Below are 59,970 nucleotides of genomic sequence, written 5' to 3' on the forward strand. Positions count from 1 at the left end.
GCTTAGGATGAGAGGAACAATTCCTTACCACTTTGGAGACCTAAAACCAACGGAAACTCGCTGGAAAAAGTCACAATAATCTGGGCACCCTGCAACTTGTCAAACCCGAGCTTCCTAACGTCCAAAACCTTCCAAAATTAATCCAAAGTACTAGCAAAGCAAGAATATAGCCTTCTTAAGTCTCAAAACTACTTGAAACCTTCGCGATCACATCGAGTCACTGTGCACCTCTTCGGGGGTTTCCTGGTTCCCGAGTTCCCGACGTCCTCACGTCCAACCAAAAGTATTGCTTGACTTCTGAGCTTGAAAGGAGCACGAAAACAACTACTAAAACCCCGATTTGCAATTAGTGAGCTAGGTTCGAGGTTGTCTGTATGGTTAAACAAAAATGGAAGAAAATTCGAAAGGGAGGAGAGAGAGAGAGAGAGAGGGTCAACGAGATTGGTTGATGTGTGTGTGTGGTCCAGTTTGCAGCCAATCAACCAAAACCTTAGGCCTTTTAGTTTTAATTAGGTCCAATTAATAAGGAATAGAACTAATTGGTCAAAAACCTTAGCCTATACACACACGACTCAACAATTAAAGGGCATAATAAAAATTTCCACGCTCTCGAGGATAAAATAATATATACGTTCGGGATGGGTTGTCACACTTTCACTTGCTTAACACAATATTCTCTGCAACTCTCCCACGGCCGCCGCCACCACTACAAACTCATCCCCTTTCTTTCCTTTATCTTTAATCTCATTCACTACCTCTAACCCACAGAACCCCTCTCTTTTTCTTTATCTTAATCCTCCAAAACCAACTTCCCTCTCGCATACCCACAAGCCCCCATCCCCTCTCTCTTTCCTCTATCTTTAATCTCATTCACTACCTCTAATCCACTAAACCCCTCTTTTTTTCTTCCCCATAACCCTCCAAAACATTCCTTCTCAAAACCTCCTCCCTTTCACTTACCCACAAGCCCTCATCCACCCTCCACTTTGAAAACCCAATTTTCTACATTTTCTGGGCCACTAAACAAAACCCAGATGGCCACTCAATCAATTATGGTGATGAGAAAAAGCTCTAGGAGGAGTGTGGCATGGTCAGCATATATTGTGGTAGAAAATTTTCGCCATCTTCGGTCTTGATGAATTTGTACCTACAAAACAAATAAACACCTTTGATCAAAGACCAAAACAACGTGGGGAGGGGTTTGGCCAACAACACGCCTAAGGAGTTGGGGGGGGACGGGTTTGGCTAATGGATCTCCAATACCTATGAAAAGAGAGAGTTTTAGGACTTAATTGCATAGTAAAAGTTTACCAAAATATGGCAAAGAAAGGGGTATTTATAGGGAGATGGCCGACCATGGGGAAAAAGATTCTTGCTTCATGTGTCATATCATCCAGTTGGACAAGGTGTGTCATTTGTAAGATGGAGAATGAAAGAATCATCCTGAAGATGTTATTTAATTAAATAATATCTTAGGATGATCTTGTAATATCTTTGATTTGATATGATTGTGATTCATTGTTTGATTGAGTTGATCTTCAATTAGAAAAACATAAAGATACGATTTAGTAATTAATCATATCTTTAATACATTTGACTTTTCTCCTTGCAATGGCATGAGAGCTTGATGAGGTTATAGTCAGCTGCTCAAGTCTCCAACAATATTAAACTGCACGTGGATTAAATGTGGCCTAGTCAATTTAATAAGAACATTCTCGTCATTCGCGGGTAAAAATCTACGTGTCAGCTCCATGATTTTTAAATTATTTTTTGCTATACATATACGGTGACCTAGAAGCTTCGCACACCTTCTATTTTCCCTACACGATTGGGAAAAAGTCAAAGAGCTTGGAGAAAAGTGAGAGAGGATGAGATGGATGGGTGGGTGGGTAGGTAGGCTTCGGTTTTTAAATTTTTTATATGTATTAGGGGTAAACATGGAAAGATAAACTTCGCAATTTCAGAGCAATAAAATTTTCAACTTAATGTGTAAATGAATTACATGTGTCAAGTGATAGATCATATAGATTTCTTTTTAATCACAATCAAGGTTCTAAATGACACTAAGAGTTAGTCTGGCGACGAACTGGAGTCTAGTACCTAAACGAATTTAAGTAAGTTTATTACACACACACACACATGTGGATAACCATTAAATAATACTTATATTATTTTTTTTAAAGTGTAATACACTATTTATATTTATATATATAATGTGAGAGTTTAAAGTAAATATGATGGGGTCTTAAAAGAGAAAAAAGAAGAAAGAAGCAAAATAAAAGTTACAAGAATAAGTAAAACATTGAAAAATAAATAAATGGGTAAACAAATGACAAAAAAGGTGGGGTCAGGAAGAGGAAAAAATGAAAAAACAAAGGGTAACCAAACGACAAAAGAAAGGTAAGGTCAGAAAGACTAAATAAAGAAAAGAAGAAAATGGCAGGGTAAATATAGTCAGTTTAGAAAAAAAGAAGAAAAAAATGAAATGTTAGCAAACAAAATCGAAATCTTTTGGAAAACAATGCTGTGTAGGTGTAGGAAATATCAACAAGATGAAGGCTTCATCTTCTTCGCGAGTTGTCGTCACTCTGCAACTAATTATTTTGCAAATTTCGTTCTTCATATAAGTCTGCCTAACCCCATCTAATTCCGCCTAGCCCCGTCTAATTTCGCCCAGCCACTGCCTAATTAGCTTTTCTTTTTATTACCGATTATGGGTTAATCACGGTGGTTGGCTGGCGATTAGCACCTTGGTGTCTCCTAGGCGGTTTTTTAAAACACTGATCACTATAGAGAACAAACTCCAATTACATATCTCTTCACCTGTTGTCAAACAAAAAAAGAAAATAAGTTGTTGCATGATTTTTTTGAGGTGCTATGATAGAAATTTTACTAGAGAAACTGATAGAGAAACTGAGGCATTTAGGCATATAATCTTCAAGGATGGCATCATGGATTAAGTTAAAAGGCTCATCAAACCAACAGAGAGTAAAATCAGAAAATAAGGTTAACTTGGCCAATCTATACGCTCCCATGTTGGCGGTACGACGAAGATGACATACTCTCTATGCAAAAAAGTTTTGTAACCCACCTTTAACATTCTCCGCCACAAAAACTAGAGAGAGTTGCCACATTAGGTGTTGCTTAGAGATTTGACAAGCTAAAGGGAATTGTGAAAGCAAATTTTTGCCAAGGATAGATTGACGAAAATCAACATTTGCAAAACAGTTAACATCGTTAAGGTTTATTGACGAACACCTAAAAAAAGGGGAAGGTGTTTGCCAAAGAACCTTTCATGCCTAAGCCATAATAAGTTGTGAGAGAAAATGAACTTGTGAGAGTTCTGAGTAGTGAGTGGTGATTACCTATCTCCATTTTTGACTTGACTATTTATAGAAAAGACTTCAGTGGTGATTACCTATCTCCATTTTTTACTTGACTATTTATAGAAAAGACTTCTCGTAGGTAGCCTAATAATACGGTTGCAGGCCATGATAAACAAACATATATGTTCTACTAGGATGGTGAAAATCTCTGGCTAGGATAGTGTAGGCCTTTGTGGTAAGCGTGATCTTTATCATGACTTACCGGAGCATGAGACATCCAAAGGAGACTACGAAGAATTGAACCTTGCCTCTTTGGATGCAGAGAAGGGCAAGGTTGCAACATTATGGGCATCATGGGCCTAGAAAAGACACCTTGATATGTACTTGAACTCGGAAGCCAAAAACCGATAAGGCATACATATGCTGGCCTACTACGGTTTTGTGTGTGGTCTACTCTTGACGTTAAGATTAAATTCATCATATTGAGCTAATAGTTCATGTGTGCAATGTATGGTTCCAAATCTTGGTAGGAAATTGATTCCTTTTTGCTTCCTCGTTAGGTGATTAGGTAACTGAGAAACTCTGAACGTGCACTTTGTGGGTTTAACTTCACGTGTACACTCACAAGAGTGAGAACTCTCTACGAGGTTCTTGAGGTTATCTGCACGTTTTGGATTAGGGGGTAAGAGGTTTTGATTGTGAGGGGGTCTTATATGATCTCTAATATGTAAGATGTTACACTTTATCTTAGACTCTTCATGAAAGGTAGTTGACTTAATCAAGGAGTCTTATTGGAAAGTATTGGGTCTTAGCTATGACTCATTAGAATAATGTAGTTTGTTTATGTGCGCGCTTTGCTGAGTCTTAGTTTTAAGATTGAATAATTATCGTTTGTTGGGAGAGGAGCATGGTGACTTGCTTAGGAGCCAGTGTTTTGCTAGAGTTCCAAGCTCTTGGTGTGGCTTTGGGCTTGATTGAAGTGGGCTTGTGCAACTCCTCATTGGTTTTGTATAGCCAACTATAGCTTCGCGCGGTTTTGTTGGGGTAGTGATCCAAATAAACGGAAAATTCATTGGAAGTCATGAAAGAAGCTATGTTTATCGAAAGAAGAATGTAGATTGGGATTCCAGGACTTCTTTGCGTTCAATTTGGCTATGTTAGCAAAGCAGGGATGGTGTTTTGAACAAATCCTGACTCATTGGTTGCTTGGTTGGTCATGGCACGCTATTTTCCAGACTTGACTTTTTGGGAGGCTTATTCTCGGACAAATAACTCGTATTGTTAGAAGAGTATTATCTAGGCACGGGGCGTTTTAAAATGAGGCTCTCGGTAAGTGGTTGGGAACAAGGCTAACATCTAGGTGTGGTGAGATCGTTGGATATCGAGATCAGACTCTTTCAAGGTATTTTCAATAGCTTCGGGTTCTCAGATGAATTGAATGTTAGCCACTTGATTAATAGAGATACATGCTTCTGGAAACATAAGTTGTTGGTAGAGTTGTTCACGACGGAAGATGTTGAGACGGTTAATACAACCGATGACTCTCAATGCATCATTTTCTTCTGCCTGCATCCCATATACCCTGCTGTGGAAGTCGATTTGGAAGGCCAAAGTGCCACCTAAAGTTAAAATTTTCACGTGGAAGACTAGTCATGGTATACTCCTGACAAAAAACAACCTAGTAAAGAAAGAGGTAGTTATGGAGTTGGCATGTATAGCGTGCAGTGAATGGCTTGAGACCGATGGGCATATGTTTTGGGAATGTAGCTTTGTAAGGGCCTTATGGTTTGTGTCCCCGTTTGGGGTCAGGTTTGGTACTACGGTCCGACCTGTCTATGTGGGAGTGGATGATGTCATTAGTGGAGCAGCGTATCAAGGATTTTGAGGTCTTTTGTATGCTGATGTGGGCATTATAGCAGAAGAGAAACTCACTAGTTAGGGAAGGAAAAAAGGGGTAGCCTGTGGAGGTGGTCCAAAGGGTAATGAGTTGGTATAATTCTTTTCGGTTAATGTGTGAGCAACCAAGGTTGTCCAAACAAACTACCTAACAAAAATGGATAGTGCTTGCGAAAAGGGTGGGTAAAGATGAATGTGGATGGGGCTACGTGGCTGGAAAGGAAGGTAGGTAGGGTTGGGGCTATAATTCGGGATTGGAAAGGTAATTTTATTGCTGCTGGTGTGTGGAAGATAGAGGGGATTGGGACTGCAATTATAGTGGAGCTCATGCCAGTGTTGAAGGGGTTGCAGCTGATGGGTAGCTTGGGGCTAACAAAGGTGGTGGTGGAGAATGATTCTTCACTCGTCATTGTTGCCATTAAGGAGCCTAGAAAGGACCTATTAAAGTACGGGTTCATGGCGGAGGATGAGTTGCATGTAACAGCTTTTATTGGACACATTAAGTTTATGTATGCTTCAAGAACTTGTAATGGCGTTGCCTATTGAATTGCTCAGTTTACCACTGCTATTGGCAATAAACTAGTTTGGTTTGAGGAGCCTCCTAACTTTATTCAGGACCTTCTTGTTCAAGACATGATGTATTATGTACTATTTCAATAAAATATAGATGTTCCATTAAAAAAAACTAAAGCTTAATTAGTGAGTTTATTCTATCGTTAAGAGCAATTTCGTCATTCTAATTATAAAATCCACTTGGTACACGTTGATTGATTATGATCATTTATGGTTGTGAAATCCCGTCCCTGGATTTCACTATTTTCATTTTATTAATTTCAACGTGTTTATATTCAAGGAACATAATGTTTTTAGTAAAAGGACGAAAACGCCTTTAATCAACTAAACATAATTTTTGAGGACATATTTGATGCATATGTATTTTTCCATTTTTCTTTATGTGTTCGGATAGTACTCATTGATATGAGCGCGTGAGCATAAACGGAACGTAATTTGGAGCTATAACGAATGAGTTTTTAACGTTTAAAGTCGGGGGCATTTTAGTAGATTTAACCTTCATATCTAGAAGGCTCCAGAAAAATCTGGAGCAGTGAGGAAGTGACACGTGGATGGCTGATATGAAAAGAAAAGAAGAGTAAGGAGAAATGGAAGGGAGGAATCATAAGGGAGAAAAGGGGGTGGGGGGCCGGGGGGGGGGGAGAATAAGAGAAAGGAAGGGAACTCGGCCGGATCCTCTTTGACCCGGTTTCTTGATCTGGTTGTATCTCTTCCGTCCGACGTCCGATTGAGGTGATTTTGGTGTCAATGGAAATCTCTCGGCGAGCCCAACATCTCGATGGTAATAAATTTCTCAATTTTTAACCCAATTTTACAAACTGAAGCCACAAAGTCCATGATTTTCTGACTGTTTTCTCATTTTTTCGATGATTTTGACAACAATTACCATCAATCGCCACCACCAATAGACTCCCCTAAACCCCATCAATAAAGCTCAAGTAGTGGTGGAGGCGTCGGAGCTCGTATGGAAGCCGAATCGAAGCACACCATTTTCTAGGGTTTTCGACGGTCCAAGGCTGATTTCAGGCGTTTCCTGGCCGAATTGGACTTCAACCCAAGTATGAAAATTTCTCCCTTCATTGAGATATACAAATCTCTAAATTTTGGTAATTTTTTGAAACAGTTGAATTTTCAGGCGAGTCGGGGCGGCTGGCCGCCATGTGGCGGTAGCGCATGGGCTGAAACCCCACCTGACCTTTCTAGGCTAAATTTGATGCTCCGATTCCATATTTACATCCGTGTAGTGAAATTCCGATGTTTTAACATAGTTTCGTAGTTGACCGCCTAGTTGGCCACCATGGGGTCATTATATCAATTGACAATCCGACCGTTGGATCAGCACCAAACTTAAATAGGTAATAGTACATAATATTTAAGTACATTAGGAACTTACAGATCAGGAATCCGACTTACGGATCTTCCCGAATTAGATTTTTAAGTTGTAAAATCAAACGTTGACCACCACTTGAATTTGCGATTGGCGGAAATCCAATTGTTTGATTGTAACGAAATTTTAGTATGTTGTTCTAGAAGCATAAGGAGACTCTTAGGAAGTTACAGATCAAAAATCTGATAGGCGGATCATTCAGATTAGGTTATTAGGGATATGGACCCTACCTTCGATCTTGATTGACGGTTGACTTTTTAGTCAATTAGCCCAAGTTCTTCTAGCATGCCGCTAATCTTAGAGTGTTGCTGAGATTCCATGGAGCTTATTGGGCTTATCATGATGATGTGTCTTCCTCGATTGACGTGCACCTCGATTTACGTACTGATGGCATCACATTGTGTTATGCTTGTTGATTTTATGTGCTTTGACTTGTGTATTGAACTTGTTGTGGAGTGTGGTTGATTTATATGTTTGGCCTAATGTGATGACATGTGAGGGCTAGTAGTGGACCATGAACCCATTGACATGAGGTTTGTTGCTTCGAGACTTGTTTCACATATCGTATCATTATTTCATTTCTCGTTTTGTTGAGCCGTTCTAATTGTGTACCTTGTGCTTTGTTCCATTTATTGTTTTGTTGAGTTTTTGTATTTTGAGTATTTGTTTCATGTATTGTTCTTCGAGTGTTGCTATATTTCTTGGACTTCTGCTCGCTTCCGTTGAGTGATCCGGAACTAGGTTTCTGTTGGGGTTCCATTGAGTGGTCCGGTTCCCTGCTTCGTTTGGATTCTGTTGAGTGGTTCGGAATCCTTCGTGATTCGCGATTTCGTTAAGTGGTCCGAAATCGTATCCAGCTTGGATTTCTTTGAGTGGTTCGATAAGCATTGTACTCTGCGATTCCGTTAAGTGGTCCAAAATCGTATTCACTCGGATTCCGTTAAGAGGTCCATAATTCTTTTTACTCCGCGATTTCGTTGAGTGATCTGGAATCGTATCCTGGTTTGGATTCCGTTGAGGGGTCTGGAATCCCACTTGGTGTTTTGGTTTTGTTGAGTGGTCCAGAACCTGATGTTGATGGATTTCGTGGAGTGGTTCGAAATTGCATCATTTGACCTATTGGTTCCTTGGATTTGATTTTAGCTTCATAGACGTAAGCTTCGGGTGAACTGTGTTGTTCTAGCCCTACATTTCGATGTATTATATGTGTTATTGATTGGTGTTGGAAAACATATGTATGTGTGAATGGCAAGATGACTAGAGAATATTATTGTGCTTCGTCGAATGTTCCTTGAGATGTTGCATGCCTGAATCGTGGTATTATGTTGGGACACAGTGGTTTATGTGATGAATGTTTGAGTGTAGTGAATGACGAACTACGAATAGATTGATTCCTGTTTAGGGTACGTAGGCAGTCTAACGAGGAGGTTAGATGCAACCATAAAGCATACGAAAAATTACTATGCGGTTTGATTCTTGAGTTGTGTTTTGCCCATATCCCGGAAGCGAGGTATGATAGATACGAATTTTTTGTGACGTCACCTGTCAATCCTGGATGTATGTCGGGATCGGAGCGTGATAATGGTTCCACATGTTCAATCCAGACACTCGAAATACAGAAGGGTGGGGCCAAATTAAAATGTGAAGAGTTGTTTTGCATGTTTGGTCAAAACTTCACGTGGTCAGGTGCTCTACACCTGAGAGGTTCTTCTAATCCTGACATGGCAATCGGTGTTATTTTGGTTATAAAAATAATTTCACAAAAAAAAAATCCGGACCATAAACAGAGAATCGTATATCAAATATTGTACCAGGCGTTTCTAATTTGACAAGAAACGAATATCAAGTTGAAAAAATGTACAAGATACCTAATATTACCATACTAAAAAAAGTTTGAAAAAGACCAACAAAAATGAAGTAAATTAGCACCACTTGGTACCCCTTTGTATTCTTTATCTCAAAAGCTAAAAAGCCAATGAATCTAGTAAATTTATTTGTGCTAAAAAAAATGCTAAAAATGCTAAATTTCAAATTCCATTTTAGAGCAAGTTTAAGCAAGAATTTCCAATCAATGACAACCGCTTAAGGGCTGGTTTGGTATTGCTGTGCTTTGAAAAAAAAACTGCTTCTGCTGTGCTGTGAGAATAAGCGGCTGTGAAATAAAGCTGTAGAGTGTTTGATAATTTTTTTTGTAAAAAATGCTTTTGAAAAAAAAAGTAGTATTATAGTGTTTGGTAAACTATTATGTAAAATAGATGTGAAAAAAAGCTGGTTTTTTAAAGCTGGATTTTGCAGCTTCTTGTTTTTGGCTTGTTTTCACCCAAAACTGTGAAAAAAAGCTGAAGCTGAATGTTTACCAAACACAAAAAAACTCATAATTTCCCCCAAAACACAAAAAGAGCAGCAGGTCAAAATTGTCAAAGCGTCCCCTCTCCCAAAATCCTTTGCCCAAACTAATATTCCTTTCCCACGCCCAATCATATTCCTTTCACACCCCTGCGGTTTGCCCAAACTAATATTCCTTTCCCACGCCCAATCATATTCCTTTCACACCCCTGCGGTTGTTTTATCAAAAGCCCACTTAACCGCATAATCCAACTCCCCACAACCGTCTCCGAGCGTAATCCAAATCAATTCCCCAATTTCACGGCGGTCTGGAAAACAACGGAAGGGCAAAAGAGTCATTTCACGAGACACTCTTTCCTTCGCTCTTCCTTCTGCTATTTGAACCCCACGCCCTCCCCCGAAGTCTCTTCCTCAGCACGTATTAATTTAAATTTCTTTTGATATAAATATCATGCAAGCCCCACTCTCTGCTCTCCTCACACACTAAAAGCTTACTCCTCCTCCTCCTCCCCTCTCTCTCTCTCTCTCTCTCTCTCTCTCAAAACTCAGACCGATCACAGACGCGATGTCTCAACGCGGCCGCGGCCGAGGCCGCCATTCCGATCCCTCGTACGGCTCCGACGCCCCGCCGTTTAATCGCGGTGGTAGAGGCGGAGGCCGTGGTCGGGGACGACAGTCCGGCGCTCCACCGTCGTTTCAGTCCGAATCGGGCCCTAGCCGTGGTGGTCCTGGAGTTGTCGCCGCTCCGACGGTGACTCAAGCTCCCTCGCCGGCGCCGATGGCTCAAACACCGGCTCCTCGTGGGCCGGCGCCGGCTCAGGCTTCCTCCAGCTCGGCGCCTCGGCCCGCTGAGGCTCTTCTCATCTCTGAGATGGAGCAGAAACTGACGATGACCGCTCCGCCGCCGTCTTCTTCCAAGGCCATCCGGCATCCGCCGAGGCCGGGCTACGGGAAGGTCGGCGAGAAGGTCCAAGTCAGGGCCAACCATTTCTTAGTGGAGGTTGCGGATAGAGATCTCCATCATTACGATGTAAGCGTCCTTCTTCCTTTGTTCTTTTTGCAGTTTTCACTTTTTCGTTTTTATTTTTCTGTGTTTATCTGTCCATCTGCATTTTACAGTTAATTTTGATTTTTTTTTTGACGTTTTCCTTTTATTTTGTTTTTAAAAACTTGACTAGGAATGTCGTTTTTGGACCCGAAAATGATGATCTGTTGCCCTCAAAACATCTCTGTGACTCCAAAATTTCTTTGACATTTTACTTTTTACAATTTTTAAAAGTATTTCTGGGTTGTTCTGCTCAGTTGCTTCCGACTTTCGAGCGTCGTCATTATGTTTTCAATTTTTGGCAACCATTTTGTTTTTGTTTTTAATTTTTTGAAATTTTCATTTGGATTTCGTTTTGGCGTTCTTCTACTGCTGTAAATCTGACTTAGAAACGAGATTTGACGTTCCGAAAAAGATTTTCTGAGTCGAAGGCGAGTAATATGCTTTTGTACAATTTATTCTCTATTTGCTTTACTTTTCGCTGTTGCCCAACTATTTAAAATTGACCTAACTTTGTTCTAGTCAAAATGCTGAATTGCAAAATCCCAGTTTCATTTGTTTTTCAAAAATGGTTTTGTAAATTTGATCCAGGGAGGTGTTTTGGGAAAACTCGTGATGGTTTTGAAAACACGTTGCTGATTCAAAATACCGAGTGCCAAACAGCATCTATTGATGAAAGTTTGGGTGAAATAGGGTTGGTTTTCATTTGGTATTCTGTATTTTTGACTCAGAAGTGTGTTTTTGGAATGTAATTCTTTGGGTACTTTCTGAGCTTAGTAAACAGTGATTTTCTTGGTAAACCGTTCGTATTCTCGCTTAATTGGACAGTTGATTATTGTTGTTTTGGTTATGTGGTTGTGGGGTGTCTTAAGATTTCATTTGGTTGCCGTTGCTGTAGGTGTCGATTACCCCTGAAGTTGCATCGAAAAAGATCAACAGGGATGTAATTAAGCAGCTCGTAAAACTTTACAAGGAATCCCACCTGGGCAAGAGAACCCCAGCTTATGATGGGATGAAAAGTATCTATACAGCAGGCCCCTTACCATTTGCCTCGAAAGAGTTTGTGGTGAGGTTGGCCGAGAAGGAAGGCCGGGAGAGTTCCTCTGCGGCAGCTGGTGCCAAGAGGTATATTTGTATGAAAGTTTAGTGTCTTGTTGTCATTTTTGCATTGTTTTTTATTTGTTGCGGTTTTTTAATGTTTTCTTCTTTGTGTTTGAATGGGCTTACAGAAGGGACCGAGATTTCAAGGTTACTCTTAAATTGGCTAGCAAACCGGACCTTTATCAACTCCAGCAGTTCCTACGAAGCCAGCAGCATGAGTCGCCTCAAGACGCAATTCAAGTTCTGGATGTTGCTCTTAGGGCTACACCTTCAGAAAAGTAAAGTCATTATTTCTTAGAAGGGGCATAGGATTTATGTTGTCCTTATGTACGTTTTTTTCCTTAACTACTGACGGTTTGAGTGTTGTAATTTCTATCAGATACACTGTTGCTGGGAGGTCTTTTTTTGCCATTGAGCTTGGGCAGAAAGGTGATCTTGGTGACGGTCTGGAATACTGGAGAGGCTTTTACCAGAGTCTAAGGCCTACTCAGTTTGGGCTTTCACTCAACATAGGTAATGCATTGACCCAAATTTCCCTGTTCTGATAATCATATGAAGTTAAGTAACAAGAGTGTTGTGACTATCTTTTTTTATTCATATATTTGCAGATGTATCAGCAAGAGCATTTTATGATCCTGTCCTGGTAACTGTATTTGTGAAGAAACTTTTAAATTACAGAGAATTGTCAAGGCCTTTGCCTGATCGCGATCGTTTGAAGGTATTTACTATTTTTGTTTCGATTTGTTTCATTTTGTTTCACTCAGTTTTGGTAGGCAACTATCAAAGAGTAAAGCTATTATGAATAAAATACAATGTGAATATGTTGAGTTGATAGTTTGTAATTATTTTCTACCAGTCTGAACAACTAAGTACAAGTAATTTATGCTAGTTGTGGGTTATATTTATGCAACAGATTTGCTAGTAATTATGCTCATTTGGTTTTGAAGCTGCATAGCATGTAATCAGTTGCTTTTATCTTGAATTGACTTGTCCATTTTGGATTGACTTCCTTTGGATCAGGTCTAGATGTCTACATAGACTAATTTATTCAGAGTTCTGTGTATTACTATTTACTTATGTTTGTTCAAAATTGTTGCTTAAAAGTATTTGTCTTAATCAGAACTGGTCGGCATTCTGTTACTTACAGGTGAAAAAGGCCTTAAAGGGGCTCAAGGTAGCAGTTTCTTATCGTGAGAATAGATCTTATAAAATCAGTGGGGTCTCCGTCGAACCGCTGAACAAGTTGACGTAAGTCTTGTAATCTTTACATTACATTCATGCTTATATCTTGTTTATATGTAAATAGACTTCTTGTGGTACTTGATTGGCTTGAAATATAGAACACGACTTTTCATACACATTATCTACTTTTGTTAGCATACATCGTAAGGGTTAATTTTGAAAAGAAAATCAAATTGAGTTATGACGGTGTTCCATGGTAACAGACCATTCATAACTTATTATCCATCTTTGCGTTTTAGGTTCACTCGAGAGGATAATAGTAGAATTTCAGTAGAACAATATTATCGCGATACGTACAATATTGTGCTAAGGGATGTGGCAATGCCTGCACTTCAATCTGGGAGCGATTCAAAACCTGTTTATTTGCCTATGGAGGTTCCTTTCTTGACTTCTTAGCCATTTTATTTCCTAGCATGTTTCAGTTCTAAGTACGGTAGTAGTATTGAGGAGATAGTTTACTTATTTAACTTTTTGGCAGCTTTGTTCCATTGTTGCTGGGCAGAGGTACACTAAGAAGTTGAATGAGAGACAAGTAACAGCTCTTCTGAGAGCAACTTGTCAACGCCCTGGAGATAGAGAACGAAGTATATACCAGGTCTGGATGTGATTTAATCTTTTCAACCAATGGCACTCTTTTCCTAATCTATATGGTTTTCATTTTGTTTCTGGTGCTGACGTTTCTGCATCTGTGATTCTGTGCAGATGGTTAAACACAATGCTTACAATAAAGATGAGCTTGTCCAGCGGGAATTTGGAATGCATATAAGAGAAGATATGGCTTTAATTAATGCTCGTGTGTTGCCGCCGCCTTCGGTAATTTTTTATTTCCAATTTTGTTTGAATATTGCAAGTGTTTTTTTATTCATCTTTTTTTTTTCTTTGCTGGTGTTTGAATTGATGACAACAGCTGAAATACCATGACACTGGTCGTGAGAAGTCTGAAAATCCACGAATGGGGCAATGGAACATGATCAATAAGGTATGGTATTGGTTTTTAATTTATTTAGATGGATCTGTGTGTATGTTGAACTCCATTGCATACGTATTGAATCCTTGATGTGTTTTGAGGGTAGTTACACATGATTTATGCAACTGAAGGGGTTTGACGTTAGTTAAACATGATTTTTGTAATTTAAGAGTCTTTGCAGATAGCAACTTCACTAGTTCATATTTATTATCGGTTTGTAAGCATTTTAAAATACTGTTTCTTTTTTTTTAACGGCTTTTGTGATTTGTGATGCGGCATCAAAATTAAACCATTGTTCTTATTAAAAATTTGGTTTCTGATTATTTTTAGTTTATTCTGGTTCTGTAGAAAATGGTTAACGGTGGTCGAGTGGATTTCTGGGCATGCGTCAATTTCTCCCGATTGGACCCAAATTTTAACTTCCGATTCTGTGAGGATTTGGTTAATATGTGTGGCAGCAAGGGAGTGGTACGACTTCCTTTCATAACTTTCTCCTCTTTCTTAACTTACTCCTCTCTTTGCGTTGAATTATTTCTTTTCCTAACCAAATTGTTTATTTCCTAGCATTTCCATCCGCAACCTTTACTTGCTCATCAATCAGCACATCCTGGGCAAATAGAGAGGGTGCTTAGAGATATCCATAAGACGTCTAGCAAGAAACTTGATGAAATTGGACATAAGGGAAAGCCTCTTCAGTTGTTAATTGTCATTTTGCCTGATGTCACTGGATCATATGGTGAGTAGCAATCATGGAACAAAAACTCTTATATTTCTACAATATTATGCTTAAAATAATTGTCTTGTATTTCAAGAAAATCATGTTTAAAATCTGACATGTTGATTGCTTGCAGGGATGATAAAACGAATCTGTGAAACCGAGTTAGGAATCGTGTCTCAGTGCTGTCAGCCTAGGGCAGCATCAAAGCTGAGTAAACAATACCTTGAAAATTTGTCGCTCAAGATAAATGTGAAGGTTCGTTAACGGAAAAAAAAGAAAAGAAAGAGATTCTATTGTCCATCACATTACTTATTGTGTGTGTTCTTTATGTGTTGTCTCACATTACTTAAACATTAAAATGTTGACACCATTGAAAACTGTTGTAGGTTGGCGGAAGGAACACTGTTTTGACTGACGCCATTGAAAGAAGGATTCCTCGGGTTAGTGACATTCCCACAATCATCTTTGGTGCGGATGTTACCCATCCTCAACCTGGGGAGGACAGCAGTCCGTCAATTGCTGCTGTAAGTTCTGTCTTTTATTTTGATTTCATTTTAATTAAAAATGCATAATGTGTCTGTTAACCTGATAATTTATTCCAACAGGTGGTGGCGTCCATGGATTGGCCAGAGGTCACCAAGTACAGGGGAATTGTTTCTGCACAGGTTCACCGTGAAGAAATCATCCAAGATCTGTATACTGTAAAACAGGACCCTAACAAGGGACTTGTTGCTGGAGGAATGATCAGGTAATTGGGTCAACATGCACCTGCTTTTGTTATTGTTTCATTTTTTATTTTTATTTTTTTTATAATAGTTGAGTATATTTTCTTATCATGATTATTTTCATGATGTTAGGGAGCATTTCCGAGCATTTCGACTAGCAACTGGCCAAATACCAAAAAGAGTAATCTTCTTCAGGTAATAATTGTTTTTGCTGCGGTCAAGGAAAATCAAACACAACAACACTGCTAATATTTGTTTTGATGTTTGCTTGACAGGGATGGAGTTAGCGAAGGGCAATTTAGTCAAGTTCTGTTGTATGAAATGGATGCTATAAGAAAGGTATGCTGACTACTGGAATTCCAGAATTATTTTTTTATTCTTTAGATAACTTGACATTGATCACTACTTAATTATTTAAATTGAGTAGTTAGTGAATTATTTTTTAAGGTAAGCGATTTTATCTAATATGTGTGTCACTGCCTTTTCAGGCTTGTCAATCACTTCAGGAGGGATATCTGCCACCGGTTACTTTTGTTGTGGTGCAGAAAAGGCATCATACGCGCCTGTTCCCTACTGATAATCGGAGGACTGATAGGAGTGGCAATATTCAACCAGGTTACAATTTTATATGCATTGAGAATCTGAGATTTATTAAATTTGTTGCTTTTCTGGTTTGCGCTTTAACTCTCTTTATCTTGTCTAGGCACTGTCGTTGACACCCAAATTTGTCATCCGACGGAGTTTGACTTCTATCTCAACAGTCATGCTGGCATTCAGGTACTATATTTATGTATGCCAGTTCCCTTTTTGCCGGTGGTTTCCTTGCTCTCGATGAGGATGTATTTGTGTTCTAGTAACTTTTAAATATGAAATATTGCGCTGTGCTATAGTTTGAACTGATATCTTCTGTGCTATGCAGGGAACTAGCAGGCCTGCACATTACCATGTCTTGTATGATGAGAACAATTTCACCGCAGATGCACTGCAGATGCTAACGAACAACCTATGCTACACGTAAGCAGACAGTAATTTCAATTCTTACTCTGGCTTATGCACTTGTACGATGCCAATTTGAAGATAACATATTGTTTGCTGACTTTCTAATTGTATGTTTTTCAGGTATGCAAGATGCACTCGTTCAGTTTCCATTGGTACGCACTTGAGTTGGATTTGTACATATGTTTTCTGAAATCATGTTTTTTCCTGATTGCACCGATGATGTTTGTGTTTTTCCATGCAGTTCCTCCTGCTTACTATGCTCACTTGGCTGCCTTCCGTGCAAGATACTACATTGAAGGCGAGTACTCAGATGGAGGTTCTACTACCGGATCTACAGCTGGGGGTTCTGGTGGTGTGCGGTTCCGTGCCCTACCTGAGATAAAAGAAAATGTGAAAGAAGTTATGTTCTACTGCTGAATCAGTCTTGAGCTCCGTTTGGTCGCTGGTGGCATTGGTTTCGAGTAGTGTTTTGTAGAGGTCCGTTTTGTCGCTGGTGGCGGTTTCTAGTAGTTGTGTTTCGTCAAGGTCGTATGAACTAAAAGTTGCACAAGACTTTAATCTTATATTTTGGTTATCGTCTGGAAGACGGACGTTTAAATCGCTTATCTCATCCGCGATGGTTTTGGTTGTAAGTTTTGTGTCCTATGGGGGCTTATGAAACAAGTCTTGTGAAGGAAATGGATTTTGGTTCAAAGTTAAGAACCAGAATATTTTGAGGTGGATATATTACAAGGGAACTAATGAAAAACGTTTGAAAATTTTGAGTTTTAATAATAAGGATAAAATGAAGAGTAAAGTGAATAGTATTAGAATTGATTTTATAGTGTAAAAATGTGGTTTTTCACTATAATGAACAGTACTGGGAGCTTTTCGTTAAAGTTCTCATTATTATATGTTACTTGCTTAAAAAAATTATAAACTAAATTCTGTAAACTAAATAATGTGGTTGTTGATAATTGAATTATTGCTTAAGTGTTGATACTCAGAATTATTAGATTCTATTTTGTGTATATTTTTGTTGGCTAAATCGCTAAAATGGTCTTTGAGATTTACATAACTTATTACTTTGGTTCTTGAGATTCCAAATTGATAAAAGTGGTTACTGAGATTGTCCACTATTCATCATTTGGGTCATTCCGTTAAAAATTTCGTTAAATGTTCCGGAGCTCTTGGCCGTACGTTTGGGCAATTTTCAAAGTTTTGTAACTCAATTATTTCTTAACCAAATTCGACCTATAATATATCAAAATGAAGATAAGAAAGTTTATAATAAGATTATAACTATTTTGAAGTCCAATGGTTGTCGGAGATGGTTAGAAAATAGCTTCAAAGTTGACTGATCTGAGTGCAAAACTTGAAAACTCGCCGGAAACTAGTTAACTTTAAACGTTCATAACTTCTTCAATACTCAAGAAATCAAGTGATTCAAAAATGAAAATCATATATCTCGATGAGACGAAGAGAATGGTACCTTTTTCGACAGCTAACTCGCCGTGGTTTGGCCGGAAAACGGCTTGAAAGTGGCTGTTTTGGTCTCGAGTTAGCCACTTTCAAGCCATTTTCCGGCCAAAACACGGTGATCTAGCAGTTGAAAAAGGTAGCATTTTCTTTGTCTCATTGAGAAGTATGATTTTCGCTTTTGAATCACTGATTTCGTTGAGTATTGAAGAAGTTATGAATGTTTAAAGTTTACCCAGTTTCCAGCGAGTTTTTCAGTTTTCGCTCGGACAGTCAACTTTGAGACTATTTTCTGGCCATCTCCGGCAACCATTGGACTTCGAAATAGGTATAATCTTATTATATACTTTCCTATCTTCATTTTGATATATTATGGGTCGAATTTGGTTAAGAAACGATTGAGTTACGAAGCTTTGAAAATTGTCCAAACTTCAGGCCAAGAGCTCCGGGACACTAAATGGAGTTTTTAACGGAATGACCAAATGATGGATGGTGGATAATCTTAGGGACCACTTTTGTCGATTTGGAATCTCATGGACCAAAGTGATGAGTTATGCAAATCTCAGGGACCATTTTGGCGATTTACCCTATTGTTGTTCCGTATTTGACCTTCCTCTGCTTGCCAATTGGTTCGTTTGGGTGAAAGTATGGCAGTTCATATTTTTGTCCAAATATTGCCAATTGGCTAATATCCCAGACAATTATCGTCCTAAGGAGTGGAGTTGCTCTAATAGCTTCTACAAGGGAGATGGAAGAAGCACATAGGATCTCCAAACTATATCTCCCTCATGGATTAACACTCATGTACATGTATTTTACATTTCAATTTTGCATATATCTGTTGAAATTGCTGTAATGAAGGTAGCCATGACATTGTGGCGAGCAAGCGGGAGATATAGTCTCTAACTTAAATGTATATAATTTTTATAACATCCACGGATTTGCCCACAGATTTGCAAGAGAGAGAGAGAGATTAATCGTGTTCCAACTTCCAATTAATAGGCATTTAGTATTATAGTTTAATGTATTTCTTTTTATTTATAAGTGAGAAGTCTTATATTCGATTCTCGTCAAACACGTATTTTAGATCCCATTATTGTCAGCAATAATATCGTTTGTTAAAAAAAAAAATCGCAATTTATAACATCCACGCTTGTCTTATTGGCTGCCCCAACTCCAACTATTTATGATCAGCAAAATCAACCGTCTCATATTCCCTTCTTAAAACTCAAATTCCAACAAAAATCAAATCGCTATTAATTAATGAAACCCTCTTTGTCAATCAAAAGAGGGTAAAAAGACTATTAAGTTTTCTATCACATAAACAAAATGATGGGCAATAATGTAATTTCACATGTTCAAATTTGACTGTTTTTTATTGAAACCTCACCTACAGGATACCTTTAATATTTATATAAAAAAAAAAAATTAAAGAAAACCAAAAATTAAACAAAACGTGGCCGCGGCCGAGGCCGAGGCCGCCATTCGGACCCCTCGCACGCCTCCTACGCCCCGTCGTTTAATCGTGGTGGAGGTGGCAGCGATCGTGGAGCACAGAGAGAGGCGAGGTCTCAAAGTAGCCGGCAATGGCGGACTAACGACGCCACCATAATCACCGGTGCACCACAGACGTCATTTCAATCCGAAACGGGCCCCAGCCAGCGCAGGCCAGAAGGAACGGGCGGTTATAGTGGAGTGGTTGCACCAACACCAACACGGGAGCCTAGGACAAATACTCCTCGCGAACCGGTGCCGGCTCAGGCTTCGCTCAGTCCTACTCCTCCGGATGCAGAGGCACCGCTGATCTGTGAGATGGAGGAGAAGCTAACATTAACCCCTCTGACACCGGCGTTGTCCAAGGCCATTAGGTTTCCGGCCAGGTTTCAGAACTCTAGGGGAGTAGGTCCAAGTGAGGGCCAACCACTTCTTAGTGGAGGTTGCGGACAGGGATCTCCATCACTACGATGTAAGCAATTAAGCCTCTCTGTATTCCGACTCTTCAGTGTCCTCTTACAGTAAGTATTTTTCCGTTTACTTATCAAGAATGAATAAATATTCAAGGCATGAATATCATTCTCTTCTGAGCCAAAAAACCGAGTAACAATTAGCAAACAACCTGTTCACGCATTCTCTTATTTTATAAATTTCTTTCGTATTTCCTTTTTGCTTTTTCTCTACTGAGAGTTGTTTCACAAAAATTTTGGAGAAATTTTATTTGAATCCTTATAACCTATTTTTAACATTTTATTTAAATTTTGCATGTGAAGTGTCTTTTTTATCCTATTGTATAATTACAATAAAGTACAAGAAGAAATTAACAATAAAACTAAGTTTTATCAATACACCCACTGTAAAACCCCACCCCAATTATAAAGGTAATTTTGAGTTTTTATTTTAAAAATTGTTTTTTTAAGGCCTTAATAGGTGTCTAATTTCTAACACACACACACACATAATTCCCTCTCTCCTCTCCCTCACCTCTCCCGTAACTTTCTCTCTCTCCCTCTCATCTTTCCTGTTGAAGCTCTTTGTAACTCACCCTCACTCTCTCTAATTTCTCAAGCATCACCACTCACAACCACCATCTCTTACGGCTTGGTTCAACACAAAATCACCAGAGATAAATATTGGATTGCCTGAGGATCTTAGCAGTGGCTCTGCATGTTCAATCTGATAACTGGTTGAGGGGGGCTGATCGGGGAGCTCCATGTTTGCCGGCGAAGTCCGACTAAAAAATGACGTTTCAGTCGTTAATTTTACACGAGAATCATTCTTATTCGACCTCAGGTATTTTCCTAGGTTTAATTCATAACTTTTGGACTCGAATCCGAGATTCTAACTCCTGTAGTCCTTTTGTTCTTCACCCTAATTTCCGATGTGGATCTTCGGCGAGGAACTCGGTAATTTTGAGGTCCCTTGAGCTCGAATGGGTCCTCATTAAACCTCAGGAAAACATTTCATGCTCTGCATGTTTGAATTTACCTAAATATCTAGGTGCTAACCTATGTATAACTTTCGGTGTTTTCCTAGATTTGTTCCGGTAACGCCTGTTGTTGAACTCCGGCGAGTTCGTGTGCGGTGTGTGTGTGTGTGTGTGTGTGTGTGTTGTGCCGTGTGTGTGTGATGTGTATACTGTGCACCCATGTGAGTGTGTGTGTTGTTGTGTATGGGTGTGTGCGTGTACAGTGTATGTGTACAGTGTGTGTGTGTGTGTATTTAGTGCGTGTGTATGTGTATATGATGTGAGTGTATATGTGTGTGTATGGCGTGTACTGTGTGTGCTGTGCATGTGTGCATGTGTGTTGTGCATACATGTGTGTGTGCTGGCGTGTGTGTATGTGTGTTGTGTGGGTTTGGGCTCAAGCCCAAACCACCCATTTTGTTCCTTAACTATTCAAACCCAAAACCCAATAGGTCCTAACCCTATTTAACCTAAACCTAAACCCTAATCCGGATCCAAACCCAAGACCCCTTTCCATTTCTTGAAATTCTATAGTTGGGTAGTTTGATAAATTGTACATTTTTGTGCTTAGGTGAAGTTGCTAGTGGAGATTTCCTTAATCCTTTTCCGCACAACTCTGCTGCTACGGAGTATCTGTGAGTGGAACCCTTCTAAAATTACATGATTTCATAGTTTAATTGCATAAATGAATAACATGCCTTACGAGTTTATGAACTGATTTTATGTTAAGCATGTTTATGGTAAATGTTGTTTATCGTCTTGTTTTTGGTGATGAATTAATTGTTGGCCTATATTGAGCTATATTTTAATATATCGTATTTTCTATAAAAACCATGAACTGGTAGACTATCTGATGGATGACGATAGGATGCTAGAACATATTTTCAAAACCCTTTTTATAGTATAGATGATGGATGACTTTATACTATGAAGTGGTTATTTATGAGAGGTGTAACTATTTGTGCGTACCTAGTGGACACTATGCCGCCTGGGGCGAGGATTTGGTGTTGGCAGATAGGCTGGGAGAAATAATCCCTAGTTACGGGTTGAGGGACACGGAACAGGCATTGGGTCGGGAGTTGGTAATCTCTGGCTACGGGTGCAGAGACCACGATGCTGGCATAGGGCTGAGAGTTATATTTATTCAGTGATCTTACTAGCAGCACACCGCGCTTACGAGACGATCTGTGAGACGTTTGATGTTTTGATTTCTGCGATATGTCTTTAGAGATGTTTTTGGCATGCTAGGGTTTTCAGTAAACCTATCACTTATTATGCTAGTAGTTTTCTGTATATAAACTGTGGGGGTTAGTATCTTGATATCTGTTTTATTATTACTGTATATATGAACTTGGTCCACTCACCTTTGTTTTGCACCCCCATTCAGGACTTATAATCGAGGCATACAATCCCGGCGTCAAGGCATTTACGTAGCGGCATCTTCGAGTCCTCTTGATGTAGGACCTGCTCATTTGTTCATTCAATTTTGTTGATGTACAAAACCGGAGGTCTTGGCACAACGTAAATTCAACCGTGAATCTGCAAAAAATGTAAATGACACAAGATGTATCGTGGTTCACCCCAATGTTTGGGCTACATCCACACTGATTATTGTATTTTTGAGAGGATTGTGAGAGAGAGCTTCTGAGGGTGAGAGGGCCTAGGAATTGGCCTCCCCTAATTGTGAGGGTGATGAGTCCTTTTATAGAATAAGGGCTCCTTACTTATTACATATTTGCCCCTTCCTTTTTTACATAATTACATTTAAGACCCCCGAATATTTGTACGAGATCTAAATACGGATGCCCTCAGTATGGTATAAATAGTAGTCCCCCAAGTTTTCTGTCAAGATAGTCTTTTGGCTGGAGACTTGAAATTCAGTCCATGTGTGGGCCGAAGTAACTAGATGTTGTCTTGAACTGATGATCGATATGAAGCGGTGCTCAATCTGAAATGATGCTCAACTAGAAGTTGCACATGCTGTGAGGCTGCTCGGCTCGTGGCTTATGTTGCCTTGGTTGGCTCGACTTGTGATGTTGAAGGTGAGAGAGTCCCTTTTATAGAATAAGGGTTCGCTCCTCAATACATGAACGATGGGCTAGAGTTGATGCTCTCTAATGATGGTGAGGGAGTCCCTTTTATAGAATAAGGGCTCGCTCCTCAATACATAAATGATGGGTTAGAAGTGATGCTCGCGGTGAAGCGGTTGCTCAGCTGAAGGCGATGCCCTCTATTGAAGGTGAGGGAGTCCCTTTTATAAAATAAGGGCTCACTCCTCAGTACATGAATAATGGGTGCTCTCTAATGAAAGTGAATGAGTCCCTTTTATAAAATAAGGGCTCGCTCCTCAATACATTAATGATGGGTTAGAGTCCCCCAAGTATTTTTTATGAGGCCCAATATATGGTACATAGTATAGTCCCCCAAGTCTTCGGTCAATAGAGTCTGTTGGCTGGAGACTTCAAATTGAATCCATGTGTGGGCCGAAGTGGCAGTTGTTCGGAGGTGGTATTTGTATACCCTGTATTGAAGCTTTGTAGGTGAAGCTTTGCAAGTGAAACTTTGAAGCTGGAGCTTTGTAAATGAAGCTTTTGAAGCTAGAGCTTTTGTAAATGAAGCTTTTGAAGTTAGAGCTCTGTAAATGAAGCTTTTGAAGCTAGAGCTTTTGTAAATGAAGCTTTTGAAGCTGATTGAAATGAGTGATGCTCATGAATGTTTATGTTGATTGACATGAGTGATGCTCATGGATGTTGACATGAGTGATGCTCATGAATGTTGACATGAGTGATGCTCATGAATGTTTATGTATGATTGATATGAGTAATGCTCATGAATGTTTATGTATGATTGACATGAGTAATGCTCATGTATAATTTGAAGTATTGGGCGTACTTTTGATCACCTGGTTGGTGGTAATAGCGGCAGGTTGCCAAATAATTTTGGAGTACTGGGCGTACTTTTGATCACCTGATTGGTGTTATTTTGGGCTTATGGGCCTTCGTCCTCCACAACATACCAGCCCATTTATTTTGGGTTTTGCCGTTTATTTTTTATTTTTTTTATTTTTTATTATTACTCTCTAATGGGGTTTATATAGATGTCTCCGAAAGATAGGAAAAATAAATTACATCATACAAAAATAAATCCGACTCTCTGCTTAATGGGTCACGCCCATAATTCCCTTTTTTCCACCGCACTCTCTTTTTCTCTTCACCTGGCAGACAAAAGGAATCATAATAATAGGAAGATCTTTTGCTTTTCTTCTTTTCTCCTTTCCTTTTTCTTTTTCTTTTCACTTTCTGCTTTGCTTTTACACTCATTTCTTCCCTATTTCTAAAATATTCTCATAGTCCACGTTTAGCCCATCTTCTGGTGAAAAGCACGCCTTCACTTGCAGGACCCACATGCAAGACCCAAGTTTAGCCCATCACTCCAGCTAAAAGTGAAGACAATGTGCAGAGCACCTTTGAAGAAATTCAATGTGCAGAGCACATTCGACGGAATTCGATGTGCAGAGCATCTTTTCTGACTTGAAAAACTCACCGTGAATAACGTTAATGAGTACGTTCCTGCTCCACTTATTAAGATTGGAAGAGTATGGCGTAAAACCAGAAGAACCACGAACTGTATCAGGGATAACGATGATTTCATCTTGTTCCCTCTTTAGTTCTTTCTTGTAATGATCAGCTTCACTCGTAGCAGCAAGGTACCCGCCAAGTCCCATAGATATTGCACCGACGTCACTTCAGCAATGCCGGCAATGAGAATGATAGAGGAGCTAACATCGGCACCGGACAAGCCAGCGGCTAGGGCAAAAGGGACAGTGAGACCGTCGGATACACCGAGAATGACGTCACGCACAATCTCACTCGACATGAAGTGCTTCTCTTCATGGTTATGCAGAATCAACATCTACTTCTTTAGGTCAGCATAACCATTTTGATCAATATTAGTCTTTAGGTCAACATAACCATCTTCTCCTCGTGACGAATACACCGTCGGGCAATTGAAGGAATACGACGGCAAGAAGCTGGTGTCCGCCACCAAGCAGGGTTTCAAACTCGATGATGAGATAGAGGAAGAGAAGAAGGCAAAGGAGGAGAAAAAGAAGTCATTTGAGAACTTCTGCAAGACAATGAAGAACATTCTGGGAGACAGGGTCGAGAAGGTGGTGGTTTCCGACAGGATTGTCGACTCGCCCTGCTGCTTGGTGATCGGAGAATACGGGTGGACGGCCAACATGGAGATGATCATGAAGGTGTAGGCGCTGCGGGACAATAACATGAGCTCCTACATGTCGAGCAAGAAGACAATGGAGATCAACCTGGTTAACGAAATCATGGAGGAGCTGAGGAAGAAGGTGGAGGCTGACAAGAATTACAAGTCTGTGAAGGACCTCATGCTGCTGCTGTTCGAGACTGCTCTGCTGACCTCCAGCTTCAGCCTGGATGACCCCAACACTTTCGCAGCGAGAATTCACCGGATGTTGAAATTGGGGCTGAGTATTGAGGAGGAGGAGACCGGCGGTGATGATACTGACATGCTCGCTTTGGAGGAGGACGGTGCTGAGGAGAGCAAGATGGAGGAGGTGGACTAAGCCAGTTTCTGCGTTTTGGAGTCAATTGGGATGTCATTTGAGTTTGTGGATATTTCGGGTATTTTGGTTTCCTGGGTTTTTTTGTAGATTTACGGCGGGGGTGAAAAAATGAAAGAGAACCGACACAACTTTTCGTATCGTTTTCCACAGACGGCGCCAAATGTTGATGCATAAAACCGGAGGTATTGGCACAAAGTAAATCCGACCGTGAATCTGCAAAAAATGTAAATGACACAAGATGTATCGTGGTTCACCCCAATGTTTGGGGTACGTCCACACTGATTATTGTATTTCTGAGAGGATTGTGAGAGAGAGCTTCTGAGGGTGAGAGGGCCTAGGAATTGGCCTCCCCTAATTGTGAGGGTGAAGAGTCCTTTTATAGAATAAGGGCTCCTTACTTATTACATATTTGCCCTTTCCCTTATTACATAATTACATTTAAGTCCCCTGAATATTTGTACGAGATCTAAATACGGAGGCCCTAAATATGGTATAAACAAATTTTATATTATTTCTTTTAGTATTCTGGTTAGTTGTATGCTCTGAACACGTTCATTAAATGCATATTCTTTATTCTTTTATATTTATAAGTCTTAATTATTCCTTATTTTCAACTTTTGCACTCAATAAATGGTTTTCGTCACCCTCGGGTGTCGGCCAACACGTGCCTATCCTGGTATTCAGGAAATATCAGGATCGGGGCGTGTCAGATTGGTATCAGAGCGTGGGTTGTTCAGAGCATACTTAGGATTCTCTTCTATTCTCGTAAAGTGTCGGTTTTGACATCATTTAGATGTCAGGACTTCTATATTTGGTTCCATTCGGCACAGTTGTGCTAACCTTTCTCTATTTGAATTGTCACATTCTGGCTGAAATACAATAATTCATGTCGGGATTGTCCCTCAGTAGTGATGAATTGGATTGTTGGATGACTTTCAACATTAGATCGATACTTCGCAACATGCATTCCCTAGGAATTACGGGCGGAGTGGATCTGCATAAGAGCGTTGGGAAACGGAAAAACCTAAGTGGTTTGAATTTGGAAGATTTGAAGCGATGATCACTCTACGACATGTGTTCCTTAGGAATGGCGGGCAGAGTCATATGTCTTGGAAATTGCTCGAAACATTCAAAGTGCGTGTTAAAGAAGCGAGTAAGTGCTAGTGGTGACAACAATTAGTAGGTGGTAGTTGGTGGGAGCAAATCAATGTTCTCGGACTCGTTTCCACTGAGGATATTTGTGTGAATCTTTAGAATGAATCTTCGGTGATTGTTCTATTGATAACCTTTTTGCTTATTCCAATGACGAAGTCAAGTTCATTAACATTTGGCTGTCAGCTTCACATCAAATTCTTCAAGTATTGACTTCGTTTACAATAATTGCTTTTCTTGGGAAACTCCTTGGTAGCAGACGATATTCTCATCAATTTTCCAATGGGAGTTGCGATTCCTTTTGTTGTTGTAACTAGACTTAGATGATGAAGATCCATACTTGTTTGGATAAATAAACTTCTTGAATTTCACCTGGGGGTCTAATACTCGGTGGTAAACCCTAACTCTTTGTCCATGCACTTTTTGGTAAAGTTGAATTTATCCTCTTACTTTTAGCCCAACTAACTAGTGCTCTTGTCCACTACCTGTTCAGCCTCGCAATTTTCAGTGTAATGGCTAGAGGCTGTACCATATTCATCATTGTATGAAGATCGAGCTTTACTTTGAATTTCTCTGGACTCATTGAACTTTGGTTTCCTCAAGGGCATCACTTTAAGGTAACCAATAGTGCCACTGCATACATTTGCAGGCTACTTTGTATCTTTCTTCTTCGTCATTCTGTTGATTTAGAGGTTCTATGTTTAAATTTTGAACTTTGAAACAGCTTTCACAAAGTATTGTGAATTTTGAATTGTCTTTGGCCTCGTCAAATCTTATTAACAGTTCTTAACTATTCTTGAGATTAGACCTATTTTCTTTTGGCTAAGAAACTAGTTGATTTTACTGTGATGATTAACCAAATAATCATAGACAGTGACTCCTATTTCTGCATCTTCACCTTCATTCGCTCGTTTGTTTCTCATTGTAAACTGGATCATGCTGGAACAATACACCGAGGATGACAAAAAAAAAAACATTTGTTCTCAACATGGTTTCTAGTTCAAATCCCAACATCTTGTACTCTAGATTCTAATGGACTTGTTTTGACCTTTAAATTCTTGAGTGTTCTTTCAACCTTCTCGACATGGTTTTTCGTTCAATTAGTGAGGAATTCACGATCGATCGATTTAGTGAAAGTGTGTGCCCAATTCTTATCAATTTGGACAGGAATGTTAGGAGCATAACCTTTTCACAAACTTACCAGAAATAGTTCCATGTAGGTGTGAAGTTAAGCCGTCTTTTGGTAAGAGATTGGTGAAGATTGTAGTGTAAGTGATCAGCTGATTGCATCACTATCTTCACGTTGAATTGAAAGGTCACCACTCATTATCTTGTTGCAATTCATCACCATCATATCGTACTCTGGTAGACCTTTTCGATGATGTAATGTGTTTGCCACAACGCAGCTTTCCATTACCTCTCACCAGGATCCTTCTGTTCGAGAGCACGTGGGCATGAGGTTTAAGCGGTCTTTTAGTAAGAGTTGGATGAAGGTTTTAGTACAGAAGGTCAGCAGATTGTATCACCATCTTACTATAATTCATAGGCATCACATTGGTTCTTTTCCAATGTTATGTGTTTGTCTTAAAGCATCTTTTCACTGCTTCACTTCCGAACCTTATTGTTGTGAGTAGGCGGATGTCGAAACACTTCTAGCAAATCTGTTTGGTGCACTCTGGGATGGCACTACAACACGGTTGAGGTGAGAATTGGATAATCTTTACACCTCTCTCAAAATGTGTGTGCTATCTTTTGTTTTTAGGTTGATCATTTGCGAGTCGTTCTTCTTTCCACCAACTTTGACCTTGTTTGACTAGAAATCTGCAACTAAGCAAAAATGGAGAAGTGGTTTGAGTACTACAATAGCTCCCAAGAAGTACTTCTTGTCAAGGAAGATGACTTATCATTTTCTGCTTGCTTGGTTCAAGCTTTTGGGTATACTATTAACATAGTAGCCACTTTTCTTGAATCTCAAGGTACATTTTTCAAATGGGTTCTTTATTTGTGAAACTCTGGAGTAGTTGGTCACATTTGGAAGAACGGAGGAGAATAGGATGCTTGGTGCTGGATGCAATTGTTACGACGATAGTTTTTATTTTGTTTGGTTGGGTACGACACTTTTGTGACATAGTACGAAAGTTTTCTACAGGCAACACTGGTTGGCAGAGGAGTATTGTGAACTGGTATTTGGATGATTAAATTTACAACATGTGAAATTGTGCACCCTCAGGAAATTAGTGCTTGCTTATCGAGACAACAATGTGTTGTTGATATCGTGGGCTGCAGACTGTGATATCAATAGCTTATTCGTTGGGTTCGCTAAGCAAGTGGGCAGGAAGACCTTTCTTCAGCAGTGGTTACGGATTTATTATTGTTGTGGCTCGACCTAAAAACGTATCTATTCTCGGAGTACGTGACGTTTCGAATTCTTGGGCAAGACCCACTTTCATTTCCAATTTTGGATTTTCAGTATAAATATTTTAACTTCCGTTACTAGTTATTTATTTTGACGTTACAAATGTTTTGGGGGAAGTATTTCCGTTTTCAGTTTTAAGTTTAGCACGAGTTTTTTACCTATATGTTTACCTATCTATTTTGATGTTATCGTATTTTACATCCTTACTTTTGGCCTTAAGCTATTTTGTGTTTTCGACTTTATATTTCATTAAAGTATGTTTCTACTTTTCCACTGATGGGGAAAGAAAGTAAGAGCTTGGAGGCATGATAGAGGATTTGGCAAACCGCTCGCGACGGTGTGGCGTATTCTCTTTGATGCACCCACTCTGACTTAATTTCTCTTTATACATAAATTCTTCTTCCTATTTTTGAGTTTTTCAGTGTAGTCAGTTATTTCAAATTTCGGGGACGAAATTTCTTTAAGGGGGTAGATTGTAAAACCCCACCCCCAATTATAAAGGTAATTTTGAGTTTTTATTTAAAAATTTGTTTTTTAAGGCCTTAATAGGTGTGCCCAAGGGGCCCACCTTGTTTTTGTGTCCTGGTTTTTCCCTTTTTTTGTATTTTTAACACACACACACACACAATTCCCTCTCTCTTCTCCCTCACCTCTCCCGTAACTTTCTCTCTCTCCCTCTTATCTCTCCCGTTGAAGCTCTTTGTAGCTGACCCTCACTCTCTCTTATTTCTCGAGCATCACCACTCACAACCACCATCTTTTACGGCTTGGTTCAACATAAAATCACCAGAAATAAATATTGGGTTGCCTGAGGATCTCAGCAGTGGCTTTGCATGTTCAATCTGATAACTGGATGGGGGGGTTGATCGGGGAGCTCTATGTTTGCCAGCGAAGCCCGACTAAAAAACAACGTTTCAGTCGTTGATTTTACACGAGAATCATTCCTATTCGACCCCAGGTATTTTCCTAGGTTTAATTCATAACTTTTGGACTCGAATTCGAGATTCTAACTCCTGTAGTCCTTTTGTTCTTCACCCCAGTTTCCGATGTGGAGCTCCGGTGAGGAACTCGGTAATTTTGAGGTTCCTTGAGCTCAAATGGGTCCTCATTAAACCTTAGGAAAACATTTCATGCTCTTCATGTTTGAATTTACCTAAATTTCGAGGTGCTAACTTAAGTATAACTTTCGGCTCCCCATATTTGTTCTGGTAACGCCTGCTGTTGAACTCTGGTGAGTTCGTGTGTGGTGTGTGTGTGTGTCTGTGTGAGTGTGTGTATGTGTGTGTGTGTTGTGCCGTGTGTGTGTGATGTGTATACTGTGCACCCTGTAAGTGTGTGTTGTTGTGTATGAGTGTGTGCGTGTATAATGTGTGTGTGTGTATTTAGTGCGTGTGTATGTGTATATGATGTGAGTGTATATGTGTGTGTATGGCGTGTACCGTGTGTGCTGTGCATGTGTGCATGTGTGCTGTACATATATATGTGTGTGCTGGCGTGTGTGTATGTGTGTTGTGTGGGTTTGGGCTCAAGCCCAAACCACCCTCTTTGTTCCTAAACTATCCAAACCCAAAACCCAATAGGTCATAACCCTATTTAACCTAAACCTAAACCCAAACCCTAATCCGGATCCAAACCCAAGACCCATTTCCATTTCTTGAAATTCTATAGTTGGGTAATTTGATAAATTGTACATTTTTGTGCTTAGGTGAAGTTGCTAGTGGGGATTTCCTTAATCCTTTTCCACACAACTCTGCTGCTACGAAGTATCTGTGAGTGGACCCCTTCTAAAATTACGTGATTTCATAGTTTAATTGCATAAATGAATAGCATGCCTTACGAGTTTATGAACTAATTTTATGTTAAGCATGTTTATGGTAAATGTTGTTTATCGTCTCGTTTTTGGTGAGGAATTAATTGTTGGCCTATATTGAGCTATATTTTAATATATCGTATTTTCTATAAAAACCATGAACTGGTAGACTATCTGATGGATGACGATAGGATGCTAGAATATGTTTTCAAAACTCCTCTTTATAGTATAGACGATGGATTGTCTTATACTATGAAGTGGTTATTTATGAAAGGCGTAACTATCTGTGAGTACCTAGTGGACACTATGCCGCCTGGGGCGAGGATTTGGTGTTGGCAGATAGGCCGGGAGAAATAATCCCTAGCTACTGGTCTGAGGGACACGGAGCATGCATTGGATCGGGAGTTGGTAATCTCTAACTACAGGCGCAGAGACCACGGTGCTGGCATAGGGCCGGGAGTTATATTTATTCAGTGATTTTACTAGTAGTACACCGCGCTTACGAGACAATCTGTGAGACGTTTGATGTTTTGATTTCCGCGATGTCTTTAGAGATGTTTTTGGCATGCTAGGGTTTTCAGTAAACCTATCACTTATTATGCTAGTAGTTTTTTGTATATAAACTGTGAGGGTTAGTATCTTGATAATTGTTTTATTATTACTGTATATATGAACTTGGTCCACTCACCTTTGTTTTGCGCCCCCATTCAGGACTTAGAATCGAGGCATACAATCCTGGCATCAAGGCACTTCCGCAGCGGCATCTTCAAGTCCTCTTGGTGTAGGACATGCTCCTTTGTTCATTCAATTTTATATTATTTCTTTTAGTATTAATGTTAGTTGTATGCTCTGAACACGTTCCTTAAATGCATATTCTTTATTCTTTTATATTTATAAGTCTTAATTATTCCTTATTTTCAGCCTTTGCACTCAATAAATGGCTTTCGTCACCCTCAAGTGTCGACTAGCATGTGCCTATCCTGGTATTTGGGGAAATATCGGGATCGGGGCGTGTCACCCACACCCAGTAATCAAACTCTTACCATCATGCAATCTTTTGCCTACTTTCTATTATGGCAATCTTGAAGTTTTGGATCCTCCAACTAAGGTATGAATCGAATCCATCTCGTTACAAGTCTAGTCCCAATAGTAAGGAATTATTCATTTTATAAATTCTTTTGGTTCTTTTATCTGCCGACAACTCTTGAGTCTCTTTGCCAGTTGATAATCTTGGTTTTTTAATGATAATATTATGTCTTTCGTGTCTTATGGATGTGGGGGTGGGGGGTGCATATAGTGACTGTTTCATTTGGTGGCTACGCATATAGGTGTTAATTACCCCTGATGTTCCAGTGAAAAGGGTGAAAAGGGATGTGATTAAGCAGCTCGTTGTTTTGTACAAAGAGTCACACTTAGGTCAAAGAACCCCAGCGTATGATGGTATGAAAAGCATTTACACAGCAGGTCCATTGCCTTTTGAATCCAAAGAATTTCTAATCAAGCTACCTGAGAAAGATTACTGCGACGGGTCATCTTCTTCTTCTCGCTCGAAAAGGTATAACTATTTTCGTATTAGAGTTCAGTGCTTGTGTGTCTTGTTTTCATCTATATATGTTTTTATAGTTATTGCAGTTTTCTGAATATCAATTGTTTTTGCCCTTTGGTGTGTTTGAATGACTTACAGGTTGGATAGGGAATTTAAGGTGACTCTCAAACTGGGGAACAAACCCGACCTTTATCAACTACAACAATTCTTGCGCAGGAAGAAACACGAGTTGCCTCAAGAGGCTATACAAGCACTTGATGTTGCTCTTAGAGCCTCACCATCTGAAAAGTAACGCATCTCTTTGTTAGAACCAGCTTATGACATGGTTTCTTTCATTCTTCTGTAGGGCCGGCACTGAGGGGTGCAAGTGGTGCTACCGCACAGGGTCCCCGATTTTTCAATTTTGCATGCATTTATATATATAGTAGTATGTGTAAAATATTACAAACTTGAGTCTTAGTGCAAGTGGAATTATTGCTTCTTTACATCAGCTTAGGGGATGAGTTTGAAACTCATCTCTATCATTTTTTCAGTTTATATTTTTATTAAATGCATAAGCTTCCACAAAATAATATAAAAATTCCACATAATAACATACAAATTCGAACCCTAACCCTCTAAATAGTTAAGGAAAAACAATACGCCACATTTCCACTTGTTGATTTGTTAAATTTGTTTGTGCTATTAGAATTTATAGAAGCTCAATTGAAAACTAAAATTATTATTTTGAACAAAAAAATATTAAAAAAAATTAAATTCTTAGCACTTTTTAAGGCCTCCAATTCACTTTCGTACATGGCCCTGAAATCTCAGGACCGACTCTGTTCTTCTGTTTCTTGTTTCGTTACTAATTATATGTTGAATGTTGTATTTTCTACTACAGTTAAACCGTTGTTGGGAGGCCTTTTTTCTCCACAACGCTTGGGCCAAAAGGCGAGCTATGTGAGTCTTGTGATCTTTATGCTCAGACCTATTTTCAGTTTGAATCAGTACTTATTATACGAACTCTGAATATTAGGTTTGCTCTAGAAGACGGAAGTAGTAAGACACTAGTTCAATATTATCGTGAAAGGTACAATGTTGTGCTAAAGAATGTGGCGATGCCTGCCATTCAATCTGGAAGTGCTTCCAAACCTGTTTATTTGCCCATGGAGGTACCTTCCTCGACTCTTTAAGCGGCTTGTTTTCCAGTTTGATATTTTTTCTGGGTACGGTACTAGCCTTTATGAATTAATTTACCTATTTACCTTTCTGGCAGCTTTGTACAATTGTTTCTGGCCAGAGATACTCCAGGAAGCTTAATGAAAGACAAGTAACAGCCTTACTACGAGCTACATGTCAACGTCCCGGTGATAGAGAGAGAGTATACATCAGGTCTACTCCTATGTCGTCTCTACAATGGATGGTATTTTTTACTAAATCTAGATGGTTTTTAAACTTGTTTCTTGTGGTCATGTTTCTGCATTTATGAAGATGGTTGCACACAATAATTATGATGGTGATGGACTTGTCAAGGGGGGAATTTGGAATGCGAATGAGAAAAAAAATGACTTTGGTTAATGCTCGAGTTTTACCGCCTCCATCGATGATTAGTTGTTTCTATTTTTATTTTAGCAGCGCAAGTGTTTTGTTGATCTTTTTTTTGTTACTGATGTTTGAATTGATGGCAACAGCTAAAATACCATGACAGTGGTCGTGAAAAGTTTGCAAATCCATCGATGGGGCAATGGAACATGACGAACAAGGTGAGGAAGTGGTTTCTAGATTTTTTAAGATGAATGTGGTATCTGTACGTTGGACACCATTGCACGTGTGAAATCTTCAATGTGTTTTGAGGATAATTAGTGGCTTTACAGACAGGAACTTCATTTGAAATCTTTAATTGTGGATTTGTAATTATTTGAAAATACAGTCTTTTACTGATTTTTTGATATTTAAGGTAACATCACAATGCAACAATCATCTATATTAGGAGTCCGATTACTGATTGTTTTGGTAGAAATTGGTTAACGGTGGTAGAGTAGATTTCTGGGGTTTTGTCAATTTCTCCCGGTTGGACCAGAATTTTAACTACCGATTCTGTGAAGATTTGGTCAATACGTGCATCAGCAAGGGAGTGGTACATACAGCTCTAATTTTAACTTGTTCCAATATCTGTCTTGAAACGTTTAATGGATTTCTTACCGTATTGTTTATCTTCTTAGCATTTCAATGTGGAACCTTTAGTACCGTTCCAATCAGCTCATCACGGACAAATGGAGAGGGTGCCAAGAGATATTCATAGGACGTCTATCAAGCGACTTGAAGAAATTGGACAGAAGGGAAGGCATCTTCAGTTGTTGATCGTCATTTTGCCTGACGTCAGTGGAACATATGGTGGGAAGAAAACCAGCAACAATTTAATTTTTGACACGACATTTAAAACTGTTGTAGGTTGGCGGAAGGAATACTATTCTGAATGATGCCGTTCAAGAGAGGAATCCCTTTTTTACTGGCGATGCCACAATCATCTTTGGTGCGGATGTTACTCATCCTCCACCTGGGGAGGACAGCAGCCTGTCAATTGCAGCTGTAAGTTATGTCTTCTGTTTTGATTTTATTAGGAAGGTAAAACTTGTAATCTTTCATGCTGTTAATTTTTTTTCCCAACAGGTGGTAGCTTCAATGGATTGGCCAGAGGTTACAAAGTTTTTGGGTCAACATTTGAACTTTGGGCTGAAAGGAAGGAGGACCCAAAAAGACTAAAGAAAGGAGGCTTGCTCAAAGGCCAGCACCAAGCCTAGACCGTCCATCTCAAGACCAATTGGCGCTTCCCCATTAATGCAAAGGCTAGGTGCTTACAAGAGAAGTGACAACTGATGGAAATCAACCTACTCTCAACCCAAAAATACTTTTCAGTGTCAATACAAGTAAAATACTAATTAGTCACAACCCTTCAATTGCTTTCAGGCAAGAACAAAGCTACAGGCGGTCGGGCTAATTAGGCTATAAAAGGAGGAAGAGGACCCAGAGACAAGGACACTCAACCAATCAAACAAACAAATATACAACTTGCCTCTCAGTCAAGCAAATACCCAGAAAGTTGTACTTTGTCCAGACTCTGCACCCTTTTAGCCATAGATTCCCATTAGAAAGACATCTTTTGTCTAGTGTAAAAGCTCTGCTACCTTTCCCAAATACTGTAGTATCGATTCTCTCATGTAAACTTGTTCATCTTTCATCCCATTTTAGTACTCGATCCCCTGTAACCACAAGGAGAAAGAGACTGCAAGACGTTTAGACCTTGCCCGACAAGGTGAAATCTTGCCTGATTCTCTTTGTTTTGTCTTTAAATCAATAGATCTGGTGTTATAATGTATTTCCCAGTATATGTTCAAGTCGTTTCTAGTCTTTTGACGATCCCAAGTCCCATCAGTACTCAGATCTGGCTTACTTAGTGGTTACCATCATTAAAAAGGCTAAATGGGAACCAAACTGGTGACTTAATCAGATCTGGACCTTCACCCTTTAAGCATACAAGATAACGAACTAAAAGTCCTTGGTCTCAAGGAATAGAAAAGAACTTAATGTGGACTTAACCCATCCACGACAATCCTTTGATAACAAGAAGTCAGAATAACTTGGGACGCAAGTAATCGGCTTAAATACATTTGTTCTACATCTGTCATACAGAGATGGTAGTGGCATGCCTTCGCACTCAGTTAGTTTTGATTGTGAGCCTCAAGGCCTACACCTAAGGCCCCACAAAGGCACATTTCGGAACTAACAGTGTCCTCCTCTTGCAGCATCCCGACAAGCAGGAGCCCGACAAACAACTAAAGTGCCAACTCCTCAGGGAGCTGTGTGCTCGAGCCAGGGACCATTCCCAGCGAAATTCCTGCCCGAACACAAAGTACCGAGGAATTGTTTGTGAACGAGCTCACCGTGAAGAAATAATCCAGAATCTTTATACTTCAAGGCAGGACAATAAGAATACTGTTGTTCATGGAGGAATGATCAGGTAAGGGTATTGTTTCTGCACTAGTACATTTTCGTTATCATTTCTTTTATGATCGTTCTTACGTTTTCTTATCATTCCTTTTTTCATTATGTTAGGGACCATTTGATTGCATTTTATAAAGCAAATCGTCAAAAAAAAAAAAAAAAAAAAACCAGCGAGAATTATCTTCTACCGGTAAAAAAATTTCCATTGCGGTCAAGCAATATTGCACAAAACCAGAGAGATTTATCGCCTACCTGTAAAATTATCTGCTATTGTATTTGTTTTGATGTTTGCTTGACAGAGATGGAGTTAGTGAAGGCCAATTTAGTCAAGTTCTGCTGCATGAAGTGGATGCAATACGACGTGTATGTTGACTATTAGAATTCAGGAACTCATTTTCGAGATTAGCTAATTTTACCTAAACGTTCGTCACTCCCTTCAGGCTTGTGCCTCGCTGGAGAAGGGATGCATGCCACCAGTTACTTTCGTAGTGGTGCAGAAAAGACATCATACTCGGCTGTTCCCTACTGATCGGAAGGCAGATAAGAGTGGCAATATTCTACCAGGTTTGCAAATTTGGATGCATTGAGAATCTGATATTAATAAATTTGATGTTTTTCGGTTGTGCATCAACTTTTTTAACCTTCTCTAGGCACTGTCGTTGATACTACGATTTGTCACCCGACGGAGTTTGATTTTATCTCAACAGTCATGCTGGAATTCAGGTACTGTCTGTACGTACACTTAACAAATACATCCCAGTTGTGTTTTCGTGGTATTTTATCTGGGTATTATCCGCTGCGAAATTTGAATTTTTCTGTTCATAATTCGAACTGTCTTGTTATTGTTCATGTAGGGAACTAGCCGGCCAGCGCATTACCATGTCTTTTTCGATGAGAACAGGTTCACTGCCGATGCCTTGCAAGTATTAACAAACAACTTATGTTACACGTAAGTTTCTGCTGATTTCAATTCTTTGTTTTGGTTTTGCACTTGTACGGTGCAGTTTGAATATAACATATGTTGTTTCAGGTATGCAAGGTGCACTCGCTCTGTTTCAATAGGTACGAACTTGCCTGAGATTTTTTACTTCTGTTTTTTGAAAATTATGCGTTTGCTGATTGCGCCCTACTGTTGTTTACGTTTTTTTCGTTTTCTCGTGCAGTTCCTCCTGCTTACTATGCTCATCTCCTTGCTTATCGCGCACAACACTACATTGAGGGAGATTATTCTGATGGAGGTCCTAGTACAGGTCCTAAAGCCGGGGTTGCTGGTGGTGTGCGGTTCAGAGCCCTGCCCAAGATCAAACAAAATGTGAAGAATGTCATGTTCTACTGCTGAAATATATAGGCAGTCTTGGTGCTTCTTCCAAGTTCTTTTCTTTTAGAAGCGTGCTTTGTCGAGGTACTTCGAATTAAGTTGCACAAAGACCTTAATCTTGCACTTCTGTTTCTCTGAAAAAATGACATCTGAATCTCATCGGTGATGGTTCTTCTCGCAAGTTGTGTGTCCTGTGTATTGTGCATTTTGTTAAGTATTGTATTTTTGCATTAAGGCTACGTCTGGGTAGTGGAAAAAGGAGGATTATGGACGTACTTTCATGTTTGGTGAGTCCAAGCTTGGAATTGTTTTTCCTCGTCCTAGCGCGAAAGAGGAGGATTACGAAATTACTTACTTTTAAACATCTCGGTGAGTTCAATGTCAAGATTGTTTCTCCTCCTACGGGGAAAAAGGAGGAAACCCAATCCCAAGCTTGGACTCACCTAAACGTGCACAACTGTAAGCCTGCTAGAGTAACAGTTGTGCACCCGGGTTTACCTGCCCGATGCCAACGATACGAAGAGCTAGCTTTGCTACCCGAAAAGGCTCCTTGCTTTCGGGTAATACTCGCAAACTGATGAGCACAATTGATAAGCATTGTCAAAGAACTGAAGATCACATGTTAAAGCTAATGTGAGAATAAAAATCCAGTTTCAACTTCACAGTTAACATCTTGATAATATCTAGGTAATCAAAAGCATATACCGATGCAAATAAGGCATGACACGAAGGAAGTTTCGGATAAACTACTATCCCGTCGAACCAATAAAATGTAAATGTATTTTACAACCTATCGACAGGGCGATGTGTAATTCTACATGTTTGATGAAAACAATCTCAGAAGAAACACAAACCTATTCTAATGCACACGGTCTTACCGGTTCCAACAAATATAAACCAGCAAGATAAGAGATTCAGTGGAAAAAAGAATGAAATGATAACCCCGGATCTTTAGAAGCGTATGCTATAAAAACGAGTTTCCTTGTATAGTTATGATAAGTGAAAGGAAAGCCAACATGCATGCTGGAATCAGCTCGTAGCGATCATTATGCAAAGAACGGCTGTCACTTAGCTGTCCTGCATTGACATATTCACTTTGTCCGGTTCTACTTGTTGCAGAAACATTAACTGTTGTTGAACCTAATAAAGATGATAAATCGGATCAAAGTTTAGTGCTGGCATAGACTCGGAACTTAGAGAGCAAGTGCATAGATTGCATAAAATTCTTTCAGGAGGATTATGGAAACTTACAGTCATAGTTAGTCCATCCAATTCGTTGACCACCCAAATCATAGACCACGATTTTGTCTTTCAGCACGAGGTCTGGCAAAAGAAATATCACATTAATAAAAAAATTAAAAAAAATTTGGGGAGAGAGAGAGTAGGTTACAAAAATGTAATAAAAAAATTCTCATACAAGGATTTCAAACTCTAACATACACCGAACCCACCAAGCTCATGAGATAAGGGAATATAAATCTTCAAAGTGGTACGGAATAGGCAAAATTAATTATTCGATGAGAAGTTTCTAGTTTGGTGTCTATACCTCCTAAAATCGTTATCCCCGAACCTCGAATCTTCTGAAGGCCAATGCACCACCTTGCAGCTCCACTCTGTAACAAGAAGTTTACCCATTTCAACTATAGATTCAGACAGCAAGACTACAGCTCTACATAAGGTTAATAATGGACAAGCGGTGTATGGATGATGTAAATCCTATAGCTGACAAAACCATTTTTACTTTTCAATATGTACGTGCTAAATTCTATTGAGTGGAGAGCAACCGTTAACGGAGGAAATGTTGAAGAAAAAAGCAGTAGAATGTATACTGAGGTATTGTCAAGAAAAACTATGCAGTTGGAGATTCCATCATAAGGATTGTCCATTAGAAGAAGCTTATGCATTTCACTCCAACTCGTTAGCACTTTGTGAAAGAGAAATGTCCAAGCAAATCCTTGGTAACTGAAACAATTAAAAGGAAAACTTACAACAGAAGTCTGCTGTATAAGGTAGTCCTGCGGTCTCAGAATCAAGGATGCACCGCCAGCAAAGTTAAAACTAACTTGAGGAAATATATCACTGACACTGAACATAAAATACACATACATTTTACAGTAAAATCATTACAAAACAGAAAGCACTGAATGGAAAAACAATGGAGATAACAGATTCAGAAAGTTAACCTGGAGGTGATTAAATAACATTGATTTGCGCTGGAAACAACAGGGCGCACTGATTGTGAAACTGAAGCAGTTATCTGCATGGCACGGAAAAGTATAAATTCAAAACTTTCTAACTTATGTTTACCCAAATTTTGTGAAACTCAAGATCAGAAAAATTAACTAGATTAACATGTCATAGAGCATGATGGTTTCATTTTTTTCTATCGAAGCACCAATATGATGTCCAAAGCAGACTAATTATAGGAAATCACATTACATAAGTGAGACTTACAGCACTGACAAAAGGGTCATAGGCTTCGGCTGCAAGGTATGCCAAAGTTGTACCAGAATCAACTATAGTTCCTCGGTTGCTTGATGTTGCAAACACTGCTGTATCAATGGGTAATATCTGCCCGTTGACATAAATGCTCTGCAGATTCAAATTATAATGAGGCCTGAAATATTAAATGTCCAAATGATTAGTCAAAACACATCAGTCAGGAAACAATATCAAATAGAAAAAAATTCCTAAAATTTGACATATCAGAATTGAGCAACATGTTAATTTGTTTGTCTAGAAGTATACGCAGAAGGACTAGTTAAGTTGTTAAGGATTCCAAATGGTTTGGTTTTAGGTGATGACAATGCTATAACGGAGTCGGATTTCTATAATGAGTAATGACTGATCAACAATTGTGAAATAACAGAAAGCCACCAAATATTTTTGGCTTTGGGGTGATATTGTAAGATGTGCAGTGGATTTATAATCAAAAGGAACGTACTGTGAGGGGACAAGCGGGCTATAGACTATATTTGGTTCCACAATCTCGCCGATAACCAATATACCTCCACCAGTATCGTCTCCCCTCAAGCAGTGGGAGAAGACACTTGGTGCTACTCCTTGCGAAGACAACTGAGAGATGACAGACATACCCTGTTGGCCAAACCCGAAGATCCCATCAACTGCTCTATCTGACTTTGTCAAGTCCCCACTCTGCAAGGTGCTACACCTGTTTTCACCATCCTAGGGAATGACTTTCAAGATTCAAGCAAAATGCACAAAAGATTATAAATCAATTATTTAACTTGGAAAGACCCGTTATAACTCACCCAAAAACAACATTAGCTGAATAATTTTGGGTCAGAGAACCCTCAAGAATCGTCTCAAGGTGCAACAAGTCTGATACGTAATAACCTGATGTCCCACTGCCATCTCCATACTGGAATGTGTAAGAACACTGGTTATTCTGCGTGGAACAATCAGAATCCGAGGATCGAACTCCAAGACTGCACCTTCGATCCGAGCAAGAAATGAATTGTGACGTTGTTGAGCTTCCAGGATCAAACAAATTGAGCTGAATCTGTAAGAATTACAAACAACCTTTACGAAAACTGTCGCAGAAAATGGCTCCTAAGCTTTCACAAGCTCAAAAAGATTGAAACCATGATAGGAATGTCGACAGTAAGGAAATGCGCGTTTACCGGGAGCCCACTTGTCTCAGGGCAACCATTGCAGGAACCGCAATTGACCCACAAAACATCACTTCCTGTGTCAATCTGCACATAATAATCTCTTGGAGGAGATCCCAATTGCAGCTTTGTATAATAAAGCCTATATAAGGGAAACAAATTCCCCAAAAAGCCACAGAATTATTAACAATCCTCCAAAGCATTTAATGATAAATACCCATTACTGCTAAGAATATAAAACTTAGAGAACAGTCAAAGCAGAAGAAAACAATTAAGAAAATCGCATTAAATTTAAAACTTATACAACTTTCAAAGAATCAAATAAGGAAAGAAATCACAACAGGGAACTAATTGTTACTTATAAGGAAAGAAACCCAATTCCACAACATCAAATCTAAAAAATTAGAGAAAACCCACATCAGAATTACATAAAATGGTGCCAAAGAAGGTGTCCAAATTACCCAACGCGGAAGGGGTTGTAAGTTCCCTCAACAGGGAAATCAACGATGCCATTGGAGGACTGAAGCTTCCTCCCATGCCGGACTCTGTCCCGAGCTCTGAGTTGACTCAGGTCCTCTAGGTGGTTCGAAGGAAAAGCTCTCTCGAGGCTGAGGGTCGCCGGAAAACTACAGAGGACCACAGCCGCCGACATCAGAATTGCGCCGGCGATGAAAATTACGGTGGGAAATCCCATTTTGGTCGGACCAGAATTTATATTAAAATACAAGACCCGAGAATTAATTAGGAGCACTCAGAGCTTCCAAAGTTCCAACGGCAGACAAGGGCATTGATTGAGGCAAGTATCTATCTTCGTTGTGCGTTTTTGAGAGTGAGGAAAGAAAGAGTCTTGAGAGAGAGACAGAGACAGAGACAGAGACAGAGACAGAGAGATGGGAATTGAGGGGAGAGAGAGTACAGACAGAAGTTTCGAAAAAGTGGAAATGGACAAACTTTTTATTTTTTATTTTTATACTTAATTAATTTGTGGTAACCTTTACTTTGTGTTGTCTAATCGTACTTCTTTAGTCTTTTACTTTTCAAAGTACAAATCTTTGAGTCTGCGCTGTGACACAAGTGGGGGACTTTCCACGCTATTTCTGGGTTTTGGTGAACTAGTCTACAATGTACATCGCGTACGGTCTCTCTCTATGGGTTACAAGGTCGAAAATAGTCTGAAAATCGTCTCTAACCAAGAATTAAGTCAGAGGGCTTTGAAATCTGGGAGGGCCCCACGGAATCGGAGAGGGTTGGAGGGCTGGCCAATTTTTTTTTTTAATGTTTTGGTATTTCTGTCGGTTATAGCCGATAGAAATAATATATTTTATATTATTAGTGTCGGTTAACCAACACTAATAGCAATGTTAATATAATATCAGTTTGAACAGTATCGGTTAAAACCGACACTAATTTGAATTCCAATGGCTAGCCAGTTACTAGCCGTTGTATTCAATTTTTTTTTTTGTTTTTATGAATTTAAATCTTTTTTTTTTGGAACTTTAACGAAAAACACCCGGTACTATTCACTTTAACGAAAAACCACATTTTTACATTAAAAAGTCAATCTTGTTACTATTCACTTTACCCTTTATTTTATCCTTATCATTAAAACTCAAAGTTTTCAAGCACTTTTCATTAGTTTTTTTTTTTTTTTTTTCTATAACTTCCTATAACTTTTTTTCTATAACTTATATTTTACAAAATTTGGTTCATATTTTTTTTTAAATTCCATTTTTTCCTATAACTTCTATTTCACAAAATTTGTTTCATATTTTTTTTAAATTCCATTTTTTTCCTATAACTTCTATTTCACAAAATTTGTTGGATTTGAATTCAAGTTGTAGTTTTTAAATAATAAATTATGTTTGGCTCTATAGCCATTTGACCCTTGGTTGGAGACGATTTTTTGTGACAGGGCTAAAACGAGCCCTCTGGCCCTCTGACCCTTGGTTGGAGACGGAGGCAAATATGGCCTTGTACTGTTCATTAAAATATTAATATTTTAGAGAATCTTAGAGGACCAGAGGGCTAAAACGAGCCATCTAACCAGTCATCGGTTAAAGATGACCTTACTTTGCAAGTAATATATTGGTCACATCAAGTAACATTGCAAGCCATATTTTATAGCTACGAATTATTCAATAATATGAATGTTTTACGTTCTCAATAATTATCATTTTGCAATAAATTATTTTAAATATAGTTCCGTTCATAATTATTATTCTGTAAGAAATTATTTTTAAATCAATTATGTCAGACTATATTCATATATTAGCTATAATTGAAGAGACTAAACGTAGTCCCTCAATAATTTATTATTTTTAAGTTACCTTCAACTTTATTTGTAATTGAATTAAACTACCATATTTGCATCCATTGTCACTTTCTTTCAAAAGCAATGGACCCATTTACCCATTGATTAAGCATCGACCAGTCTTAAGATTATAAATTAAACGGACTGAAAGGGTAGCAGGAGTTAGTGGTCTTTTAGTTATTATTTGACCCAATGGGCTCTATAGATTTATTAATCTCCATTGGGAAGAGTTTTTGGACACTATCTACAATTTTTTGGCTTTTGAACTTTTAGCCTTCTTTATTGAAGACGACTTAAATCTCAATCGTGTGTACCTGATTCAATTCACTTCATTATCTATTAGCATCACCAACTTTTGCAGAACGTCCTCACTTTCGGATCTCCTCCTCCTTCATCACATGAACATGTTCCTTTACCGTCTTTGTATCCAACCACACCATCTCTTAACACCTGTCCATGATTAGTATAGGAGCAAGAGTGGAGTTTGCAAGTCCAATCCCACATTACTTTAGGATGAAACTTCAATGTGGGGCGGAATTTCAAATTAGCCTTCAATTATGATGCAATTCTGTAGAAGGAGAGGGTCCCACTCTCCACCATTGCTTAACAAAAGAGCCAAATTCTCCAAGTTCCACTATCTTTTGATAATCCATTTTTTGTGAACTTTAGGTGAACCCAATGCACAATTATTTCACATTTTACTTTATATGTCTGTTTTTAAAGCTAAAAGTAGTCCAAGTTTATTTACTGTGAATGTGAATGTGAATGTGAATATAAAAGATTATGGATACGAAGAACTACGTATGAAATATAACTCTTTATATGATACTTTAATTGTTTTTTATTAAATTAGAATCATACAAAACATTAGTGGAAAACGTCATTTTCATTAGTGGACAGAGATGAGAATTAATTAGTATGAAGAGAAACGTAGCAACCGTTTAAGAAGGTCCTATTAACTCAAAATCCTGAAATTTTCAGTCTTGGCAACAACATGATACAAGATGGAGAGGGTTTTGGATTTTATTTTAATCAAACTTGGGACGGTGTCACATGGAAAGGAACAAAAAAGAATGCAGTGTCATTTGGCTTTGTGTTTTGTGTACCAACCAAAGAATCAGAGAAGGAAGCTTCCTGACATTCCTTCTCCTCTTAATACCGCAACACTGACAACAGGCAGGCACTCTTGTAGAACAAGCCCAACTTGTTTGAAATTGACCGAGTTTCATTCAATTGACAAAATATCGACTTTGCAATATCGCATTAGTCCTATATCTTTTTTTTTAACTTTTTTTTGGTATAGTATGTTAGATTATGAAGTTAAAGAATTCCATCTCAAACTGTGGTGTAGGACAACACTTCTTTCTACCACTGTGGTACATAACTACTTGCCCTATCCAAATTTATTCAGTAAATATTAAATATTACTTAAATATTGGACAAGTAACTTATTTATTTCTTATCCTAAAAGAAAAAACTTATTTATTTGGTTGGTGAAGGGGATCAATGGGAAATCATGAAGACTCATGGCCTAACTTGGTGACCTTCACTGCATTTGCGGAATGCTTGGTTCCTCAAGGTTGAGGAGGACTTTCTTCTTAAAACAGTTAGTAATGCTTTTACCAGGGGTTGAGCAATGGTCCCAGACCTATCCTGACATTTTTTTTACACAAAAAAATCTAGAGTTATTCCTATGATTTCTACCAATTTTTCAAGGGATTAGAGGCCCAACCAGATTTTTTTTCTTATTCCCTCCATTAGGTTCGATTTGAGGCTGGTGACTCTTATACAGTTAAACCGATGTTACTGTGAGTTTTGAGGGACTCAGGTGATCAGAAGAGGGGGGAGAGAGGAAATAGGTGAGAGAGCTTATTTTATTTTTACTTTATCCTCTTATTTTATTCCTTGAAGGTTTTTTTTTAAATTTTTTTTATAACGATATTATCTACACTAAAGGGGTGAGAGAGTGGGCTAAGACTATTCCTTCAAGTATTTTAATACTATTACTTTCGTTTTTTTTAATTTTTAATTTCCCTCCTCTCATCCCTTCCTTTTTCCGCTTAAAAGGACTTTTTTTTTTTTTAATATTTGAATTTGAGTTATGATACTGGCCATGAGGGTTGAGGATTACAAGAACAACGTCATACCAAACCCCAATAATGGTGGTCAGTAGCTTAGGACATGGCAGATCCTTATATTTTTAAGATCATGAGAGTGTTTAAGGGTGAGACTTTTGGGTCTCTTATGAGATAAAATTCTAGCTCTACCATTGCTTTTATCAAATTCGTTCATTATCTTTTACAGTTTGATGACTAATAATAAAATATTTATGTAGAGGTGATGTTTACATGGTGATTTATAATAGTAATGTTCCGATCATAAGTATGAAATTTCGAGGACTCCTCCTCATCCTTTAAGGAGCCAAGTTTATCCTTTGCACTTTACAAAGGGGTAGCTCCAAGTTTCCCCCAAGTGGTAGATCCCCCATCACAATATAATATAGGACAATATGCCCTAGTGAAAGGATGCACATATCCCTTAATTTGTAAATAATGTATTTTAATCATATAAACTCAACGATTTGAACCATTGAGTTTCTTTTTTAATTATTGAAGATCACTCCTACAAACAATTGTTAATTCGAATAAAAAAATCGTTTAATCATTCAACTATATCGAATAAATAAACGGTTTATCATGAATATATTACTTGGTACTCACACCATTAATTTGTTTTATCAATGATTAAATGATCTCTGATTTAATTTTTTTTTTTTTGTAGGTAAGGGTAATTTTTAAATGAAATGAAGATTAAAAACTTGCACGATTCCAATTATGAGATTTGTGCGGTAAATATACATTATTTGCATGGAGATAATAAGTTCATCCCTTCACAGGGGAATTGCAAGTATTATCCTATAAGGCTATAATATAAAAGAAGACGTACCTCTCATGTGTAAAGCAAGCAGCATGGACTTGAACTAAAGTGGAGATATTACATTCATAATTTGATGGACCATTGCCTTGCCAGTTTCAAACTTTCTGTTGCATCAAACACCAGGAACATAACAAGAGAGATTTTACGACGTCCAAGTACAGATTCTAAGTAAAACATGGTGTGATTTAGACACGAAACTTAATTAATTAGCGTTAATCTTGCGTATTTGAAATCCTCCCAATGTCCATTTGTGTTCTCCATTAACATCAAATAATTAATAATTTAAAAGTCTCATTTACCCAATTCATAATTAGACGCACAAATTAATTTTCCACCAACAAGCGAAGACGATACAATTATGAAAAATCCTAACCTTTTCGACTCTGTTAACATCTGGTGTGGGAGTCATTGATTTCTAGCCTGCATGTTATTTTATTTTTACCTTTTTCCTATTTAGTTTAGAATTGCTTGCTCTTGCTGGCTGAATTTTAATTAATTACTATTATTTGTTTTCTTGTTGTTGAATTTCCTTGTTGGAGCACCGCGGTAACCAAGTTGTTAGAGACAGGTTGGTGGATGGACACCAAATCATCCTCTTGGAGATACTCATGAAGAGAACGACTACCCTTAGTGTTAAAGTTTGGATTTTTGGGAGAAATTATGATGCAAAATTGAAACAAAACAAAAGTAATTTGGCTAGAATTTTAGTGAGCAAATCATTGCTGCTGCACTGCTATTTCATTCATACATTCGTCATCATTGGACAAACATTCTTATCTGCAAAAATTGCATAAGGTACACAGCTTTGAAGGCAACAGCTAGATGTGTAAATCCCAGCCCTTCACATGTTCTAATCCTAGTCTTAATCTAGCCGTTACACAAACTTAAAACACTTTGGTCTTGACTTCGAAATCTCAAGGTTGCAAAACAACTTACATTCCAACACTTCCCTTTAAGCTGTTTCCAGACTTGACACCAAGTAGCCCTCTGAGATATATCAATCTCTCTTTAAGCAATGGTTTGGTGAAGATATTAGCCACTTGATCCTCAGTTTTGTAGTAGAGCAATTGTATCACATTCAGCTGCAAATTGTCCCTCATGAAATGATATTCCTCTTGATGTGCCTTGTTCTATGATGGGATATAGGATTCTTAGTCATTATAACTGCTGACATGTTGTCACACATCAGTGGTGTACCTTCCAATTAAACTTCACTAAAGTCTTCTATCACAAATCTAAGCCAAAAGACTTGAGAGGTTGCTTCTGCAGCAGTCACATACTCAGCTTCTGCAGTTGATAATGCAACAGTTTGTTGCTTGATAGAAGCCCATGAAAACACACATAATCCCAAGGTGAAGGGCATACCCTGAGGTGCTTTTTGGATCATCCTCACTGCCTCCCTAGTCAAGATCACATATGCATTCAAGAATTGTGGATTTGCCCTTCTCATAGTGAATTCCATGATCAATTGTGCCTTAAACATATATGATGACCTTTTTTGCAGTTCCCAAATGAGTTTTTGTTGGAAAATGCATGAACGTTGAGAGTAGACTTGATGCATACATGATATCATGTTAAAGAGAGGAGACTACCAACAATACTCCTATATTGATCCACAACTTCAGTTCCATCATCTTGACGTAGTTTTGCATTTGACACAAGTGGAGTGCAATACTGGTTTGCAATCATTCAGTCTAAATTTCTCCAACAAGGTCTTGGCATACTTCTTTTGATGAATGAAGATCCCACTGTCATTCTGCACTACTCCTATACCAAGGAAATGATGCAATATGCCCAAGTCTGTCATGTCATATTGCTTCATCATATCATTTTTGAACTCATTGAGCATTTCTCACAATTGCCAATGAACACCGCATCATCCATATAAATCGACACTATGAGCATATCAAAATTGCCTTGTTTCGTGGTAACAAGGTAGCCTCACTTGAGCTTGTATGGAACCCATTCTTAGTGAAATAGGAATCAATTTCACCATACCATGTGCTCTTGATGCTTGCTTTAGACTTAAGGTCTTCTTCAACCCATACACCTTGTCTTCTGCATTTAATATCCAAGTGGAACAACTTCCAATCATTTTGAGTTGCCGATGCTATCATGGGTCTAATTATGTCCAACCTTGCCACTGGGGGAAAAATTTCATTAAAATCAACTCCAAGTTGCTGTGAGTACCCTTTGGCAACAAGTCTTGCTTTGTTCTTCTTTATAGACCAATCCAAGTTGAGTTTGGTCTTGTACACCCATTTGACACCAATAACAGGCTTATCACTTAGCCTATTCACCAATTTGCTTGTTTAATTCTTTTCAATAACTGCAATCTCATCCTCCATTGCTTTCGGCCATGCCACATCATCGTTAGCTTCTCCAAAGTTTTCTGGTTCTACAACACAGAAATTGCAGAAGTGATATATCCAATTCAAACTTCTCACTCTGATAGGAGTTAAACTTGGAGTAGATTCCTGTGATCTTGCCAATTGAGAACCTTCACTTGTACTCTGAGGTGTTGACATTTAAGAGGGACTAGAAATGCAATATATGATTATTACAAAGATGTGTAAGAGGAATTTGCAAATGACACTTTCTAAGCAGAATTTGCGTATCCCTTTCAAATTTTGTGATTCATTTGTTACTAGCATGGGCCTCAATCTCTTGTGACTTGGACCTGGAAGTCCTTTATCCAAACAAAGCCTTGTGCTATATAAATTACGATATTGATTGATTCACATACATTGTAGAACTTAAAACCCTAGAAAAATGTATTAGCATCAGATTTACTATTTCATGTCGTTGGATAAACTTGAACCAATTGCTTAGAGATCCAGGTAGTTAGTAGATTAAAACAAGCTCATAGAATTGTACAAATTAAGTAATTTTGTCTTGTATATTTATTATTTTAAAAGAAAAGAATGCAAAATACTCTAAGGGAGATGTCAAATTTTAAAGTTAAATATGACAGTTTATGTGGCATTTTGATATCTTTTAAAGTTTGACTCTTCACCCGATACGTCAAATTTTAAACATAAAATAAAAATTCATTTTATTTTCTTTCAATTGGTAATGAAGGAAAATGAATTAAAAGGTATAAAAATATTTAAACATTGCATTGATAATGAAAAGAAATTAAAAGGTAATGCTTTAAACCAATAAAAAATTAATAAAAAGCATTGAATAATTAATTTTTTTTTTGAAGCTGCTATCAAATTTGGCAACAAGGGGAGAGATGTCATTCCATGTCATGCCACATCAGATTTGGCTTCTCAGTTGGAAAACATTGTTGTTGTCTTTTTTTACCGTTATTAATTATTTGGAAATTTTGACATTTCCTTTAAAGATCACTAATATTGTTTATGAATGTTATTGTGTAAATCTAGATGTAGATTCCAATAGGATTTGCGTATCTAATACTTTATGACTGGTTTTCATTTTTTGATAGGAACTCTTATTTTTTGTTTAAAAAAAAAAAAAACTTTATGACTTGTATTAAGTGTGAGGCAAGTATAAATAAAGACATAAGATACCAAGGAGCACAAGTGAAAATACAACCACTGATCCCTTTTCTTACTCTCTCTTGTTGCCCCTCTTCTACCGTTACTCTTTAAATTTTCCTTCAATTGAATTACAGTTCCTTTTTACATCGGTGATAATCGAACCATTAATATTTTCTTTTTCTTTGTTACATTCGTGACTCTATCCCATTATCTTTCTTCATTTGTTTTGATAAACAATAATGCTAATGGATTAAATTGTTAAAATGTTAAAGAGAAAGGGATCAATGGTGATCAAACTCCCACCAAAGTACAAAAACATTATTGCTTTTCACCACTGCGGTAAAACGCCATCTACATCTTATTTCATTATATCAAGATACGTTGACTCTCATTTCTATTTCTTTCAATTGGTGTTTATGTTTTCTTCAACTTCTTTCGTTTTACTGTGAAATGTGTAGTCAACTTAGGATTTGAAAGGATTATAATATATTTTGTTACGTGATGAATTTCATAGGATTATGAGACTTCTACAATATCCATATGGATTTTGGAAGATTTGAGAATATTCATATAATAGATTTCTGCGGATTTTGATAGATTTTACATCGTTGAATCTTGATCGTCAAATAAATCAAATGATGATAAATGTATCTAATTCATAAATCTACTAAAATGAAGCTGAAATAAAAAGTCAAGATTATCACATAAACCCAACAACTCAAAAGTCTCCAGATGCACCCCTTTCTAATCCTATTTCCTCCCCATTTTATTCTTGTCTCTTTTCCGTTCCACCTAACCTCTCTCCTCCAATCCTTTTTTTGTCAATACTCCTCTAATCTTGTTTTCCGTGACTCTCTTACTCCTCTTCCTTTACAACCCAATTCCAATCCCCCTTCTCTGCCATGAAGAAAAAATTGCACAAAATTGCAAAAAGAATTGTAGAAAAATTGCAGAGATAAAGAAAAAATTGTAGAGATGAAGGAAGAAGATGAAGTGTGAGAGGAAGAGAGAGGTTCTTGGATTTGAAATCCTAAGGTGTGAGGTAGGATTTTATTTGGTCTTGGTTATATATACTTTTTACTCTCAAATCTCACAAAATCCACAAATTAATGAAATCCTACAAAATCTTTAGGGCCTGTTTGGTATCATATTTGAAATTTTTTTATCATTTCTCAAGATATTTCTTGAAAACAATTTTTTTAAGACTCAACAACTTGATTGGTTTGCAATTTAAATTTTTTAAATCTTACAACTTAAACTAGACAAATAAATCTAAAAAGAGGGGGGTTGCAGGAGAGGGAGAAAGAGGAGAAAGGAGGAAAGAAAGTAAGAGATGATTAAAGGAAAGAGAAAAAAGAGAGAGGATCGGACAATTGAATATTGGAGTGCGCAACGAACGAGACTAACAAAATAATAGAAATATTATTAAACAAACGAGAATGCCGAAAGGGCTATATAATCCCTAGAGACTACATCGTGACTGACTTGTTAAAACTAACTAATACAAGCACTATTATATATAGTGAAAACTAAAGCAAACCCTAATCCTTAAAGGATATGGAAAACTAAAGCACAATCCTAATCCTTAAAGGATATAGAAAATTCTAACATACTTGTCCCACAAGAAAACCACAAACAAAAATAAACTAATAACTAATTTTTCCAACACGGACGAGATAGAGAGGAAGAGGAGTGAGAGAAAGAACCGAGAAAATGAGGAGAGCAGATTGGAAAAGAGACAAAAAAGGAAAGAAAAAAAAGAGGAGAGAGAAATAAGAAAAGAGAGAGAGAAAGATTTGGACTGAGAGGGGAGGAGGGAGATAAAATAAAGAAGTGAGTTTAAGTTTAAAAACTCTAAAAACTCACTTTTTATGTTTTTAGATATAGACTATATTTTTTAGTTAGTCTTGAGTTTAGTTTTTTAAAATAGTCCTACCAAACAAGTTTTTAAGGCCTAACACTTGAAAATTGTTTTTGAGTTTAAAAAGTTGAATTCAAGTAGAGTACAAAACAGACCCTTAATTTTTCAATACACCTAAATTTAGATGAATTTTTCAATACACCTAAATTTAGATGAATTTTAAAAATGACTATTAAAATCTTGATTGACTATCCAGATTTGCATGAATTTAAAAAAATCCTTTAGTTGGCTACACTAAAATTTTTAAACTTCCCAAATCTGAGTTGACCGCACCGCTAAATTATTATTGTGAAATTGAATGGCGCGGAGAACTCCGAAAGACGTACGACTAAAAACCCATTCGGTTTCTTCTCATAAACCTTACGAGGGTACTCTTTCTCCAATTTACAATGCACGAAGGCATGACTCTCTCTCTCTCTCTAGGTTTCAAGCCCTCAGGCCTCTTATCAAGCTTTGAAGTTGAAAATTTGATATTTCAAAACTAGCTAGAAAGAATCTCAAAGTCTTGGATCGTTTTGTGGTGTGAACTGTGGAAAGTGAGGGCTGCGGAACTTGTGGTTTGAAATTGAAAAGGTTCATCTTTTTTCTGTGATGATTACTTGGTTTACCGATATGTCAGTTTTGATTAACATTAAGATTCATTTCATCAATCTTAGTATTTTATTTATTCGATTATTAGATTTTGGTAAATTATTTCAATGTTCGTCCCTTCATCTCACATGTTATTTTTGTTTTGGGATGTTCTTTGGTGTGATAAATTGTACATTTTTATTTGTATGGAAGGCCGGGTTTTATAGGGAAAATTTAATGGCTGGGAGGACAATGAAACTTGGGAAATGAGGGGTAATGTTGCAAAGGAATTTGATTAATTGAATTTGAATAAATTACTTATAATTAATACACATCTAGTCTCAAGAGCATATGGTAGTTTTAAGAAAATTTTTATATGCTATCCCCCTCTAAGAAGTTTTATGTACTTAGGTGGATTTGTTAAACAGTGTTAGCTGATTTATATGTATCGCTATTCCAACAGATTCAAATGATCAACAAAGCCAAGTTTCATATCCATTTGATTCTTTATGTTTGTACTTTTGTTGGCATATATATAATCATCATTTTTCTGGTTCACATTACTTTAAAACTATGCTAAGTGGCACATAAGCATTTGTTGATTTGTTGCAACTGATGGAGAAGATTGACGTTTTATAAAGAGCAGGTTATGAACACACGTAGTCTTGCAAGCAGCAAGATTGCAGCATTATTCGATCAGGTCACTATTAAGAATGAAAGTTCGAATATGCAGTTGATACTATAGCTTCTTAATTAGATCACCGCTACCAGCCCAAATTAGCAAAGCCATGAGTGTGAAGGAAACTTGTTTAATTTGTTTTGAAGACATTTCTGGTGATCGAATGTTTTCAATTGGTACTTGTCAACACAAATATTGCTTGCCTTGCATGAAACATCACGTCGAAATAAGTTGGCAAAATGGGATCGTGGCACAATGCCCTCATAAAGACTGTAAGTGCGAAGTGAATATCGATGGTTGTAAAAAATTCTTGTCGCCTGAACTAGCTGCTGTTATGATCGAAAGAATCAAGGAGTGTTCTATTCCTGTTACAGAGAAAGTTTACTGCCCATATCCAAGGTGTTCCGCACTAATGTCAAAACAGGAGGTCTTGGAACATACCAAGACTTCGTTTGTTGGTGAGGGAGGCAGGAAGTGCATGAAATGTAAACACTATTTCTGTATCAATTGCAAGGTTCCTTGGCACTATGATATGAGCTGCTACGATTGCCAGAGATCCGAAACATATTCCTCCGTAGAAGACCAATTGTTGAAATCACTTGCAACGAAGAAACTTTGGCGCCAGTGTTCGAAGTGCAATCATATGGTTGAACTTGATAGTGGTTGCTACCACATCACCTGCAGGTGCTTGTGCTTTACACTTCTAATCCCTCCAATCTGATTAATTTTTAGGTTTCCCTTGTGATTCTTTTGCCTGTCTTAATATAGAAAACTTTGCAATATTATACAGTCCATAATGTTGGGTTCTAAAAGGTGCTAGTCATGCGGCTGCTTGCCGCTTAGTGCCTAGGCCGCCGAAATAGAGAGGTAGTTATAAAATTATTTTTTGATTCACTTATCCTTAATGAAAGTAAAAAATGAAATGAACTATATTAGTAGTGGAACATGCTAATTATCAAGTATATAGTCTATCATAGCTTGTGCATGTATGTATGTAGTTCCCGCCTTAGTGTGTCTCTTTCTAGGTAGATTTTATAAATACATACAAGACAAACCAATGAAATCTTTAGAGAGATAGTTTATTTCATTTTAGATTTTATTGTGACATTGACAATTATTACTATGTGGAGGCAAGTTTCTTAAGACGGGACCTAGAAGAATGATAACTTATTACAATATATTGTTTATTTCATGTATATAACTGACTTGTGTTGGGACTGAAAATTTTTATGACTACATGAAGGTTATTCCTTTATCGAGTATCAATATGGAGAGGTTTTGCTGTATTATGAAAGGATAACCATGAAAAGAAAAGACAATAATAGGGGAGAAGTGATTTCGGCACTCTTTCTCTCTCATGAACACCTCTCTTTATGGTATAAATCAAAGGTTAATCACGGAAAAAAAATAATCAAAGGAGTGCGGAATGAGAAAAATGTATATCTTGAAGTCATCTCTAATAGAATATGCATCTCTGAAAACAAAGGATGATCATCTAAATGGTAGCAAGTGCATAGTATTGTTGAGATATAGAGTTCTTATGTTGAATAACCAAGAAAAGGCGTCACTCGTGTTGTTTTATTGTATTTTATTTCTCCGGATGCATATATAATTTCATGATTTTTGTATAAACCCTTGTTGTTTGTATTGTCTTTGTAGATGTGGACATCAATTTTGTTATACTTGTGGAGCTGAATGGAAGAACAAGCATGCAACATGTTCCTGCCCGATCTGGGACGAGCATTTTATTATACGGCCGTGATGACGAGTGTGACATGTCAGTATATGTGAACCTCTTGTCGAATTACAAATATGCACATCTAAAGTTCTAAACAGATAGGTTGATATATTGAGTTTTCTTTTGATTTCTCGTCAATTTCTTTAGGTTTCTTTCTTATGTTAAAGTGTAGTTGTAACCTGTACTAAGAGATCAGAGAGGGCGTAGGAAGGGTGGTGGAGGACCAACAATGCAGAAGGTATTAATGTGAAACAGATTTTGTGCAAGGATTTCTTTCTTTTAATTGTTGGAACTATGTTCTCTCCCCTTGGCTTAGTTTTCTTTTGATCAGTGTTTTAACTCGCGAGGATGCATTTTTTTCTCCCCATAGAGTTCTTGAGGAGTAATGGCTCTTTTGAAGTGATTTTGAAAGGGCTAGAAGCAGTTTTTGGGAGAAGCATCTCCTATGTGCTTCTGTTATCTGTACGCGCTCGTGGTCTTAGCATCACCAAGATCACCCAATTCTCGAATTTACAGTCGGTTGTCTAAGTACATAAAAGATAGTTTATGTGGTTCGGATGTCCCCGACCAAGGATATAAAACGGTTATCACTGGTTAGCATCTCACATGGAAGACACTGCTACTACACGGACATAACCCTTCTGTGTATTAGACATCCACAACTCCCCTGAGATTGGGTTGAACCACGGTCAGTTGACATGGGAAAGACTTGTCTGACTTGTTTTCATCTTTTAAATGTCAAGATACTCAGGACAGAGTAATTAAATAAAATAATTTAAGAATTTCAATGAAATATGAAAGTCGATGCAAATTTCTGCCGTCTTCAGTCTTGACAAAAATGCACCTGCAAAACAAACACATTTGATAGAGTAATCCTAAACCCTAGGTCATCCTAAACCCTAGGTCAATGGATCTCCGATGCCTAAGTTAGTTTCTCTGAGAGAGTAAAGTGTTTAAGACTTTTTTAGGGTTGCAAAAAGCTTTCAAAATTTGGTAGAATATGAGGTATTTATAGGGCTAGGGCCGGCCATATAGTGTTTAATAGAGAGATGTTCTCTAAATATTCCCAAGATATTTAATAGGAGATAATATCTTGAGATAATGGGGTAATTATCCCTAATTGATTTAAATTAGGATTACTTACTTGATTGGAGTCAATCTTCAATTAGGAATGTATTAAATATAGGATTTGAGTAATTAATCCTTATCTTTAATTCCTTGCCAAGGCCAGGTGAGCTGTGGGCAGTTGTGTTTAGCTGCTGAGGCCTCCAGGGGTGTGAGCTGCACGTGGGAGTATCTGAGAAGCTTGCCCATTTATTGAGGGCAATCTTGTCTTATTTGAATAAAAGTCCACGTGTCACCTCTAGAATATTTGGATTTGAGGCTCCACAAATGCCCCCACACCTACTGGGCTGCACGCATGAAAATGGTAGTAGGTGTAGAAATCCCAAGCTGCTTGGGTTTGTAGAATTGTTTCCCAATTTGAACTTGATCTTCTTTCTTGATTTGGAGATAGACTTCTTCTAGGAAAAGGAAAATAATTTCCCCCAATACCAATTTAATTCTGCCTTAAGCAGGGGATTAAATAAATTTGGAGAACAATCATTATTCCAACAAGGAAGAGAAGCTAGAGGAAATTTTTATTCCCTCTCCCTTAGCATTCTTCTTCTCTTGCCCTTGCAAAGAGTCGTCTCTCGTTGTAGTTCTTATTCTCCGTGCCGCACCAAGGTAAGAAAAATTTGGATTTTCTTCTTGAATTTTTTGGGAGTTTTAGGACTTGAAAAATTGGCTTGGTGGGGGTCGTGGGTGTGGGTAACACACGGCATGGGAGCCTCGGGGCTGCTTGGTGGCGTAGCACGAGTCTGCTAGCCTGGGCTAGGTGGACGACTCGGCTCGGGCCGAGGGGATCGGCGCGCTGGGGCACGGGGAGACCGACGTGGGCCGGCTCTCTTGCGTGCGCAACCTGGGCCGAGAGGCCTGGGCCTGCCTTAGGGCACGTTAGGCACAGAAGAAAGAGGGGAAGGAGGCGTGGGCCTCCCCTCATGCCGCATCTTTTCTAAGAGGTGGTCTGCTCCATGAAATGCGCGCCTGCTCAGTGTTCCCCAAATGCAGTTCGTGCGATGGTGGGGTTTTCGAACTTGAGCAGGTTCTTTGATCTTGGCTTGACCATAAATGAGTTTTGGTACTTTTTTGAGATTGGCCATAAGAAAGGTGTGAGGCATCTGAGGTCTTGCCATAGGTTGCTCGATGCTTCTAGCAAAGGTGACCATGAGTGGGCGAGAGATACCTTGGAAGTGAGGGGAGACTGGGAGTCTGACTCTTCTCCTGAGCTGCGTGTCCCGACTATCTTTATTAGTGGTAAGTGAACTGCTTTATTCTTGTCCTGCTTGAATTTCTGTTGAGATGCTCTATGACTTCAATTTATTGATCGTCTTTCTTGCTTTGTGTAGACTCAGAGTTTGGTTCAACTCCAAGGACTTTGGTAGATATGAAGAAAGTACACGTCACATTGGGCATTCTTGTTGAGTACCATAAGTGGCGTTGGCTGCTCAGCCCTCTTCATCGGGAGAAGGGTGACTTGCCTTCGAAGGAAGAGATAAAGCGGATAAAGGATGAGGCATTGGCTCACCCGATCGCTGTTGTAGAGCCTACTATAAATAAGGGTGGAAAAAAGAGGTCTTTCTCACCTGCTTGTGAGCCTTCAGCTGAGAAGAAGCCAATGACTTCTTCTGTTGCTCGTGGGAGCTCGTCTGCTATCGAGAAGCTTGTCATTGATCTGACTTCCCCCAAGGGGCGAAGAAGACCGTTGACCATGAGCTTGTGAAACCTACTGCTTTGAAGGTGAATGCATCCATTGCTGAAAGACTTGCCCAACGAAAGAGTTTGGTGATACCTCCGGTATCTGGGTTTGTATCGAATCGTCCGTCGGGAACTAAGTTTGGTTCTGATTCTAAGAGGCTCACAGCTATAAAGAGCGGGAAAGTGGATACTGCTACTAAGGTGGTGTCTGGGCTTACTCCTCATTCTTCCGTGATTGACTCGTTTACTAAGAAGGGGAAATCTGCTCGCACGGGCAGTTGTGAGAGATCCACCGAGTCTGAGGCTGGTGAGTTTCCTGAAGTGTGTGCGCTACTGAAGGCTGACTTGCTTGAGGACGTCGATGCTGTAGACATCGAAATTTCGATAAAATAAATGTTGACCAATAATTAAAATTTCAACACTCACGTGTTACATAAATTTTACACGTAGCGTGTGACTCAAAGAAAAATCGAAATAAATCAGAAAAGTCGTCAAATAGGACACGTGTCAACACCTGGCAGAAATGATTTATTTCATCTGATTATTTAAATCCAAAAATCAATCTTTGGAATTCTATAAATAAGAAGCCAAGGCATTCATTTTCATTCACCAATTCACATCATACCAAAACCTTGAAGCTTTGAAACTCTAAAGCTTTCAAGCCAAATCCTAAAGGATCAAGAAAGCCTTCTTCATTCTTTGTCAAATCCTCCTTCAAGATCAAGCCCCGACGACCCTTGAAGAACTTTCACCAATTCAAGATTAAGCCTCGACGGCCCTTGAAGAAAGTGTTCATTGTTCATCATCCGTTCATCCTAAGATCAAGCCCTAACGGCCCTTTAGATCAACAACATCAACAAATCCATGCATCAATTCTTCAAGACCAAGCCCAAAAGCCCTTGAAGATCCGTTCATCTCCGTTCTTCAAGATTAAGCCCAAAAGCCCTTGAAGATCTGTTCATCTTCAACCTTCAAGATCAAGCCCCAAATGCTCTTGAAGAAACTTCTAACCGTTCATCTAAGATTAAACCTCGACGGCCCTTGGATCAACAAAACATCCACAAATCTACATCTTACGGAGATCAAATCAGATGATCAAACTATAAAAAGATTGTAACCCCAAAATCATTAATACAAAATATTATTTTGTACACGTGTTCTTTTCTTGTTTCATCGTAGGAAAATACGTGTTCACAAATTTGGCATGCCTAATGGGACAATCTATATCTCTCATCTATTTCCCCGTTAAGGAATCCGAACACACCTCAAAATCAATGGCATCAAGCAAGGGACAAGCCATTCTCACAACCACCAAGGGAAGGATCCTGAACACTTTCGGCATGAATAGACAATCCATTGGCTCCACAACCGCTCCTTAACATGCTGCTTCAAAGTTGGTGCCATTAAAGGAGCAATGGGAGTATCAAAGGCGCGAGTCCATCATCAATCTGACCTCGTTGGGGGCACCGAAACATGCTACTGAGGCGCACAAGATAACATCCCAAAATGGCCAACAGGGTTCTTCGTCAGCACCTGGATGTCTGAAGGAAAGTCGCGTCTATCGGTTGTATAAGTCATGACCATTGGCGTTACCTCAATTGAAGAACAACTAGCTCAAATAAGTGAAGCAATTACAAGGCTCATAAGGACCTCGGAGGAGAAAGACTTGCAAATCACCGCACTCATTAATTGATTAGAGGCGCAGCATGACGAAAAAGTTGACCGCGACTCAAATGTTGATCCATTAAAGAGAGAAGCCGACAAAGAAGAGGAGCCTCTGGTGGAGAAAGTCGAGGAAAAGCCAGACCAAGCAATGACACTTATAGGCTCTCTTTCCATACAGCATATCCAAGACATGATTGCCAACACCATCCGAACACAGGTGAGAGGCACTTTGCAGGATGCACTGCTGTACTCAAAGCCGTACACCAAGAGGATTGATAGCTTATGGATGCCGACAGGGTACTAACCACCAAAGTTTATGCAGTTTGATGGAAAGGGAAACCCAAAGCAACACATCACCCATTTCGTCGAGACTTGCAACAATGCGGGGAATGAAGGAGACTACCTTACAAAGCAGTTTGTCCGCTCTCTGAATGGAAATACGTTCAACTAGTACACGGACCTAGAGCCTGAGTCCATCAACAACTGAGAACAGTTGGAGCGGGAATTCCTCAACTGCTTCTACATCACCCATCGCACTGTAAGCATGCTGGAGCTCACAAATACAAAGCAGTGGAAGGATGAGCCAGTCGTTGACTACATCAACTGATGGCGCACTCTAAGTCTCGATTGCAAAGACAGACTAT

The 59,970-nt window shown here is 38.6% G+C and overlaps 3 protein-coding genes and 1 pseudogene across 4 annotated transcripts; 3 read left to right on the top strand and 1 right to left on the bottom strand.

Annotated features, from left to right (window-relative positions):
* The first annotated feature begins 9,911 nt into the window (after positions 1-9,911).
* On the top strand, positions 9,912-17,083 carry LOC126588948 (protein argonaute 5-like). Of its 2 annotated transcripts, none has more exons than XM_050254109.1 (22): positions 9,912-10,558; positions 11,472-11,698; positions 11,803-11,952; positions 12,054-12,187; positions 12,283-12,392; positions 12,822-12,922; positions 13,156-13,291; positions 13,395-13,511; positions 13,619-13,729; positions 13,824-13,895; positions 14,232-14,351; positions 14,448-14,619; positions 14,735-14,856; positions 14,988-15,125; positions 15,207-15,349; positions 15,459-15,521; positions 15,602-15,665; positions 15,815-15,941; positions 16,030-16,103; positions 16,246-16,340; positions 16,446-16,477; positions 16,567-17,083. In XM_050254109.1, exons 1-22 carry the CDS (start codon positions 10,094-10,096, stop codon positions 16,740-16,742), a joined length of 2,949 nt encoding a protein of 982 aa, XP_050110066.1. In that variant the 5' UTR covers positions 9,912-10,093; the 3' UTR covers positions 16,743-17,083. The 2 variants fall into 2 exon arrangements, with proteins under 2 accessions (XP_050110066.1, XP_050110067.1); XM_050254110.1 differs by lacking the exon at positions 9,912-10,558 and adding an exon at positions 11,163-11,368.
* A 2,152-nt stretch (positions 17,084-19,235) lies between these two features.
* LOC126590250 (protein argonaute 11-like) lies at positions 19,236-37,589 on the top strand (annotated as a pseudogene).
* Positions 37,590-38,303: 714 nt separating this feature from the next.
* Positions 38,304-42,125, bottom strand: LOC126588949 (aspartic proteinase 36). Its single transcript, XM_050254111.1, has 10 exons — positions 41,662-42,125; positions 41,213-41,342; positions 40,841-41,091; positions 40,513-40,740; positions 40,023-40,185; positions 39,752-39,825; positions 39,557-39,653; positions 39,115-39,181; positions 38,820-38,891; positions 38,304-38,708 (listed from the first exon to the last, which is right to left on the bottom strand). Exons 1-10 carry the CDS (start codon positions 41,892-41,894, stop codon positions 38,533-38,535), a joined length of 1,491 nt encoding a protein of 496 aa, XP_050110068.1. The 5' UTR covers positions 41,895-42,125; the 3' UTR covers positions 38,304-38,532.
* Positions 42,126-52,566: 10,441 nt separating this feature from the next.
* Positions 52,567-55,123, top strand: LOC126590875 (E3 ubiquitin-protein ligase RSL1-like). Its single transcript, XM_050256392.1, has 3 exons — positions 52,567-53,808; positions 54,784-54,901; positions 55,010-55,123. Exons 1-2 carry the CDS (start codon positions 53,234-53,236, stop codon positions 54,884-54,886), a joined length of 678 nt encoding a protein of 225 aa, XP_050112349.1. The 5' UTR covers positions 52,567-53,233; the 3' UTR covers positions 54,887-54,901; positions 55,010-55,123.
* The last annotated feature ends 4,847 nt before the right edge of the window (positions 55,124-59,970 follow it).

Source organism: Malus sylvestris, chromosome 11 (assembly GCF_916048215.2).
Source record: "Malus sylvestris chromosome 11, drMalSylv7.2, whole genome shotgun sequence".
In the NCBI taxonomy this organism is placed as follows: domain Eukaryota; kingdom Viridiplantae; phylum Streptophyta; class Magnoliopsida; order Rosales; family Rosaceae; genus Malus; species Malus sylvestris.

Excerpts from the sequence above, each read along its gene's own strand:
- LOC126588948 (XM_050254109.1), top strand. The coding sequence starts at position 10,094 with ATGTCTCAACGCGGCCGCGGCCGAGGCCGCCATTCCGATCCCTCGTAC. Across the intron at positions 13,292-13,394 it reads CTGTTTATTTGCCTATGGAG|CTTTGTTCCATTGTTGCTGG; the intron begins GTTCCTTTCTTG and ends ACTTTTTGGCAG. Across the intron at positions 14,352-14,447 it reads TGTGTGGCAGCAAGGGAGTG|CATTTCCATCCGCAACCTTT; the intron begins GTACGACTTCCT and ends TTTATTTCCTAG.
- LOC126588949 (XM_050254111.1), bottom strand. The coding sequence starts at position 41,894 with ATGGGATTTCCCACCGTAATTTTCATCGCCGGCGCAATTCTGATGTCG. Across the intron at positions 41,343-41,661 it reads TACAACCCCTTCCGCGTTGG|GCTTTATTATACAAAGCTGC; the intron begins GTAATTTGGACA and ends TCCCTTATATAG. Across the intron at positions 40,186-40,512 it reads AGCCCGCTTGTCCCCTCACA|GCCTCATTATAATTTGAATC; the intron begins GTACGTTCCTTT and ends TTAATATTTCAG.
- LOC126590875 (XM_050256392.1), top strand. The coding sequence starts at position 53,234 with ATGAGTGTGAAGGAAACTTGTTTAATTTGTTTTGAAGACATTTCTGGT. Across the intron at positions 53,809-54,783 it reads TGCTACCACATCACCTGCAG|ATGTGGACATCAATTTTGTT; the intron begins GTGCTTGTGCTT and ends TTGTCTTTGTAG.